Source organism: Medicago sativa, chromosome 3 (assembly GCF_051527215.1).
Source record: "Medicago sativa cultivar Bolivia chromosome 3, Bolivia_mono, whole genome shotgun sequence".
NCBI lineage: Eukaryota > Viridiplantae > Streptophyta > Magnoliopsida > Fabales > Fabaceae > Medicago > Medicago sativa.
In genome coordinates this window covers 7,324,050-7,396,138 of record NC_140751.1, presented here as the reverse complement: position 1 = coordinate 7,396,138, position 72,089 = coordinate 7,324,050, and the positions used below count along the sequence as shown (strand labels likewise).

The window sequence follows — 72,089 nt, the reverse complement described above, 5'->3', positions numbered from 1 at the left end:
TGGCTATGATCAAAATGCCTTGAAAATGTTATAAAATTTTTTACACATGTTCTTTGGTAATTTTGTGTTGTTTTCGTGGTATCTTTTTACTGAAAAGCTTGATAAAAATATTGTAACATTTTTCTTGCATTGTTTCTTGATCTTTATGAGGAAAACTTGTGAATTTTTGCTTGATTTTAATTCCCATTCTTGAAAAATGATTAGGATACATGTTATATGATTTTGAGAAGTTTGTTGCTACTGTTTTGAATATGTCTTGCTGCATGTGTGTAAATAATGTTTAATAGCTTGCTTTGCAAGTTTCATTTGCGAATAAATAGTGAAAATATGCCTAAATTCACTCTCAAAAATATCAAGTTCATCATGAGGCCTTGATTCTCATTCCAAAACCTGAGTTTATGCCTTTGAAAGATGTGTTGGACTATGAGATTTTTTTTAGCCATATGATTCTTGCATTGTTGTGTTTGGATTTTAGCCATGTTTGCATTATTTTGGTTGTGTTTTTGTGATTAATTTCTATGCCTTTGTTATAATGTTTTACTTGCTTTAATTTTCTTGATATTATCATATGCCACTAACCATTTCACTTCATGTTTCGTCATTTCATAAGCATCTCCATCTCATCCCATATTCATTTCTATCCCTTTCTTGCAATTTAATTTGTACCAAAATTAGAATGTAAAGGTTTAGGAATTCTTGTAATATTTTACTTTTATGCCACTTTTAATTTCTTGGCAAAGAGGCCATAGAATGTATCTAGGGTGTGATGTAAAGGACAATGGACTCTAATGATGTACACCGACACAAGCACCGACACATGCACACACATCACTATATAGCTAGAATATGTATGTTTAGATGTATGTTTAGGATTGTATGTTTAGATGAATGCCTAGGACTTATACTTAGAAAAAAAACCAATTTTCCAAACAAATGTGAACAACTTCACTCAAAGCTTTTCCAAATAAACCTTGGGATCCAACATCCCATTGCATTTTCTTTTCCATTTCCTTAATCAAATTTCAATGAAAATAATCAAACTTTGACTCCTTTTGCAAATCACTAATCAAACCACACAATTTCCTAATCTCATGCCCTTGAGGCCTCTTTCTATTCTTCAAAATCCATTTTCAAACTTAAAATCAACCAACAAAAACAAAAACATTTTTTGAGAGAGAACTACGGTGGATTTGATCCCTTAATCGGGTACGTAGGCAAGGAACAAAATTCCTTCAATTCAAATAAAACAAAAATCCAAAAATATTCTTCTCCCTCCAATTCTTCATTTAGCCAACTTTAGGTGTAAATAAATACTTTCAAATAGCATTTAAAAATAAAGCGCGCGCGTAGAAATTAAAGACGGTTCCTATAGGATACTATAGTCGTTATGGGTGCCTAACACCTTCCCGTAGCGAAAACAACTCCCGGACCTCGATTCTCAAGGGTTTTGCTTACTTTTTCCCTTCCCAAGAAAAAATAAGATATCACCGGTTTAAAAGGTTCAAACGTAATCAATGTTTGACACCCGAAAACCAAGATAAAACAGCTGGCGACTTCACTGGGGAGATTCGAGAGTTACGCCTAGTCTTTATTTCCACGCTTGCGCTTCGTTTTTACTTGCTTCTCTTACTTGCTTTCCTATGTGAATAAATGTTTAAATTCTTGCAAACGTGTGGGGTGAGAATATCAAAAGTCCTGCACCCGGGCTGAGTGAACTTAGGATTTAGGAGGGATATAATCGACAATTCATTCCGGGGGTTGCCTCGTGTTTTGGATTATGCGACCAATCCCACATAGCTGAGGCATTTTGGGGGTGATGTTGTCGGCGCGTGTTGTCGCGTTTAGGCACTTTACTTCTAATTGTTCTATGACTCTATGAACCGTAGATAACCAAACCCATCCATGGCCATTTTCTAGGATGTAGTGCGGAGGCTAAACCGAGTGTTGTCTCGAGTTTTAGTCGTCACGCGATACTACACTCAAGTTAGACCTTCCACGTATAATCATGGAGCGAGTGTTGTCTCGTGACACCATGAGATACGTCGGAGAGGTTGCAACTTGGGAACCTTTTTAGAACCCGGTTACTATTATCCTAAAGCCCTAGTTTCACCGGACGCCGTGTCCACCCATGACCCCTCGACTTTGAAACTTCAACCCACCATGTTTTCTCCGAACTTGAACATAATCATGCATTCATGCATACATGCATACATGCATAAACTTTTTCCACGCATTGTTATCGAAGGGCTTAGACAAGTTGAATTTGTAAACATTGTAGGTATGAAGAGGACTAATTCCTACAAGTTCAAGGAAGTGGATTTGGCTAGTTTGAGAGATTTGGCACTCAAGATTGAGGATCCGACTGGTTTCCGACGTCGTTACGGGGCTTTGCTTTCTATTCTCCAGACTAATGTGGATGAGAAGCTGGTGCACACTCTGGTGCAATTCTATGATCCGGGGTATCGGTGCTTCACTTTCCCAGACTTTCAGTTGGTGCCTACTCTAGAGGCTTATTCTTCCTTGATGGGTTTACCTATTGCTAAGGGGACACCTTTCTCAGGACCTGAAAATCCTCCTCCTCCATTGGTTATTGCTAAAGATCTCTATCTCAAGACCACCGATGTCTCCAAGAATCTTATCACTAAGGCACGCATCCGAGGGTTCACTTCAGAGTATCTTCTTGGGAAAGCCAACCTCAATACCACTTGTCAGGACACTCTCGAGGCTATTCTTGCACTTCTCATCTATGGGCTTATTCTCTTTCCGAATCTTGATGGCTTCGTGGACATGAATGCTATTATGATCTTCCACTCCAAGAACCCGGTTCCTACTTTGCTAGCTGACACATACCATGCTATTCATGATCGTTCCGGCAAGGGTCGTGGTTACATTCTTTGTTGTGTGCCTCTCCTCTATAGGTGGTTTATTTCGCACCTTCCGGAGTCTTTCCATGACAATCCGGAGAATTGGTCTATTTCACAGAGGATTATGGCTCTCACTCCTAATGAAGTGGTTTGGCTTACTCCCGCTTCCAAGGTTAAGGAAATTATCTTTGGTGGTGGAAAGTTTCTTAATGTACCTCTTCTTGGTACCCGAGGTGGAATCAACTATAACCCGGAGCTTGCTTTGCGACAATTTGGTTTCCCGATGAAAGATAAACCCATCAATCTTGCTACGGCTCCTTACTTCTTCCACTACTCCAATGCTCCCACGGGAATTAGAGAGGATTTCATGGAAGCTTGGACTAAGCTTCGGAGGAAAGAGGTGAAGCATATGGGTGTAAGGTCCGGTATTGCTCATGAGGCCTATACACAGTGGGTGATAAACCAAGCTGAGGAGATTGGTATGCCTTACCCCTCTATGAGATATGTGTCTGCATCTGTTCCTACCATGCCTTTGCCTCTACTCCCACCTACCCAGGAGATGTATCAGGAGCATCTAGCTAGGGAGAGTCGGGAGAAGCATCAGTGGAGGGCTAGATACTATGAGGCTGAGAACTTGATCATGACTTTGGATGGAAAGGATGAGCAGAAGACTCATGAAGTCTTGACACTGAAGAAAGAGTTAGCTAAGGCTAGGAGAGAGATTGAGGATAAAGATAGGTTGCTTATGAGGGACTCCAAGAGGGCTAGGAGTGCCCGTGACTTCTATGCACGATACTGCGACTATGAGTCTGAGTCTGAGGACGACGCTTCCACTTCCTATGCTTGAGGATTTCCATTTCCCGTTGTTATTTCCATTTGTTTATGTTGAAATTGCCTTGTAAAACCATATGTTGTTTGTTTGTTTCCCGTTTACGTTAATTGTTGTTTAGTAATGTTTACAAGTTCACAATTTGTCTAAAACCCTTCGGTAACATAAAAAGAATCTTTTTGCATATGCATTTACCCATTTCATGCATCATATGCATTCATTGACCACAAAAAACTTCTCTCGTGCTCATTGCCTCCTGGTTTTGTCCGCCGCAGTCTGAAAAGTGGCTCGTGTTCGCAAAGTCTACCAACCAGATAGAATTCATCAAACGAGATTTCACAAGAGAAGGATGATGGCTAACTTTGAAGAAGAGAATGCTCAGCTCCGTGCCGAATTGGCCGCTATGAAAGAAGACTTGGCCAAGGCTCATGACGCTATGTCCGCTATGATGGCTTCACAAGAGCAGCCAGCCACTTCTATTCCAGTTACTGCTGAGGTGATTCCCTCTATCCCACTGTCTACTGTGACTACTGATGCTCGGTTTGTTATGCCCAATGGCCGTCCTTATGGACTCCCACCTTTCTATTCTCCTAATACTGCTGCTGGTATCTCTGGTTTTGCTGGTCAAGGACAGATTCCTGTGTCTACTGCTATGCCTCAAGTAACCACTGTTGTTACCGACCCTATTGTACACACTGGGCAACAGGTAATTGATGTTGATACTCCGCGTGGACAAGATCCCGCAATGGAAGCTATGAAGAGACAGTTAAGGGAGTTGGCTGGAGAACTCCGTGAGGTCAAGGCTAGCCGAGGAAACAATGGTGCTCCTGCTAAAGCTCGTGATCTATGCTTGGTCTCCCGATTTGAGGTTCCTAAGAAATTCAAAGAGCCAGAATTCGACAAGTACAATGGGACTTCTTGCCCACACAACCATGTCATCCGGTATGTCCGAAAGATGGCTAACTATGCCGACAATGATGCACTGATGATCCACTGCTTTCAGAGTAGCTTGACAGATGATGTAGCAGATTGGTACACTAGTCTGAGCAAAGATAACATCCATACTTTTGAAGAACTCGCTGCTGCTTTTGAAGGTCAATATGAATTCAATACCCGTCTGAGGCCAAACAGGGACTCTCTTAAGGCTTTGTCTCAGAAATCAGATGAAACATTCCGTGAATATGCTCAAAGGTGGAGAGGGGCAGCTGCCCGTGTTTCTCCTCGACTTGATGAGGAAGAGTTAACACAGACATTCCTGAAGACTCTGAAGAAGGAATATAAGGAGAGAATGATAGTCCCTGCTCCTAACAACTTCTCTGATATGGTTACAATGGGAACCCGTCTAGAAGAGGCTGTCCGAGATGGTATTATTGTCCTCGAGAAAGGTGAATCATCAACCAGTGCACCAAAGAAGTACGGTAATGGTCATCACAAGAGAAAAGAATCTGATGTAGGGATGGTGTCTGGTAACCCGTCTGCAGCAGCCATGCAACTACCTTTGCCCTATCAATACATGCAATACTCTCAACATCCTTTCTTCCCACCATTCTACCAACAATATCCTCTGCCACCGGGTCAACCACCAATGCCCGTCAATGCTATCCCTCAGCAAACACAACAACAGCCTCCTGCTCAACAGCAACGGCAGCAACAACAGGGTCCCCGACCCAAACCTTCTTTTCCAACAATACCAATGTGGTATGGTGAGCTGCTCCCAACTCTATTGGCTAAGGGACACTGCGTCACCAGACCAGGCAAGCCTCCGCCTAATCCATTGCCTCCCAGGTTCCGTCAGGACCTAACATGTGAATTCCATCAGGGTGCTCAAGGCCATGATGTTGAAGGTTGTTTTGCTCTGAAGTATATTGTGAAAGATCTGATAGAAAAGGGACGGTTGACTTTTGAGAATAGCGTTCCTCATGTCCTTGACAACCCGCTTCCAAACCATGCTGCTGTCAATATGATTGAGGCCTTTGAAAGGGTTCCCGTTCCTCAAGAGGATCCCATGTTGGATGTCCGCAATGTCGTTACTCCCTTGGTGCCATTACATGTCAAGCTTTGTCAGGCTTCTCTGTTCAAACATGATCATGATTCTTGTTCAGAATGTCTGCAGAATCCTATGGGCTGTTGTGTTGTGAAAAATGATATCCAGAGCCTGATGGATGACAAGTACTTGATTGCCAGTGATGTATGTGTGATTGTGCCAGTGTTCCATGACTCTCCTGTTGAAAGTGTATCTCAGGTAAAGAATGTTGAGCCTTTGGTGATCAGGCTACCTGGTCCGGTATCTTATACCTCTACCAAAGCAATTCCCTACAAATACAATGCAACCATGATTGAGAACGGAGTGGAGGTGCCTCTCGTATCCCCAGCTACAGTTGATAATGTTGCTAGTGAAGTTACAACTCTGAGAAGTGGAAAAGTCCGTCCACCCTTGTTTCAAAAGAAGGTGGTGACACCTATTGCCACGGTAACTCCACCAGTTGCTCCTCCTGTTGACAAGAACACCGGCCCAGCAGGCCAATCTATTGAAGAGTCCAATCTGGACGAAATCCTGAGACTTATCAAGAAAAGTGACTATAAGATTGTTGAATAGCTGCTACAGACTCCTTCAAAGATATCCATCCTGTCCCTGCTCATGAGCTCTGAGGCTCATAGGAAAGTGTTAATGAAGATACTCGAGCAAGCTTATGTTGACCACGAGGTCTCTGTGGATCAGTTTGATGGGATAGTGAGTAATATTACTGCCTGCAACAACTTGGGGTTCGGTGACGATGAGCTCCCCGAAGCAGGGAAACGCCACAACTTGGCTCTACATATCTCAGTACATTGTGGATCTGACCTGATATCCAACGTATTGGTGGACACTGGATCATCTCTGAATGTAATGCCCGAATCCACGCTAAGGCAATTGAGCCATCATGGAATTTCCCTGAGGGGTAGCAGCTATCTGGTTAAAGCTTTTGATGGATCCCGCAAGGATGTTCTCGGGGAAGTGGACCTGCCAATCACCGTTGGTCCCGAAACATTTCAAATAACTTTCCAAGTCATGGATATCAATGCCTCTTACAACTGTCTCCTCGGAAGACCGTGGATCCACGACGCTGGAGCGGTAACTTCCACTTTGCATCAGAAGCTCAAGTTCATGAGGAATGGTAAGATTGTCACTGTGCATGGTGAGGAAGCGTATCTAGTTAGCCAGGTATCATCGTTCTCTTGTGTTGAAGCAGGGTCCGCTGAAGGGACGTCGTTTCAAGGATTGACTGTTGAGGGTGCAGAGCCCCGGAGGGCTGGTGCTAGCATGGCTTCACTAAAGGACACCCAGAAGGCTGTTCAAGCAGGGCAAGCTGCTGGCTGGGGCAAAGTGATTCAGATTCTGGAAAACAAGCGTAAAGAGGGCCTTGGATTCTCCCCGACATCTGCTGTTTCAAAGGGAACCTTCTACAGTGCTGGGTTCATCAATGCTATTGCTGAAGATGCTGCTGAAAGAAGTCATGTGCCTACATTTGTTATACCAGGAGGCACCGAGAGAAATTGGGAAGCCATTGATGTTCCCTTAGTCATGCATGCTTCCATGTAATGTGCTTTGTTGCTCATGTTTCCTTTGTTTTCAAAATAACAATCCTTTCGCTCTGCCCAAGGCGAAAGTGATATCATTGTAAGGGCGTGTTTGTTTCGGCATTGCCGTTATCAATAAAAGTTGTCGTTTTTCTCACGACTCTTTGTTTTTTTTTACTTTTTAGTGCCTTTTTCTTGGAAATAATGGTAATGCCAGAAAAAACCAAAACATCTGTATTTTTCTTATTAATTTCAAAAATCTGCATGAAAAACTTTTTCTAAAATCATCCCAATCATATTATGCAGATTGAACCATAATAAACCCGTTGAACACAGTGACCCTATGGTCCCTCCAAATTTTGAATTCCCTGTATATGAAGCTGAAGATGAGGATGATGATGAAGAGATACCATATGAGATCACTCGATTGCTTGAGCGAGAAAGAAGAGCCATTCAGCCTCACCAGGAAGAGATTGAGCTTATCAACCTGGGTACCGAAGAAAATAAGCGAGAGATTAAGATCGGTGCTGCACTTGAGCCAGAAGTGAAAAAGAAGATCACTCAGCTTCTCCATGATTATCCAGATGTCTTTGCATGGTCTGATGAAGATATGCCGGGTCTAGATCCCAAGATTGTGGAACATCGGATACCGACAAGACCTGAGTGTCTTCCTGTCAAACAGAAATTGAGAAGGTCTCATCCAGACATGGCTCTTAAGATCAAGGCTGAAGTACAAAAGCAGATTGATGCGGGTTTCCTCATGACAGCTGAATACCCTGAGTGGATTGCCAACATTGTACCAGTACCAAAGAAAGATGGGAAAGTTCGAATGTGTGTTGATTACAGAGATCTGAATAAAGCCAGCCCAAAGGATAACTTCCCATTGCCTCATATTGATGTGCTTGTTGACGGTACTGCTCAGTCTAAAGTATTCTCCTTCATGGATGGTTTCTCTGGTTATAATCAGATACGAATGTCTCCTGAAGATAGAGAAAAGACGTCCTTCATCACTCCGTGGGGAACGTTCTGTTATAAAGTGATGCCGTTTGGCTTGGTAAATGCTGGTGCTACCTATCAAAGGGGTATGACCACTCTGTTTCATGATATGATTCACAAAGAGATTGAGGTATATGTCGATGATATGATTGTGAAGTCAAGTGATGAAGAGCAGCATGTGGTGTATTTGAAAAAGATGTTTGAAAGATTGAGAAAGTACAAGCTGCGGCTGAATCCTAACAAGTGCACATTTGGTGTAAGATCCGGAAAGTTGCTAGGCTTCATTGTCAGTCAAAGAGGCATTGAAGTTGATCCTGACAAAGTCCGAGCCATCAGAGAGATGCCGGCCCCTCAAACTGAAAAGCAAGTCAGAGGTTTCCTCGGACGTCTGAATTACATTTCAAGATTCATATCTCACATGACTACTACTTGCGGTCCAATTTTCAAATTGCTCAGAAAGAATCAGCCTGTTGTATGGAATGATGAATGTCAGGAAGCTTTTGATAGCATTAAAGAATACCTGTTGGAACCACCTATCCTTGTCCCGCCAGTGGAAGGGATGCCTTTGATTATGTATCTGTCAGTGTTAGACGATTCAGTGGGCTGTGTTCTCGGTCAACAAGATGAGACTGGTAAGAAAGAGCATGCTATCTACTATCTAAGCAAGAAGTTCACCGACTGCGAGACTCGGTATACGATGCTTGAAAAGACTTGTTGTGCTTTAGCCTGGGCTGCCAAACGCCTGCGTCATTATATGGTGAATCATACAACTTGGTTGATATCCCGAATGGATCCAATCAAGTACATCTTTGAAAAGCCTGCTGTTACTGGAAAGATCGCACGTTGGCAGATGTTGTTGTCTGAATATGACATTGTATACAAAGCTCAGAAAGCAATCAAAGGAAGTGTCCTTGCTGAGCATCTTGCTTGCCAACCTCTTGATGATTACCAGCCAATTAAGTTTGATTTCCCTGATGAAGAGATTATGTATCTGAAAGCAAAAGACTGTGAAGAGCCACTGATCAATGAAGGGCCAGATCCCAATAGCAAGTGGGGATTGGTGTTTGATGGTGCTGTTAATGCTTACGGTAAAGGAATTGGAGCCATCATTGTGTCTCCGCAGGGGCACCACATTCCTTTCACTGCTCGAATAACTTTTGAATGCACGAACAACATAGCTGAATATGAAGCATGCATCTTGGGCATTGAAGAAGCCCTTGATCTGAGAATTAAGCACCTTGACATCTATGGAGATTCTGCACTTGTTATTAATCAGATAAAGGGTGAATGGGAGACTCATCATGAGAAGCTGATCCCATACCGTGACTATGCGAGACGGCTGTTGACGTATTTTACCAAGGTTGAGCTACACCACATCCCTCGGGATGAAAATCAGATGGCTGACGCTCTTGCTACTCTGTCTTCCATGTTTCGGGTGAACCATTGGAATGATGTGCCTGTAATCAAAGTGCAGCGTCTTGATAGACCCGCTCATGTGTTTACTATTGAAAATATGCCAGATCAAGCTAATGAAGATGTGAATGACAAAAAGCCTTGGTACTACAACATCAAACAATTCCTGCAAAATCGTGAATATCCACCTGGTGCTTCCAACAGGGATAAAAAGACTTTGAGACGATGGGCTAGCAGATTCCTTCTGGACGGAGAAGTCCTATACAAGAGGAACTATGACATGGTTTTGTTAAGATGTGTTGATAAGCAAGAAGCCGAGAAATTGATGCATGATGTACATGATGGTACTTTTGGGACCCATGCTTCGGGTCACACTATGTCAAGAAAATTGTTGAGAGCCGGCTATTACTGGATAACTATGGAGCGTGATTGTCACAAACATGCTAAAAGATGCCACAAGTGTCAAATTTATGCTGACAAGATTCATGTGCCTTGATGACATCCTGTCATTACGTAATATTAGGGACTTATTGTGACATTTTGATAGAGTTCTCATGCAATTTATACTGTTCTGGAGTGCAAAAAGCTTAAAATTTGAAGTCTGTTCGAAGGAAATCGCGCCACGCCAATTTCAAGCCGTGCTGCGATTTTTGAAGCAAAATTACACACTTCCTGTAAAGAGGAAATCGCGGCACGCCATTATACAAGGCGCGGCGCGATTTTGATGGGTCAGGCCCATGACTTCTATAAATACTGCACTCAATCTGAAGAACAAGGGTTACGATTTTGGAGAGCAAAGTGCGATTTTGAGACATCGGAGACGGCTAGAAGGGCGATTTCTTCAACCTTTTACCAATTCATGTATGTTTTAATTATTTCATTGATTATGCTATTTGTAAACTCGATTATGAGTAGCTAAATCTCTTAGAGATTAGATCCGAGATGAATCTTTGTAACCCTAATTGACACATGTTGCTGTGAAACTCTATTTTGTTTATGAATTCAATTCTAGTTTATTCAATTCAATTGTTCTTAATGCTTTTTATATCTTGATCACATATAACTTGATTTCGTGAGAATGAATGACCACTGACCATGGCTTTCAACTTAGACCTAATTGAATTGTTCTAATAAACAGGGTTAGTCTAGGAATAGATAATCGTTTATTAGTGATAATAGGTTAACGTTCGGTAAAACCTTCAAGAATTAATAGACCACCTAAGGAATTAGGGGCTGTAGTTTAAGAAGAGGGTCCTAACTCAAGGGATTGATTAGGGCTATTTTGTTAATCATCGTAAATTAGAAAAGGATCCATAACAAATAGGTGCAGTAGACCAATTAGGGTAACTTAGAGGATTCGACGGATTTGATCTCATCTTTCTCTCTTATTTTCTAACCAAATCTTTATTTTATGTTTATTTACTTTTTACGCAAATCAAATCTACTGCCTAGTGGCAAACAAAATAACTTTTACGCATCCTAAATATTAACCTTATTGCTGAATTGAGATTAACACAGTCCTCGTGGGATCGATATTTTTACTACTTCGATAGTATTTGGTGCACTTGCCAAACATCTATCAAGTTTTTGGCGCCGTTGCCGGGGACTGTTGAGTCATTTCAATTTGGCAATTACGTTTTTATTTAGGATTTCTGTCATTTATATTTTTGTATATATATATTAAAAAAAAAATATTATGTTCTTTGTTTTCTTCTCATTGTACTGTGCTACTGAAAAGTTTATCCAAGTTTTGCAGCTATGATAGACAGGGTACTCCTCTATGACACAGAAGAGATTGCTAAGTTGCAGTATGAAAAATATATGCTATCTTTTAAGATCAAAATTTTGGACAACAAAATCTCGAGTTGTGGTCATTATGAGGCGAATCAACCAGGTAGTGATGGTGAAGGGAAGAAAGAGGTGATCAACATCGATTACAATACTCAACTTCAGAATATTTTAGATGACTTCTTGGTGTCAAATCAAGTTTCATTTGAGAAGTTTGATGTTCAGTGTGGTGATCTTGTTGAGAAAGCACATGAGTCTCAGAGGAAGCTGGTTCAGATGAAGAGTGAGTGTCACAAGGTTGAGGTGGAAGAAAAACCCAAAGTGAGGAGTGTTGATATATTCCCAAAGTCTGAACCAACGGAGGTTGAGGAAATCACTCGTGTGCAGATGGATGCACGTCCTTCTCTACGGTGGGAGAGCTTAAACTCTAAAGGTTTAACAGTGAGAGCATGGGAGCATCTACTTCTTTGCTACAAATTCATGGAATTCCTACCAAACAAGAGGAAGAAGAAGGATGATATATTCTTTCTGACATATTTGCCACCCTAACAGTGGTTGAAGCGTCAAGCTCAATGACGTAAAAGAAAGCGCTGGGTGGGAGGCAACCCACTGTTTAATTTTCAGGTATGATTTTATTGCTTTCAAAAATAAAAACACAAAAATATTTTTCTTTTCTTTTTAATATGAGGCAGGAAAGTTTTCGAAAAATTGTTCTAGTACCTCCTATCAAGAAAATCATGCAAGGTACTGATGTCTTGCATGATTCTCTCTTCAAAAGTTTTTCAAAAATTCAATAAAACTCAGGCATTTTTCAAGAAAACAAGTTTTGGCATGAGAGAACTCCCTATTTCTACAAAATCACGCCGCGCCTGTATATGGCCGCAGCGCGATTTTTCTCCTCAGCCTATAAAAACCTCACTATTCATCATCATTTCATTCCATTTTTCCTACTTTTCTCTACCAAAAATTTCCCTAGACTTCCCATTCATGAATTTTTCCCATCTTAATCTACCTATTCATCAATCCAAACCATTATCATTCACAATCCATCACAATCCATCATAATTTTCCCAAACTTCACAAAACTTCCTTTTCACCATCTTCCTTAACCACAAATGGCCTCCAATCCACGAAACACCCGCTCAAAGAAAGTCACCAACCCCAAGCCATCCACAAGCAAAGCCAAACGCCCTCGTACCGCATCCGAACCACCCGAAAACGCCATTCATTTTATCAATGACCAAGCCCAAGAGTTCCACAAAGCCATGAAAAGTTTTGAAGTTGTGGGGAGAGGAAGTTTGAATTCACAAAGCTTGTGAATTATCCGTTCTTTGAGGCTGAGTTACGAAGGAGAGGGTAGACGAAGTTGAATGAGATGATCGATGAAGCGAACAACAAAACCGTGATCGTCGAATTCTTTGCAAATGCACGGGTTTCCGATACACCCTTTCAATCTTTTGTTTGGGGCAAGATCATTGATTTCAGCCCTGAAGCCCTTAATGCATTGCTGAATGTTCAACCGCCGGAGGAGTGTTGGGTTGAGAAACTGAGGAGGGAAATCATTGACGATTTCAATGCCACCAAGCAAGATCAAGGGGATGGCATCTTTGAAGGATTGAGGACACCGGGGGCTGGACACTCGGATGATGATGTGAACATGGGCTGATCTACTGATGGATTAGCATTTTCTGCTTTGTATTTTATTTTCAGTTATTTTTCTTTTGATGTATTGTCTTTATTTTCTTTCTATGTCGAAGTCCATTGAACTTATTTCCCTATTGTAATTGCTCCTGCACTTGTTTATTATTAATGAATTTGTTTTGTTTCATGTGACCTATTCCAGTTTAGTAACAGTTGTTTGATGAAACGGTATGCCAAAAGTTCTAAAGGAGGGGTGACTTGATTCAAAGGCGAAGTGTACGGCGTTGCTAGGTAGTCACATACTCCCAGAAATCTCAGCCATAAGGTTCATTGCCAAATTTTGTTTTTCAATTTACTTATATTTAGATTAGTTTTCCATGCAACTACATTTCTAGAACTTGCATTGTTTCTCTATTATTGATTGGTCTTTGTCAATTACACACTGAGGCAAAAGTGCTTGGTCCTGTGAGCCTTTTTGAAGCCTACCCTGTTTTAATTTGTTGAATTTATCCTTTCTTAACCAATTGTGAGCCGGTAGGATTAGAACTTTTTGTTCGGTGACAAACTACATTACAAGCCTAGAGACTTTTAGGACTTGTCCCTTAATGAATTTCTGAGTTAAGGCATTGTAGAATGTTGCTAAAGATTAAGTTTGGGGTTGCTATTGGAATTTGCAACCAACTAAGTTTGGGGTGGGGGTACTAGAGAATAAGAGAAAAAAAAAAATGAAAGAAATATGAAATTGTCATGCAATATATACACAAAAATGGTGTATCAAAAAAAAAAAAAGAAAAGAAATTGAATGATGAAAAAGGGACAAAACATCTAAAATCCGAGTAACTTCAAACTCGAGTGTCCCTAAATGTTAAAAATGTTCTCTAGTACCTTTGCATTGATTGTATTTCCACAAGGTGAATGAATGAAGGATTGAACTTTGTGCTTTAACTTCCGTAGGAATGCCTAACTCAAATTTTGTGTAGCCTACTTATCCAAATATATCCCACCTTTCACCTAAGCCCCGTTATAACCCTAAAGACCTCAAAAGTGTGTAATGATATTGACTTTGATTGATGTTTAGAAACTTTTCAAGCATATGGTAATATGTAGACCTGCATGTCGACTGGTAGAACCCTATTTCATATTGATGCGTGGAGTTGTGAATTGGTGGATGCGAACAAGTCAAACTAGCTCATCTTTAGCTAGAAGGAGAATGAACTTTTGGGTACTATCGTTTTGTCAGGTAACTGTTATTTTACTGTCGTTTGTCACTGTTGCAAGCAAATTCCTTGAGGACAAGGAATGGTTTAAGTTTGGGGTTGTGATGACATCCTGTCATTACGTAATATTAGGGACTTATTGTGACATTTTGATAGAGTTCTCATGCAATTTATACTGTTCTGGAGTGCAAAAAGCTTAAAATTTGAAGTCTGTTCGAAGGAAATCGCGCCACGCCAATTTCAAGCCGTGCTGCGATTTTTGAAGCAAAATTACACACTTCCTGTAAAGAGGAAATCGCGGCACGCCATTATACAAGGCGCGGCGCGATTTTGATGGGTCAGGCCCATGACTTCTATAAATACTGCACTCAATCTGAAGAACAAGGGTTACGATTTTGGAGAGCAAAGTGCGATTTTGAGACATCGGAGACGGCTAGAAGGGCGATTTCTTCAACCTTTTACCAATTCATGTATGTTTTAATTATTTCATTGATTATGCTATTTGTAAACTCGATTATGAGTAGCTAAATCTCTTAGAGATTAGATCCGAGATGAATCTTTGTAACCCTAATTGACACATGTTGCTGTGAAACTCTATTTTGTTTATGAATTCAATTCTAGTTTATTCAATTCAATTGTTCTTAATGCTTTTTATATCTTGATCACATATAACTTGATTTCGTGAGAATGAATGACCACTGACCATGGCTTTCAACTTAGACCTAATTGAATTGTTCTAATAAACAGGGTTAGTCTAGGAATAGATAATCGTTTATTAGTGATAATAGGTTAACGTTCGGTAAAACCTTCAAGAATTAATAGACCACCTAAGGAATTAGGGGCTGTAGTTTAAGAAGAGGGTCCTAACTCAAGGGATTGATTAGGGCTATTTTGTTAATCATCGTAAATTAGAAAAGGATCCATAACAAATAGGTGCAGTAGACCAATTAGGGTAACTTAGAGGATTCGACGGATTTGATCTCATCTTTCTCTCTTATTTTCTAACCAAATCTTTATTTTATGTTTATTTACTTTTTACGCAAATCAAATCTACTGCCTAGTGGCAAACAAAATAACTTTTACGCATCCTAAATATTAACCTTATTGCTGAATTGAGATTAACACAGTCCTCGTGGGATCGATATTTTTACTACTTCGATAGTATTTGGTGCACTTGCCAAACATCTATCAAGTTTTTGGCGCCGTTGCCGGGGACTGTTGAGTCATTTCAATTTGGCAATTACGTTTTTATTTAGGATTTCTGTCATTTATATTTTTGTATATATATATTAAAAAAAAAATATTATGTTCTTTGTTTTCTTCTCATTGTACTGTGCTACTGAAAAGTTTATCCAAGTTTTGCAGCTATGATAGACAGGGTACTCCTCTATGACACAGAAGAGATTGCTAAGTTGCAGTATGAAAAATATATGCTATCTTTTAAGATCAAAATTTTGGACAACAAAATCTCGAGTTGTGGTCATTATGAGGCGAATCAACCAGGTAGTGATGGTGAAGGGAAGAAAGAGGTGATCAACATCGATTACAATACTCAACTTCAGAATATTTTAGATGACTTCTTGGTGTCAAATCAAGTTTCATTTGAGAAGTTTGATGTTCAGTGTGGTGATCTTGTTGAGAAAGCACATGAGTCTCAGAGGAAGCTGGTTCAGATGAAGAGTGAGTGTCACAAGGTTGAGGTGGAAGAAAAACCCAAAGTGAGGAGTGTTGATATATTCCCAAAGTCTGAACCAACGGAGGTTGAGGAAATCACTCGTGTGCAGATGGATGCACGTCCTTCTCTACGGTGGGAGAGCTTAAACTCTAAAGGTTTAACAGTGAGAGCATGGGAGCATCTACTTCTTTGCTACAAATTCATGGAATTCCTACCAAACAAGAGGAAGAAGAAGGATGATATATTCTTTCTGACATATTTGCCACCCTAACAGTGGTTGAAGCGTCAAGCTCAATGACGTAAAAGAAAGCGCTGGGTGGGAGGCAACCCACTGTTTAATTTTCAGGTATGATTTTATTGCTTTCAAAAATAAAAACACAAAAATATTTTTCTTTTCTTTTTAATATGAGGCAGGAAAGTTTTCGAAAAATTGTTCTAGTACCTCCTATCAAGAAAATCATGCAAGGTACTGATGTCTTGCATGATTCTCTCTTCAAAAGTTTTTCAAAAATTCAATAAAACTCAGGCATTTTTCAAGAAAACAAGTTTTGGCATGAGAGAACTCCCTATTTCTACAAAATCACGCCGCGCCTGTATATGGCCGCAGCGCGATTTTTCTCCTCAGCCTATAAAAACCTCACTATTCATCATCATTTTCATTCCATTTTTCCTACTTTTCTCTACCAAAAATTTCCCTAGACTTCCCATTCATGAATTTTTCCCATCTTAATCTACCTATTCATCAATCCAAACCATTATCATTCACAATCCATCACAATCCATCATAATTTTCCCAAACTTCACAAAACTTCCTTTTCACCATCTTCCTTAACCACAAATGGCCTCCAATCCACGAAACACCCGCTCAAAGAAAGTCACCAACCCCAAGCCATCCACAAGCAAAGCCAAACGCCCTCGTACCGCATCCGAACCACCCGAAAACGCCATTCATTTTATCAATGACCAAGCCCAAGAGTTCCACAAAGCCATGAAAAGTTTTGAAGTTGTGGGGAGAGGAAGTTTGAATTCACAAAGCTTGTGAATTATCCGTTCTTTGAGGCTGAGTTACGAAGGAGAGGGTAGACGAAGTTGAATGAGATGATCGATGAAGCGAACAACAAAACCGTGATCGTCGAATTCTTTGCAAATGCACGGGTTTCCGATACACCCTTTCAATCTTTTGTTTGGGGCAAGATCATTGATTTCAGCCCTGAAGCCCTTAATGCATTGCTGAATGTTCAACCGCCGGAGGAGTGTTGGGTTGAGAAACTGAGGAGGGAAATCATTGACGATTTCAATGCCACCAAGCAAGATCAAGGGGATGGCATCTTTGAAGGATTGAGGACACCGGGGGCTGGACACTCGGATGATGATGTGAACATGGGCTGATCTACTGATGGATTAGCATTTTCTGCTTTGTATTTTATTTTCAGTTATTTTTCTTTTGATGTATTGTCTTTATTTTCTTTCTATGTCGAAGTCCATTGAACTTATTTCCCTATTGTAATTGCTCCTGCACTTGTTTATTATTAATGAATTTGTTTTGTTTCATGTGACCTATTCCAGTTTAGTAACAGTTGTTTGATGAAACGGTATGCCAAAAGTTCTAAAGGAGGGGTGACTTGATTCAAAGGCGAAGTGTACGGCGTTGCTAGGTAGTCACATACTCCCAGAAATCTCAGCCATAAGGTTCATTGCCAAATTTTGTTTTTCAATTTACTTATATTTAGATTAGTTTTCCATGCAACTACATTTCTAGAACTTGCATTGTTTCTCTATTATTGATTGGTCTTTGTCAATTACACACTGAGGCAAAAGTGCTTGGTCCTGTGAGCCTTTTTGAAGCCTACCCTGTTTTAATTTGTTGAATTTATCCTTTCTTAACCAATTGTGAGCCGGTAGGATTAGAACTTTTTGTTCGGTGACAAACTACATTACAAGCCTAGAGACTTTTAGGACTTGTCCCTTAATGAATTTCTGAGTTAAGGCATTGTAGAATGTTGCTAAAGATTAAGTTTGGGGTTGCTATTGGAATTTGCAACCAACTAAGTTTGGGGTGGGGGTACTAGAGAATAAGAGAAAAAAAAAAATGAAAGAAATATGAAATTGTCATGCAATATATACACAAAAATGGTGTATCAAAAAAAAAAAAAGAAAAGAAATTGAATGATGAAAAAGGGACAAAACATCTAAAATCCGAGTAACTTCAAACTCGAGTGTCCCTAAATGTTAAAAATGTTCTCTAGTACCTTTGCATTGATTGTATTTCCACAAGGTGAATGAATGAAGGATTGAACTTTGTGCTTTAACTTCCGTAGGAATGCCTAACTCAAATTTTGTGTAGCCTACTTATCCAAATATATCCCACCTTTCACCTAAGCCCCGTTATAACCCTAAAGACCTCAAAAGTGTGTAATGATATTGACTTTGATTGATGTTTAGAAACTTTTCAAGCATATGGTAATATGTAGACCTGCATGTCGACTGGTAGAACCCTATTTCATATTGATGCGTGGAGTTGTGAATTGGTGGATGCGAACAAGTCAAACTAGCTCATCTTTAGCTAGAAGGAGAATGAACTTTTGGGTACTATCGTTTTGTCAGGTAACTGTTATTTTACTGTCGTTTGTCACTGTTGCAAGCAAATTCCTTGAGGACAAGGAATGGTTTAAGTTTGGGGTTGTGATGACATCCTGTCATTACGTAATATTAGGGACTTATTGTGACATTTTGATAGAGTTCTCATGCAATTTATACTGTTCTGGAGTGCAAAAAGCTTAAAATTTGAAGTCTGTTCGAAGGAAATCGCGCCACGCCAATTTCAAGCCGTGCTGCGATTTTTGAAGCAAAATTACACACTTCCTGTAAAGAGGAAATCGCGGCACGCCATTATACAAGGCGCGGCGCGATTTTGATGGGTCAGGCCCATGACTTCTATAAATACTGCACTCAATCTGAAGAACAAGGGTTACGATTTTGGAGAGCAAAGTGCGATTTTGAGACATCGGAGACGGCTAGAAGGGCGATTTCTTCAACCTTTTACCAATTCATGTATGTTTTAATTATTTCATTGATTATGCTATTTGTAAACTCGATTATGAGTAGCTAAATCTCTTAGAGATTAGATCCGAGATGAATCTTTGTAACCCTAATTGACACATGTTGCTGTGAAACTCTATTTTGTTTATGAATTCAATTCTAGTTTATTCAATTCAATTGTTCTTAATGCTTTTTATATCTTGATCACATATAACTTGATTTCGTGAGAATGAATGACCACTGACCATGGCTTTCAACTTAGACCTAATTGAATTGTTCTAATAAACAGGGTTAGTCTAGGAATAGATAATCGTTTATTAGTGATAATAGGTTAACGTTCGGTAAAACCTTCAAGAATTAATAGACCACCTAAGGAATTAGGGGCTGTAGTTTAAGAAGAGGGTCCTAACTCAAGGGATTGATTAGGGCTATTTTGTTAATCATCGTAAATTAGAAAAGGATCCATAACAAATAGGTGCAGTAGACCAATTAGGGTAACTTAGAGGATTCGACGGATTTGATCTCATCTTTCTCTCTTATTTTCTAACCAAATCTTTATTTTATGTTTATTTACTTTTTACGCAAATCAAATCTACTGCCTAGTGGCAAACAAAATAACTTTTACGCATCCTAAATATTAACCTTATTGCTGAATTGAGATTAACACAGTCCTCGTGGGATCGATATTTTTACTACTTCGATAGTATTTGGTGCACTTGCCAAACATCTATCATGCCTCCACATGCCCTCAATGTTATATCTTCCCCATGACCTTTCTCTATGTGGGGCATTGACATGATCGGAAGAATTGAACCAAAAGCTTCCAATGGACACCGTTTCATTCTAGTGGCAATTGATTATTTCACCAAGTGGGTTGAAGCTGCTTCCTATGCAAATGTGACCAAGCAAGTGGTTGTCAAGTTTATCAAGAATAACATCATCTGTCGATATGGTGTTCCCAACAAAATTATCACTGACAATGGTTCTAATCTGAACAATAGCATGATGCAAGATTTATGTGAAGAATTCAAGATTGAACATCACAACTCTTCTCCTTACAGACCTCAGATGAATGGTGCAGTTGAGGCCGCTAACAAGAACATCAAGAAGATTGTTCAGAAGATGGTCACTACTTACAAAGACTGGCATGAAATGCTGCCATTTGCCTTGCATGGTTACCGTACTACGGTGCGCAGTTCAACCGGGGCAACTCCTTTCTCCCTTGTATATGGCATGGAAGCGGTTCTCCCTCTGGAAGTGGAGATTCCATCTCTTCGAGTGATCATGGAAGCAAAATTAACTGAGGCTGAATGGTGTCAAAGTCGGTATGATCAATTGAATCTGATTGAAGAAAAACGTATGGATGCTATGACTCATGGACAGTTGTATCAAGTGCGAATGAAGAATGCTTTTGACAAGAAAGTCCGACCTCGAGAATTCAAGGAAGGCGAACTTGTATTGAAAAGAAGGATAAGTCAGCAACCCGACCCAAGGGGCAAGTGGACACCTAACTATGAAGGTCCTTATATTGTCAAGAAGGCTTTCTCTGGTGGTGCTTTGATTCTTACACACATGGATGGTGTTGAACTCCCAAATCCTGTTAATGCCGATATAGTCAAGAAATACTTTGTCTAGAAAGAAAAGAACAGCGTGGTAGGTCGAAAACCCGAAAGGGCGGCCTAGGCAAAAATGCGCTTCCCGGTGGATCGAAAACCCGAAAGGGCGATCTAGGCAAAAGTTAGGGACAAAAAAAATGAATAATGAAAAAGCTCGCTGAAGTTGTGTGCAACTCAGGCAAGAATGAGCGTCTCGATGAGCCGAAAACCCGAAAGGGCGGTTCATGCAAAAATGAGGTTGACAATAAAGATAAGTAACTATATCTGGCAAATCACCATCACCCCTTGGGGCATCTGCAACTGTCAATGATCGTCTTCATCAGAAGCTTCTGTACTTGTGAATTCAAAATTTCTAGGAAATGTAGCGGTCATCGTGTTCAATGTATCACCAACCAATAAAATTACCATCTTCCAAGCTTTGTAAATCTGTGGAGTTATGCCTTTGGCTGACTTTCACTCTTCTACATCAATTTGAGCCTGTGCTTTTGTTTGAAACTCTACTCTCTTTCTATTTTCAATGTTATATACAAAATATTTCCTTTCTATTTGATAATGTCAATGTTTGAAACAAACATCTTTGAAAATTGAAAAATCTTTTATGTCTATTTTGAAAGCAAACCTGAGCAATAGGGTACATTTCAATGAAACATGCATGAATAAATGAATATCAATGTCTATTTCAATACATGTTACAAGCAGGTTACTCCCCAGGATGATCTGTGGTCAATGGCAAGAATGAAAAAACAGAATGGAAATGAAAAATTGAAAAAATGAAAGTGAAGAGCTCGCTAAGTTGAAAACCCGAAAGGGCGGCTTAGGCAAAAATGAGCACCCCGCTGATTGACAACCTATGAAGGCAATTCAGGCAAAAACGGGGCAAGGAAAAGAATTTATTCCCCGGTGAATCGAAAACCCGAAAGGGCGGTTCAGGCAAAAATGGGGTTTGAAAATGAAAAATGAAAGAATGAAATATTGAAAAAGCATTGACCACAGATGCGAACATCCAATGTTTACCCAGCACTGACACGCCTAGCAACGGCGACCTGTATCCAAGGACTTTCCAAGGGTCCCTCCTCTACAAGTTTTATTACCCTCAGCCATGGTTTTGATGCGTCTCCCAAACGACGGTCTCTCCAAAGAGGTTTTCCCCTGTGAATATGTTGCAGCACGAGCCACTACGTGCCCAATCTTCCAATGTCTTGTCTGTCTCTGTGAAACTTTCCCTGTCAAACTACAAACCAATCATGCATTTCAAGCATTCATACATGCATAATCATGCATTTTATGTGCTCATACATCCAATAATCTTGCTATACCATACATACATGTTGCATATCCAACTGTCAACTGTCAAATTCAATGACAATTTCAATTTCAATTCCAAATGTCAAACTCAATTCCAATTTCAATTCCAACTGTCAAATCCAATTCAATGTCAAATGTCAATGTCAAATGTCAATATCCAATGCCTATGTCAACTTCCAATGTCAATTTTCAATTCAAATCAATGTCAATGTCAATGTCAATGTCAATTTCAATTTCCAAGCCAATGTCAATGTCAATGTCAATTTTCAATTCAAACCAATGTCAATTTACTCTCAATTTACTCTTGGGCCAACAAAAATGGTCATGTCTATTTCCAAATCAAGTCAATAACAATTTACCCTCAATTGGTATCTTGTTAAGCCAGACTTTCAATTGGTATCTTGTTACTGGTCAAGTGCCAGGTTCGATCCAAAAAAGAACCACTTGTACCTGCTTATATACCTATGCTTCCGGACAAACGGCAAGTTCGATTTGAAGAACAGTTTGTATCCAGCTCATGCTCTGTTATCAGTCAGACGGCAAGTTCAATCTGAAGAACAGTTTGTACCCAGCTTATGCTTTGTTATCGGTCAAACGACGAGTTCGATCTAAGAGAACAGTCTGCACCTTCCCACATGATGTGGTGATAATCCAACAAGCAAGTTTGATCCAAAGAGACAGCTTGTATCAACCCTTTTGTCTATGTCTCCAGCCAAACAGCCAGTTCAATCCAAAAGAACAGTTTGTGTCTGTCTATCTGTTTGTATCTTCAGCCAAGTGTTAAGTTCGATCCAAAGAACAACCTGTATCTGCCTATATGTCTATATTTCCGGTCAAGTGCCAAGCTCAATCCCAAGAGCAGCTTGCACCCATCTCTTGTTTTGTATTCATTGGTCAAGTGGCTGGTTCGACCCAAAGAACAACTTGTACCCTTTTTCTACTCCCTGGCTTGTCTACCCTGTCAATGTCTATCTGAATCCCCAGTGACATGATAGGTTCCATAGACTCCAGTTGTTTGTCTTGCATTCATAATCAAAATAGTGCATGGCATTCATGTTTTTGAAAATCTGAAAGCGTATTTTTATGTCCAAAAGCAGTGCAAATGTTAATATTTAAGTATCTTCGTCCCGTCAACTCTAAGACTTCGTCTCTTGACTCTCCGGACAAAGAAACTTAAATAGGGGCAGCTGTTATACCCTAATTTTGGACCTAAAAATACCAATTAATTTTTTTCTTTCTTGCATTATAAGTCATTTGATATGTCTCTGATCAATTGCATCTCTCTCTGCATTTTATTTCAATATTGTTTGCAAAATTCACATGGAAGGGCATTTTAGTCATTTCCTGTGTCAAAATTTCACTCAGTCTTCCAAAATTTTGTTTGAGTCCTTTCAAGTAGTGTGAATAAGTCTCTGTTTCATTCTATGTCAAAATCCATGTTAAAAAATTGCATTTAAAGTCATTTTGAGTCAGTTTTGCCCCTAGGGGCATTTTAGTCATTTCAAGTGTCAAAGCTCTGTTTAAAATTCTAAAAGTGTCTCTGAGTCTTTTAATTTTGTTTGTATAGGCTCTTGCTTTATTTTCCTGTTAAAAATCCATTTTAAATTTGCATCTGAGTCATTTTCAGTCATTTTTAGCCCTAGGGGCATTTTGGTCATTTTACACGAAATTTCGGCAGAGAGGTACTTTAAAGTACCTCATTTAGGCCATTGGTTCGTTTTAGTCCGTTTTGTGTTTTTTATTCGTTTCACTTTACGTTTAGTCAAAATTACCAATTTTAGTCCAATTTTCATTTTTAGTTTTTTAAGTCCTCAAAAGTTAGTTATTTGCATTTTAGTCCAGAATTCTGTCCAAGTCATTAGTCCAGGTCCACATGTCCTTTTCTCATTTGTCCAGGTGCCACATGGCAGATCATGATTGGTCCAGCAGTTACATGGCAGCCTATAAATCCTGGTCACCAGGCCCAGTCATCATTCACTATTCATTTTTCCACTTTCCCCCATTCATCCTCTGCCACATCACCAATCCTAACCAACTATCTCTCTCTCCACCATCCTAACTCCACCGTAACAACCCAAACAACCGCCACTCCACCACCCTAACACCACCGTAACAACCCTAACTCCACCGTAACAAACCACAAAAAACACCACAAATCACTGCAATCCAGCACTGATTCATCAAAAACCTCTATCGTCAACATCAACAGATCAGGATCAATCTCTCAAACTCCAACTTCACGTTCAGAATCCAGAGAAGAATCAACAACAACACAAACTGTTCCAATCAATGCATGGCGATTCTCAGAGATTCGTCATAGAACCTTCATCATCGAATCCACCACTTCGCAATTCAAGCGCAGGTCCGCCACAAATTGTAACGAACTCGACACGATCACGAAGCTGTGACTGAGAAGAAGAAGGATCGAAGCTAAAAAGTGACGAATCCAGCAAATTCACACAGAGAAAGATACGAAAGAGAAGAAGAAGGTGAAACCGATTCATTTCGGATTCCGAATCCAAAACCGTACAAACTGCAACGTGACAACAATTACAGAAGGAGTGAAAAAGAGGATAGATCGCAGCACAAGAAGAAAACGAAGGTGAAAGCAAAGGATTCCATCAGCCTTCTTGTTCGATTTCGAAGACACGTGAAGGCCGTTCCTCTCAGTTCATCGTTTCGCTGTCCATCACCGAGGTACCTCACCTTTTTCTCCTTCTTTTTCCCCGTTTGTTTTGGTTTCGAAATCAAAGAAATGTAGATCTAGGTTGCGATGCCGTTCTTTTCACAAAACGGAGGCTGGATTCGCCTTCAGGACGATAAAAGCTTTAAAAAGATGTAAAAATCTTTAAGATCGGACGGTTGTGAAACTCGTCGGAATCCACGCTTCTCGCCGGAGAAGATGAAGATTCCGGCGAGAATTTAAACTTTCCGGCGAACAAATCCAGAAACCGGCCGTCGTTTTGTTGAAAGAAGAGAGAGCCTCTCTCTCTAACTTGCCCTAGAGAGAGAAACGAGTATGTTTTGTGATGATTCCTTCATACATTTTTCTTTTATACCTGCTCCTAATCCTATGCACGCATGCCTACGCCATTCCTGTGTTCCTGAGCGCGTCGTAGCCTTTGGATCTCGGATCTGATCCAGTTGGATCAATCTGACGATCCTAAAGGTGCTCTAGTGCTCTGGATCTAACCTGCCTTGGGCTTGGACTCTTCCTTTGCGCTTTTTGTGAATATTTTTGCTATTTTCAACACTTTTTTTGTGTTTCACACCTCTGGCTATGATCAAAATGCCTTGAAAATGTTATAAAAATTTTTACACATGTTCTTTGGTAATTTTGTGTTGTTTTCGTGGTATCTTTTTACTGAAAAGCTTGATAAAAATATTGTAACATTTTTCTTGCATTGTTTCTTGATCTTTATGAGGAAAACTTGTGAATTTTTGCTTGATTTTAATTCCCATTCTTGAAAAATGATTAGGATACATGTTATATGATTTTGAGAAGTTTGTTGCTACTGTTTTGAATATGTCTTGCTGCATGTGTGTAAATAATGTTTAATAGCTTGCTTTGCAAGTTTCATTTGCGAATAAATAGTGAAAATATGCCTAAATTCACTCTCAAAAATATCAAGTTCATCATGAGGCCTTGATTCTCATTCCAAAACCTGAGTTTATGCCTTTGAAAGATGTGTTGGACTATGAGATTTTTTTTAGCCATATGATTCTTGCATTGTTGTGTTTGGATTTTAGCCATGTTTGCATTATTTTGGTTGTGTTTTTGTGATTAATTTCTATGCCTTTGTTATAATGTTTTACTTGCTTTAATTTTCTTGATATTATCATATGCCACTAACCATTTCACTTCATGTTTCGTCATTTCATAAGCATCTCCATCTCATCCCATATTCATTTCTATCCCTTTCTTGCAATTTAATTTGTACCAAAATTAGAATGTAAAGGTTTAGGAATTCTTGTAATATTTTACTTTTATGCCACTTTTAATTTCTTGGCAAAGAGGCCATAGAATGTATCTAGGGTGTGATGTAAAGGACAATGGACTCTAATGATGTACACCAACACAAGCACCGACACATGCACACACATCACTATATAGCTAGAATATGTATGTTTAGATGTATGTTTAGGATTGTATGTTTAGATGAATGCCTAGGACTTATACTTAGAAAAAAAACCAATTTTCCAAACAAATGTGAACAACTTCACTCAAAGCTTTTCCAAATAAACCTTGGGATCCAACATCCCATTGCATTTTCTTTTCCATTTCCTTAATCAAATTTCAATGAAAATAATCAAACTTTGACTCCTTTTGCAAATCACTAATCAAACCACACAATTTCCTAATCTCATGCCCTTGAGGCCTCTTTCTATTCTTCAAAATCCATTTTCAAACTTAAAATCAACCAACAAAAACAAAAACATTTTTTGAGAGAGAACTACGGTGGATTTGATCCCTTAATCGGGTACGTAGGCAAGGAACAAAATTCCTTCAATTCAAATAAAACAAAAATCCAAAAATATTCTTCTCCCTCCAATTCTTCATTTAGCCAACTTTAGGTGTAAATAAATACTTTCAAATAGCATTTAAAAATAAAGCGCGCGCGTAGAAATTAAAGACGGTTCCTATAGGATACTATAGTCGTTATGGGTGCCTAACACCTTCCCGTAGCGAAAACAACTCCCGGACCTCGATTCTCAAGGGTTTTGCTTACTTTTTCCCTTCCCAAGAAAAAATAAGATATCACCGGTTTAAAAGGTTCAAACGTAATCAATGTTTGACACCCGAAAACCAAGATAAAACAACACAACAATATGATGACGGTGAAAAAGGTCTGATGATGAATTGTTTTCACTCGTATCAGAATATTAGGAGCAGATGTATTAAAAGATGAAACTCCAATTTCATCTACTTCACAAACCATTCAAAACCCACAACATATCAGAAGAAAAATCAATCATATATATTTATTCTTGTTTTACCGAAGAAATGAAGGGTATTAAAGAAAAATATTAGAAATAAACAGAAAACAGGGTTATACATGCAGCCAACAACCAAATGAAAGTACAACACACTCGACTCGTTCCATAATCAATGGAGAATTATGCAATTTAACTTCAATAGAAAAAATAGCACCAATCTCCTACTGTATTTGTAACCATTCAGTTTAAAAGAACACTCTAATATCCTCCTCACTCCTAAAATAAAATTCACACTCTTATGCAAACATAACTCAAACAATTTCTATCCAGAGTCTCATTAATTCAGTATTTTCTTATTTCTGAACCGATGTGGTTTAAAATTCGAGAACAAAATTGTGATTTCAAACTGAGCTGGTTGAAAACAGTTTAAAACTGGTTATGTGTAGGTTAACATAGTTGAATAAACAAATTTTCTGATTCTGAACCAGTTTTCCATAGTTCAAAAACTAGTAAACAGATTTGAGTACAAAATTAAAGAACTTATTTCCAACTGAACAGATTTCTCAAACCTTTTTAGAAAATCAAATGATAAACCATTTCATGCAATTCATGATTATTAATTATTTAAAATATAATGGAAGATGAGAGAGAATCAACGACTCAAATTTATCATACTATTGAAAATAAATGCAATGTCCAACCTCTAGATTCCATCAACTATTGATTAGCACTGATCCAACAAATTACCAAGAATCAAACCAGACAAAATAAATAACACAATAAAAATATTAACCATATATATGTTGCAGTTGAATCCTTGCTTAAGGTGATATCAAACTCTCAATGTAGACATTTGAGCCTATTTGTTCATACTTGTTTTGAAACTCAGGAATATTAAAAGTACCAGTCTTGGAATCATAAACAACCAACTTCATTTTTCCACCTCCCATCTCATGAAATTCTAACAGCACTTGGCCATCCTCATAAATATATAAAGCTTGATAGCCTTCGAGACCCTGATCTTGTATGTCAGGAACACGGTACAATTTAGTCCAAGACTCTTGATTTCCGTACTCCTTCATAATCCAAACATCTAAAAACATATCAGTAGTTGCAGAGACACACAAGCAATCCCTCACCAAACCAATGAACCACAAATCACTCTTGGAATTAGGTAGCAAAAGTTTTTGATATGACTCCTTCACTAAATCAAGAGAAAGAATGAAATGTGAATCATTGCTTGCAAACCAATTAACAGTGCCACTGACAAATGTTGCGGATTGATGGATGTGGCAATTATATGGGATGTCTGGTATTCTTATCCAATAATCAGTCCCCAAAGTATAAACACTAACTTCATTTTTGGTAGAAACAACAATGACCTTATAATTATCAATGAAATGATCATACCCAAAGCTTAATTGAAAAACATGTCCGAGTGAATTTTCCAAAGGAGGCAATAACTTAAATTTTCTAACGGAAGGGTTCCACAAAAAATAAGAATAAGAACTAAAATCGAGCTTGCCACAAAAGATGCCATCGGAAGAGCACATTACATCCACAGATTTATCTCCATAAGTAGATAAAGTTGTGATACTATTGAGAGGGTAAAGTTGTGTCTGTGTAAAAATGGTTGAAGTAGAAAAAATGGATGGGATTGGGGAATCATACAAAAGCCACTCACTTGAGATGTCATCAATACATGTTAACATGAGGTGGTGGCGCTTTGTTGACAAGTGAAGGTGCTTCTTTGCGAACTTGGGATCAGTGATTAGTAAATTCAACCACTTGCTGAGGCATCGAAGTTGAAGTAACAACTTCACAGGAAGCCTGCAAAAAATTTCAGCAATGAGATCTAAGGAAAGAGTGGGTAGTGGTGGCTCTTGAAGTGACGACAAAGTTAGGGTTCCAATGGTTGTGGTAGAAGGCAACTGATGCCTCTTAGTTGCGGTTGTTTCCTCTCTGGGTGGTTGAGAAGAAAAGATGTTGCTTTGGTCATCGACATCGGAGTATGGCGCCATTCTACCAAAGTGAAAGTATAAGGTGGCTCTCTCTCACAACTGGGCAGATTTCTGTTCTGTGTGTTATGATGTAATAATTTCACCCTAATGTTTGAACAAAATATAATAAATTTTTGGAAGATAACAACAGGAGAAATGGAGTTGAAAAGGTAGAGAGAGAAAACCTAAAATGTTTATTGATTAGAGGAGTAGGAGAGAATGGAAGGGAGGTGATAGTCTCACAATATGGATTTTTATAGATCCGAATGTTACTATGCATTGTGTGGGTCAAAAGTTTGAATTATATCTTTTTTTAATTTTTCTACTTTATTTGTAAATGGTATAGTTGACGGACTATAAAAGACAATTTGCTATTGTAGTAAAAAAAAGAAAAAGACGATTTGCTTTTTATTTCATTGTTCAAAGAGTAATTTTGGTAAAGTTATAAATACAATTAAATCAGTCATACACTTTTTTCTAATAAACATTTAGAGAATCTTTTTAGAAATGTACTTAAATAGTCTAAAACTTTTTTTGGGTAATAAAATTAAATTGCTCTTGTACCAAGAAAATCAATTTAAATCGGTCTAAGACTTTGTTGTCCAATAATTTTTATCTTTGTTTTAGAGGAATAATTTTATTTAATCTAATAAACATTTAGAGTGACGAGATATTGCCCCAAGTTTAAGGCTACGATATTCAGATTCAAATAGAATTTTCAAAATATTTACATTTAATTCAGGTCAAAAACACTAATGAGGCTCAAAACTGACATATTTGTCTAAGACACTTCTTTTTACCACAATTTTAATCACACTTTTTTGAATTTGTTAAAATTATCGATCTCGCCAAATTAATGTATGACTCACAAAAATTTGTTTGAACTCGTCGAAAAAAAATGTTTATGTATATCTAAGAGTTTGTTACTAACACTTCTCTAAATAAAAACAATATATACATTTGATTTGGTACAACTCAACCCAAACATTTCACATAAAGAATATGGGTTCTTACAAAATAAGTAATGCAAATATTTAAAAAAAAATCATATGTTTTTTTTTTGTTGACAAAAATAAAATAAAAAATCATATGTTAGTACTTTGATTTGTTTTTTCTCCTTCGTTAGTGTTTGCATCAGAATCAGGATCTCCCTTAACTCAAACCAATGGAGCTTCCCAACATCACTGCTCCCGATTGGTACTAATTTGATAAATATTATTTATGTATCTATTTGCCTTTTCGAAAAAGAAAAAATAAGTAAATTGACATGTTAATCCATCAAATTTGTCAACAAAAAAATGCTTACACATCAAGCACGGATATTTTTTATTTTTTTTAAGCAAAGGCACAAATAATTTAGTTCTTATAACATTATAGTTAAAACAATGTTTTTTTAATTAAAGAACATTAGTAAATTTAATATTTTTCCCCCAAATTGAGCATCAAAATTTTAAAAGCTTTATATTTGTCTTGTAGTATCGTAAACCCCACGATTCTTTTTCTTAGGTCGAGGTCACGACATTTACTGCAATGACCTATCATTTTGGAGGAGGGAGTTTATTGTTTGGCCATTTCCCTCACGCTCATTCCTTGTTATCTTCGGACTCGTACCTTCTCAACTTTCCCTTTAGGATCAACTATTGTATCGTGTCTTTCAGCTGGAATCACAGGTTGGTTACAATATTGGAAGCGACATTTAATTTGTTTTTGTCTCTCTCAAGTACAACAACTACCTTTGCATGGATATTAGATGCCTTCCTCTTTAAATTCAGGGTTGCTGCATTCATGTAGTATACAGTCCTGGAAGATGTTAAGATAGGTGTACTTGTAGTATAAGGAAGCATGTTCTAAGGTGTTCTTATCTCTCTCGGTCTTCGGCTCATTCTCCTTTTCTAGACCAGCATTCATGACTCTGTTGGCCTCCAACATAGCTTTGTTTTGGATATATTTCTCAACATTTCTCAAAAAGTGGGTAAAGTCTTGGGGGACTTTCAACATGATATTCTCCGCGAACTTGGTCCCTTTCTCCTTCCCTTTCCTTAGTAAATATGTTTTTATTTTGTCATCGGCCTCTTGAACCGGGATCACTTCTCTAATGAACCTCTGGATTTAATTGTGCATGGTCTCTCCCTTTCTCTAGCGGATAGCTCTATAGGCTGTCGACAATGTTGGACTGTTTATAGGAAGCAGTGAAATGGATCGTGAACCTCCTACAAAGTTCCATCATGGAATCTACCGACCTAGGCCTTACGATTTTGAACCATGTCGTGGCTAGAGTAAAATAATATAACAAGAAAGGGAGATTGAATTGTGATGTATATTCAAATTTAGCAATAAAAATTTCTCACAGAGCTACTTGGATTAGATTAGGTGGTTTGGAGATAAACACATAATAGGTTAAAAAATGTCATGTAGGTGAAATTGAAAATAAAATGAGATAGAGGAAAAAAAATCACACACAGACAGTTATCTTGGAAACTTAAAGAGGATTGCAAAATTTGAGAATTGCACACCCGAGGCACCCCCTCCAAAAGCAAACTTAAAGAGGATCTCTCAAAGTTACAGTTAAAGAGCGCTTCCAACCAATTCCAAATGGAAACGGAAAAGGGGCAATGCAGTAAGAGGTGAGAAGTAGATTCATTGGACGAACAATAAAGAACACAAATAAAGACAACACAACCCCGTGATCGAAGTTTCTCGTCTGTAGGAAACTTTTGGTGAAGAGCTCGCCAAAGAGTGAAGGAATAAGATGGAGGGATGCAATTCCTCCAAATCAATCCAGCCCAAGGAACAGCCAAAGAAGTTGGATTAAGGAAATTAAAAGTAAGCTTAGCCGATAAAATACCATCTGGAGAGTGTTTACAATATTTTACACATTTATGCACAATTTTTATTATAAAATACAAAGGCTACGCATGAGTTGACTTCAAAATATGGACCAAAAGTCGATGAAATTTTTTAGAGGCACTAAAACGAAAAATTGGTATATTGGGACCAAAAACATATGTAACCTCTTTTATATAATATAGGAGTGATGTTTTGATAAGTTGGATTTTCGGAGGCTAACCAAAATAAGACTCAAGATTTAAAGAGCGGCATACACATGTAATTATACACCATCTACCAAGCGTTCGAGAGTAAGGCACAAACCAAAAAAATGTTAGCAAAGTGTTATACACCATCTTTATAACTCGACTATGGTATACAGATAAAGCAACCTTTGACTATGACCAATACACACAAACCTGTAGTTGTGGCAAGATAAGGTCTATGTTTGCTCATTAACTCCATTAAAACTGTTTACTTATCAAAACTGAGATATGAAATTTGAAATATGATACAAAACTCAAAGATCTAAAGATGATAATATGCAGTTTAAAAAGTTAGGCTGATAGTATCTGAATAGAAACAATAATATGAAAGAAAATCTTATAAACAAGACATGTGAAATAGAGCAAACCTCACCTACATTAGTAATGGGACTGGTAAGGGTTATAATATCCGAAATCCAAACAGATCCAGATCCTCCCTCGGGCAAAACACCCATGAATCTTATTAATGGAGTCATTACCTCCATTAATTGTTCGGAACCAAGAAATTAAATTCAAAAGAATAAAAGATTAAGAAAGAATAAGAGAGAGAGACTGAATAGGAGAGATCAGTTACTAAATCTTCGAAAATAACAGCAAACATTCAAATTGTAGATTCCATTAATTAACAATGATCCAAGTAATCACCAGTAAACGGAACATGCATAAAATAAATAACCTAAACATAAATTAGGTGATATTAAACATAAATTGTAGTATAGGCTGTCATTGAATCTCATGGTCAAGTGACATAGCACGAAATCCACATCCTAGCATTTTCACCAAGGTAATATTAAACTCTCCACGCAGACTTCTGGGTTGCTTTGAAATTGAAAAGTCCTAAAAGTACCATTCTTAGGATCAATACACTTCAATTTTGAAGACCCAGTAAACTTCAGCATCACTTGATCATTTTCAAAAATATATATTGCCTCGCCAAATATATTATAATTTCTAGGATATCCCCTATAAGAAACATTGAACAATTTAGTCCATGATTCTCTATTTCCATACTCCTTCATAATCCAAACATCCTTTACAACCCAATTATCATCACGAGAAGTCAGGCATAAGCAATCCCTCAACACACTCAAGGCTAAGAAGTTACACACATCTACCCCTTCATAATTAGGAGTCAAAACCTTTTGATAAGACTCTTTCCCCAAATCAAAAGAAACAATAAAGCGTGGACCTTTTTGTTCAAGATCAATAGAGGTCAACCAATTAATCGTGCCACTCACAAATTTTCCAGGTTGTCCAATAGGGACAACACCAAAAGGAAATTCTTGAATGCTTTTCCAACAATTGGTACCCAATCAATGTATGAATCTTCACTTCAGTTTTGTAAACATAATCAAATTTATCTGTATAATAATCATAGCCGACACACATCTTGTACCTCATAACAGCAACCACCTTGTAAATATCTGTACAAGAATCATAGCCAAAGCCAAACGTCATCTTAATGTTACTCATTATTCTTGCATTTTGTGGTTTTTCAAGAAGGGGCAATTCCTTGAATTTTCTAATGAAAGGGTTCAACAATACAACTAAGCCTTTATCATGGTTGTCTGCAATACAAAGGATACCATTGCAGGAGCCAGCAAATCCATATGGAGTGATTTCATCATGATAATATCCATATGGATTGATTCGATGACGATATCCAACAATATTGTTTGAAGAATAGCTAAACCGTTCTTGTCTAGCGGTTATTTTTGTGAAAAGCAAGTTGCAAGGGTAAGATATAAAACTGTATCCGCCTGGGGATCCGCAGTAGCTTACGAAGTAAACACGACGAGCAGTTGTCTTGCGGAAGTGCTGCTTGGCGAATATGGGATCAATGATGAGAGAATTCCAGGATTTGCAGACACATCGAAACCGGAGGAGGAATTTCACTGGTAGGAAACAAAGGATTTCTGTAATAAGGTCGAATGGAAGGGTGGGCAGAGGTGGCGCGTGTAGTGAACTGCCGAAAGAGAGTGAAGGTGGCGGTGATGTTAGGTCGAATGGAAGTGTGGGCAGAGACGAAGCCATCTCTGACTGTCAGTGCAGCGCTGTAGTCTCCCTTTTTCTGGAAAATAGGGTTTTGATCGCAAAATTAATATGGCTAGAGATTTAGATTTTATATATAAAAAAAAAGTGCTGTATCGCTAAATTTAGGTTTTTTTATTTGTTTGGGATCGCTAAATTTGGAGTTATTTGATTTACAAAATCAAATAAAATGAGAAACCACAAAAATATTTATTTGTTACTGTTATTTGTTACAAAAAAAAAATAAAAATAGAAGCATGGGCATAAAATATATTTGATGGATGTTTTCAATATTACTTTACTAGTTTTAATATTTAAAATGTGCAGGAGTATCATAGCAGGTGGTTTAGATTGCAATGGGATCGTACTACTTAGAATCATATTTTTCTAGGGGTAATTTGAATCATCTTTATCTATATCTATAATACTACTATAAAGAGAGTACATTTTTTTGAACAATATTATAAAGAGAATACCTGTCTTTGAGACTAACTTTTTCAGTTTCAACTATACCCTTAAAAAAATTTCCTTATAAGAATGCTATATTGTTGATGTCATTCAAAAAAATAACATTTTATATTATATTTGATATATTGTTGGTGTCATTCATAAAGATAAGTATAGTTTGTTACAATATAAAAGTGCAAAATACCCGTACATACAATTTTAATCCAATTAAAAAAAAAATATTTTAATCAATATAAAAATTTTCATTTATGTTAAGATAAAAACAAAATCATTGTTCATAATTTATTTGTATCAGTGCAATAAAAAACCCGTCTAAACGCCAATAATCTTTATATAATATAAAAGAATACTTCTATGAGCCAAAGTACACATGGCATTACATTTTTCTTCTAGCATTTATTACTTCTCCAATACAATTCTACAATGTTTTTATACACATATTCAAATTTCAATCTCAATTCAAAATAAATGAAAATGATATACACCTTTACTTATCTTTTATGGAACTTTAATTTCATGTTGTATATATGGAACTTTTATTTTGACCAAATATATATATATATATATATATATATATATATATATATATATATATATATATATATGGAACTTTTGTTAAAAATGAAAATGGCATTTATAATCAATTATTGTTGATTTTTTTTTCCGGTATTGTTGATTAAGTAGATGGAGCAAAACATCTTCATCATTGATTATTTTCTCAACCAAAACCAAATCAAAGTTAAACAAATCATCATATGTCTTTATAGGTAGAATTGTATCGAGCCAATCAAATTAGAGTATAATGTCACTTTTTAAAAATAAATCAATTAGAGTGTAACATGTGTCACCTTATAGGTTGTAAGTCAATCAAACATTTTATCATTAACCAATTTTGCATCATATTTTTTATTTGTTCATGATTGTTCATGATGTCGTTTGCTTTTATTATCTTCCTATATATAGCATATGTTTCTTTTATCCTTTTCACTTGCAGGTTTCTTCCAAACTGTGCTGTGAAACTCCAAAAAATCGTCATGACACTAAGATCTGATAACATCTGTGAGATCAACTCAATCAAAGAATCAAAGTAAGTTGTTCGAATCATTCATGTATTGTTTGTTTATAATGTCAACGGTCACATACACCTGTTCTATCTAGATATGATTCTCATGAAGACTTTTATTTGTATATAATGAATTTATTTATTTTTTCGACATTATAAATTAATCTAATTTTTGTATTTTTATTTCTTTGTACTTTCAAGGTAATATAATTCATTCCACTATGCGAAGAAGTTGTTATACAAATTTGGGCAACACCTACAAAAGAGAAAGGTGTACTATGAGTAACTTTGGTGGCGATGTAAATCTTGGACTGTATCGAACAGAAACAAAACGAATACAAACTCAATTGTATAAGTTTCTCAAAATATTTTATATTTTCATTTCAATTTCAATCCAGATCAGTTATAATTATATTGTGATAGACAAATTGTGTATTTTGCAATCTCTTCTTTGTCGTTTGCTCATTTTAATAATTTAGTGATATGTAAAACATATGTCGAACTAATTTAAATGATAAGCATCTTATTTTAACTTATAATGTAATTTATAATCTATTAATATGAATTTAAACATATTTAGCATATTTTATTCAAGAGAATTATACGGTTCAATGTTTGGCCGATAATTCATCCCTCCCTAACTAATTATAAGCCCTATTTGAATAATTTTCGTGTCCTTAAATATAAGCTCATTTGCAATTTACTAGGTGCATTATATTTTTTTCTACTATCAAATATACTCCTTATTAATGTTATTTTTTGTAGAGAATACTATTTGAATAACTTTAAATCCGTCATTGATCACAATTAATTTATATTGATTTTTAATATCACTATTACACATATATACAATGGTTTCTAAACGCTCTTCTACCATTGTACTCTTTGTGATGTACTTTTCAAGACCATCCTATATGATTGGTGCAAAAAAAAAATGGTGAATTTATGAATGGGGCAAATTGGTTCTACTCTATACGGTTCAATGTAATAGATTTATGAGTTTCCATATTCTAATCATTCCCAAATAATATAATTACTTCATGTGTGGAGTAGAATTTCTCTTTAATTTTTGTTATGGTTAGTGAGTAAATTTTTTACTTTCCACAAATTGAATTATTTAGATTGCATAAGATATTAATCGATACACATATGCATTACATAATATTTGTATTTGATTGCGTACATTTTCTTAATAATATTTTATTTACAAAAATTATTACCTTATTTACTACCAAATTTTTGAAATAATCTGCACACAATATATTTTTTCCCTTACATACATACATCATAAAAATAAAAAAAATCATAAGAGAGGTTTTTTTTTTAAAAAAAAGGTTAAAAAATATGCTATTTTTTTCGTACAAAACAATGCTAATTTCTTCGGTTTAAAATTAAAATAAACCAAAAATACGAAGTGCAAATTAATTGAAATAATTCAAAGAGAAAGTGCAAGTTAATAGTATTTATGTATCATAAAACCATTTCATTTTTTTTTTTTAGTCAACTATTACGTTTTAAATTAAGTTGTTTGTTGTGCAAATGAGAAGAATATGTTTGATGAAAAACAATATGCCTAGAAGATGATTTACTTCATAAGGATGCATTCATAAATTAAAATACTTTGTAAAAAGTAATATTTTAATATAAAAACATTAATTGATTTTGTAAAAAAAAATATTAATTGACTAATTGCAAATTTTTAAGTGTCCATATGTACTATTTCATGTTTACTTCAAACCAAATCCAAAATACAACCATGTTATATAATTTATAAACATCATTATTGCAATTAATTTTAATCAAGAGCAATGCGAAACAACATTTTTTTTTTTTAAACCAAAAGGAGGTGTAGCAAAGTGCCACTACCTCAAAATATTATATAGATAGAGAAGGAAAGACAAAAAATAGGAGGGGGACAAGAACCAAAACCTCCTAAACATTAGAAACCCTAAAATTAGGCATACCTTGCCTGTCATGTACAACGAGAAGCCTAAGAAATTCAGGCAAGTCTAGCCAAATTTTTACATTTTGTATCTCTAAACCCTTGGAAGCTAGCAAGTCTGCACATCTATTACCTTCCCTGTAGATATGAGTAACAACAAAATTCAACTGATAAAGCAATTGGATACAATTTTTCCACCTATTTCTAATATTGCAAGGAATCATGGAGTCATTTTTGAAAGCCATAACCACCAAGGAGGAGTCTGATTCGATCCAGAGGTTTGACCATCTTCTTTGATGAGCAATCTCGGTTGCCCTCATTATGGCTGAAAGCTCAGCCTGATAGGCACTGCACTCACCAAGATTTTCTGCGAAACAAGTGAGGAAGTTTGCGCTGCTGTCTCTAAAAATTCCCCCACAAGAGGATGTGATTGATGTAGCTGCTCCGTCTGTATTGCATTTAATCCATCCCATATATGGTGGAGACCAGATAATCTCTTTGATGTTCATAGGTTTGGGAGGACGGATTGCAACATCAAATTTCTTCAATGTGATTAGATCTTTGACTGATGAATTGGACCTTTTAGATGTGTTGCTCCCTGAAAGATTGACTGCAGATATAATGGAGTTGATGGCCAACCTCCAGTTCGGCTTCATGTCTTGAAATCTGCATTGGTTTCTAGAGTGCCATATTGTGCTGAAAATATTAACAATAGCGGCTTGAATTGCTATTTTGCACTGTGATGACCAACCTCTATCGCAAATGGTCCATATATCCTCAATAGATTGAAAGTGAAGAGATGAATCAAGGATTGAAGCAAACCAGCACCAAATCATGAAAGAAAACCTGCATTTAAAAAATAAGTGGAAAGATGACTCTGCATAAGAGGAGCAGAGCGAGCACATAGATGGTATGCTACAGCCTCTTTGTTGAAGCTTTTCATCGGTAGGTACCTTGTCATGAATAACTCTCCAAGTCAACAGGGACTTAGAAGGAGGGATGTCTATGCTCCAAATATTCTTGGCCCAATGATAAGTAGCCGAAGGTTGGTTAAGGAAGGAATATGCGTCACACAGTCTGAGAACCCCATTTGGGATATGCTTCCAAACTAGTCTATCTTCTGACTCTTCAATAGGGATGGTAACATTCAAAATCATCAACCTAATTGCAGGGTATTGGGAAATAAGGTCTTGAGGGATACTCCACTGAAAGTTGTTAATATATTCATTAACAAACCTGGGGAATTGCTGGATTTCAGTGTCGGTAAGTTGCAGAGTCTCTTGAATGGGGTTGCCACACCAAGCATCCTTCCAAAAATCTATGTCCTTTCCATTACCAAGTAACCAGTAAGAATTCTCAATCACCTTTGGGAAGTCAGCTTTGATACTTGACCAAATAGAGGAAAAAATATGATGGGTAATTGTCCTGTTTCCTCTAACAGCTCTGCGCTTCAAAACCTTTGCCCAGTCATCATTTGATTGCATCATGTCCCAACAAAGTTTCAAGTTGAAGGCTTCATTTAAAGATATGATAGATCTCAAGCCTAATCCGCCCTCTAAGTAAGGTTTGCACATTTTTTTCCAAGCTACTGTCACTAACTTTCTCTGTGTTGCATCACCACTCCAGATGAAGTTTCTAATCCACTTCTCAATGTCCTTCAAGATTGAGACCGGCCAGGAATATATTGACATTGAGTGATTCAGCATGCTAAAAATAACCGATTTGACCAGCTGAACTCTACCAGCTATGGATAATAGTGATGCCTTCCAAGCTGAGAGTTTAGACTTGATCTTATCAGCTATTGGTTGAAGGTAAATGGATTTGGGTCTCCCTTTAAAGATTGGAACTCCCAGGTAGTTGAATGGTAATGAACCAATATCAAAACCTAAGAGATTCACAATAATGTGCAATCTAGCCTGTGAGATTCCCCCATCATAAATAGTTGATTTCCTGGCACTGATTATCTGACCTGCACTGTTTGCATATCTAGTGAAAAGATGTTGTAAAGATGTTAGGCTATCAAGGTTACCTCTACAATAGATCATGATGTCATCTGCATAGAAACAATGTGATGGTATTTGAATATTTCTGGCCCCGGTATCAGCTTGACTTTGCCCTCATTAACAAGTTTGGATATCCCTCTGCTCAGCACTTCTTCAGCTAAACAAAAAAGAAGGGGAGATAAAGGGTCACCTTGTCTCACCCCTCTGGTGCATTTGAAGTAACCCTGCTGACTGCCGTTGACAGATATAGATAGAGTAGCTGAAGAAAGAATTGAAGAAATCCAGCTACAGAAAGTATCGTTGAAACCAAAACACCTGAGAACCTTCAATAGAAATCTCCAATCCAAAGTGTCAAATGCTTTTGTGATGTCAATTTTGAGAGCTAAATTACCACCAAAAGCTTTTTTATCCAGAATGTTGATTGCTTCTGAGGCAAGACAAAGACAATCTTTGATATTTCTACCCTTGATGAATCCCTTTTGATTTGAAGAAACGATAGTTGGAAGGATGCAAGCAAGCCTGTCAGCAATAATTTTTGAGATCACTTTGAATTTGAAGTTGGCCATTGCAATTGGTCTATATTGATCAACACTGTCTGCATTTGCATGTTTAGGGATGAGAATTAAAGTGTTGGCATTGTAATTGGGAAGAATCCATCCCGAAACAAAGAACTGGATGACTGCATCTATGAGCTCTTTATGAATGATTTCCCAGTAAGTTTGAAAAAAGAAAGCCCCAAAGCCATCAGGTCCAGGTGCACCATCTTTGTTGAGATTGAAAACTGCTGCCTTGATTTCTTCATGAGTAGGAAGAGCAGTGAGCATTTGATTAGTGTTGTTTCCCACCAAATTAGGAATAACTTCTTCTGCAAGCAACTCATCCTGCAAAAAAGGGTTAGTACAAAAAAGATTTTTATAATAATTCACAATATGATTTGAAATATCTTGAGGTTCAGTGATAATATTCTCTCCATCTCTCAAACTAGAAATAAGCTTTGTCTTGTTCTTTATTTTCGAGAGTCTGTGAAAATAAGCAGTGTTTCTATCACCATTCATATGCCAGTTTGTTCTTGCTTTCTCTTGCCAGAAGCTTTCTTGTCTTTGAAGGGCATTGTTTAGGTCACATTGAGCATTTTTTTCAAGGTTCAAAAGGTTGTCAGATGGGCCATCTGAATGAATTTGGTCTTGGATGAGGGAGAGTTTTGTTTCAGCTTGCTTGACATAATCATGAACGTTTCCAAACACTTCTTTGTTCCATGTTTTGATCTTGTCTTTAAGGGTCTTCAACTTCTTTGTGAGGATGAACATAGGACAACCAATGACTGGTGTCTGCCAACAAGATGCTATGAAGTCTTTACAGTCATTGTGGAGGGCCCACATCTTTAAAAACTTGAAATTTGAAGCAAATTTAACCTCATTTGTATCAAACATCAGGAGCAAGGGGTAATGGTCCGATGTGGTTTTGAGTAAAGAAGAACAAGAAGTGGAATGACATATATCTAGCCATGCTTGGTTACAAACAGATCTGTCCAATCTTCTTTGAGTGTGAGCCCTACCCATTCTGCCATTATTCCATGTGTAGTGTGCGCCTCTAGTTGGAAGGTGAAACAGGTCCAGGTTGTCAGTCCAGTCTATAAAATCTTGTATTGGAGGCCGAGCAGGTGAGAAGTTTCCCAAGTGTTCATGAGCTCCCAATATTGTATTAAAATCACCAATATAATTCCAGGGGAGGTTGTGTTGTGTTTGGAGGTTATTGAGGTTTTCCCAAAGGTGTTTTCTTCTAATATATGATGTAGATGCATAGATTGCAGAGATTGCAAGTTTCTTGCCATTGTCAGATATGGAAAAAGAAACACTTTGATCATCAATGGATAGGATGTCAGGGTTAAGGTTGGTACTGCAAAAGCACCATAAATTCGGGAGATGGTTGGTTCTAGAGTTGAAAGCAAAAGGTTTAAGGTCCTGTCTTTGAAACCAATTTCTAGGGACATCATCAAAGTTCATCATTGGTTCAGATATAATAACAATGTTAGGTTTATTATTGGTAATAAGGTTCTGAAGGGCCAATCTTGAAGGGGCATTGGCAAATCCCCTTATGTTCCAATAAATGAGCTTCATTTAAATGGTTTGGGGTTTGGAACCCTTGACCTTGTTTGGTAAGTGGTTTTAGAAGTGGTTGCAATGCGAAACAACATGACATTGATTATCCTCTAAAAAAAATGACACTGATTAATCACAAAATTCGACGACGGTGTAACAACACTTTCCATACATGGGTAACGTGGTAAAAAAGAAACGTTTTAAGGGTAAAAGGTTAATAACAAATCAATAATAAGTTCATTCGTTGGTTTTTGTGAGTAGTAATAGTTTCTAATTAACCGTAGATAAAACATCAATAACAAATCAACTTGGCTTGATTTGTTTTAAATAAAAAAAAATTATGTTCTAAACACATAGACAAAAAATCGATAAAAATTAAAAGTTTAAGAATAGTTAAAAATAACGGTTTTAGCACAAAATAACTTTTTTTATTTGGACAAAAAAGGAAAGTTGTTAATTTTATAGGGATGAAAAACATATTCAACTCTACTTTTAAATCCAATGTTTACAGTATAATATAGATTCATCAACAAAAAAAAAATAGATTAATTGAAAAATAAACATTCATAAGTGCACTATAAAAAACATAAACACAATATAACCAACAAATAGTTAATAATCGGCTTAATTGCATGTTTGATCCCTTATGTTTATTTTAGTTTTTAGGTTGGTCTCTTATATTTTAAAAGTTTCAATTTGGTCCCTTACATTTTAAAAGTTTCAAGTTGGTCCAAAACGTTACTCACGTTGAGATAAGTTAGTCCCTTCCGCGACATGATATTGAGTTTAAAAAAACAAAAAATATTAAAAAAATGTTTTAAAATTGATTTTCTATATAAGTTAAGTTCCATCACCGCTATTGTCAACCTGAATCTTTAAATGTTAAGTGATGGAAGGGACTAACTTACTCCAAAGTGAGACCAACCTGAAACTTTTAAAACGTAAGAGACCAAATAGAAACTTTTAAAACATAAGAGACCAACATGAAAACTAAGATAAACATAAGGGATCAAACATGAAATTAAGCCTTAATAATTAATGTATAACTAAGTAGAAAAATAAATTAATAGTAGAAGCTTGCGCAACTATTATTTAGTTAAAGGGAAATGCTAACCAATGCCCCCGGGGCACTGGTTAAGAATATGAAAAAGGAAATTATATAGCAGTTAATGCATTGAAATTGTGTAATTAATTGATAATAATGTCAAAAGCAGCATCCTTTTGTGGTAATAATTCCCTTTTATGATAAGCTTAACCGCTGCACCCAGGGCAGTGGTTATCAGGACCCTTAGTTAAATTATATGGTGGTCATCCAAATAGTTGACACTACCAGGATAATATTAAATTTTACAGTAATATGTTTTCGTTCACCTTGATAGAGTGGTGGATCGTTTTCTTCAAAAAAACAAAGAAAAAAAAGATAGAGGTTGACCGTCACCACTCATTCTTATTGGTGAAAACTATAATTGTAATGGTAGTCTGATCTTAGGTTCTGATTATGCACCAACAATTGATTTTAAGAGTCAAATGAACATTTTAAATACAATATTTCTTTATACAGTGCGAATGTTGACGGTCAAGATCTTAATGTGTCTTTGGTTGAGAGCTTAAAAAATACATTGATGAGCATAATGTACTCGCAAAAATGATTTTCTATGTTATAGATCACGTCGAACAAGAAGACCCGACCAATTTGTATTTTAGATTATTATCAATCTTTCAAAGGGTGCTAGAATGCATAATTTACTTATGTTATGTGTGATGATGTTGCAAAACTAATAATCAACGATGGTAATGCAGTTGAAAAAGGTCGAGACATTAATATTGAAAGTGTGTGAGTAGAGTTCAAACAAATATATGAGACATATATTTTATTTGTGCCACTTCAATATCCATTGTTGTTTCCTTTATGGTTAAGAGGAATATTATGTAGATATATAAATTAGATTGGAGGACCACAAGAATGTTGAACATAAAGGAAAAGGGTTTCAATGAGGGGGTTTATTTCGTATTGGATTGAAGAGAGACATGTTGAGTATGGTAACATCACATTCAACCAAGAGAAATCACATAAATGAGGATAACACCAGACATGACAACAAAACTCATACTCGCGGTTACCCGTCCAAATCAACCCCGATTTGACGAGTTTTCCCCTTTTTGACTGGGTTTGGCTATGAGTTTGTGTTTTCCTCGACTTCAAAACATGGGTATAACATAGATATAGGTACTCACCCCGAACCATACCCATCCCATTGTAGAAAATTACTTTATCATCCATTGATATTTGACATTTTATAAAATTTGCGATTATTTAAAGAAGCAACCAACTAATTCACTCAATGAAATGTTAAAATAAGCATATTATTGGATAATGCATTACAACATTTTCCTCGAGGTTAAAAAAACTTATTTTTTATTGAAAAATAATAATTCATTATGGGGAAAGAGATGAGGTGGGGATACCAAACCCGTTGGGGACGGGGATGTGATTCAATTCCTCATCCCTGTTGGGTATGTGTAAGGTAATGAGTAAGTATATGAGAGCCAGGGATAGGGATGAGGAAGGTAAAACCTGTCCCCACCCCGCCCCAATGTCATGCCTAGATAACTCTATATCTTCACCCAAAGGCTTAAGACATTAAGTATATGAGCCACCTCACTTATATGTTTCTCAACATTTACTCTTGCATTTAATGTCGAATTTTAACTCACACTGGACACATTAACATATATACATTAAGTATGAGACTCTTTGCGTCAATGGTCCACCGCCAAGAACCACTACAGCTCCCCTCCAATGTTGAACCGAGATATGATACCACTTTAAGTCCTTCTTAGGTAGTCAACATTAATGTGAATCGATACATTGCAAAAAGAGCAACCACATGTGAGAATGATACCGCGTCTTCTTTCAAAATATTTAGGCTTAATTATATGCGTTCATTTACTTATTTGTTGTACAACCTCTGCTCATTTATCCAATGTTGAACTTTAACTAACAATTGATACATCACAATATTCTCTTCCCCAAGTATATGAAATTTAAGCCCGTGCTTGGCACGGGTGTCCATACTAGTATATATTAAAAATGTTATTAATATTCAGCCTCGTGAGAGCACGAGACTAGCATTAGTTGGTCAATAAAGAACAAGAATATATCCTCGTGAGCTTAACTCAGTCGGTAGGGAAATTGCATATCATATTATATGTAGGGGCCGGGATTCGAACCCCAGACACCCCACTTCTCCACAATTAAATTGTGAGCTTTACCCAATAGGCTACTTGACCAAAAAAAAAAATAGAGAACAAGAATATACTCTTAGTTCCAGGGGGCTAGGTTTGTGAGAAATTAATTAATTACAACTTGAATATTATCTGATTACCAAATATAATTAGAAAAATTTGCATGGAGGCAATAGGATGACTAAAGCACAAAAATATGGTGAAATTAGTTACTTGGATATGGTACTATTACCTAGGTGAGTTTTAAGGTGAATAACCTTGATAAGTGGTCCATGGTAAACCAACACATAAAAATCATCCAAGATGTCGGCGATATTCTTCAAAAGATAAAAATTACTCATGATCATGCTCGCCTTTATGGCTAAGACAGTTACATGATTAATGTCGGCTCAATGCAAGTTACATATTTTTTTTTAACCAAATTAATTACGTATTTATTTAGAAGGTGTTGCTTATAGATGATCGGTTGAATAACTTGGAGAAGCGGGTGTTTGAGTCAGTTTTGAGGAGTCCTGCTCGGTAAAAAGTTGTGGCTTTCTCTTGGACTCTTCTTCTAGATTGTATTCCAACGCGGTTAAATATTGCATTTGGAAACGTTTTGGATCACAAAGCATCCATAAATTGTCTGTTGTATGGCAATAAGGTGGATATGGTGTGGCAAAAAGTTTTGAGATGGATGGATTTTAATTTTGTTACTCCCCCAAAAAAAATTATGCACTTTGCTTGATGGTTTGTGGTTGATTTAGCATGTCGCGGTTTTGGTGATTTGGTGGGTGAGGAACGAAAGGATTTACCGCAACCAGGCGAGAGAGATTTATGAAGTAGTTGTTGAGATAACAGTGTTATCATGGCATTAGAGTTTGAGTAGATTGAAAATACCTAAACGTCAACTTCTCTTTAACGTTGGTTGTTGGCTTCACTGTTACCCAAAACCTTAAGGCAATGGGTTCCCATGGCATTAGAGTTTGAGTAGATTGAAAATACCTAAACGTCAACTTCTCTTTAACGTTGGTTGTTGGCTTGTCTTCGGCGTTCAGCTGTGAGCTGTCCTGGGGGTGTAAACTTGTTTTCTCTCGTTTTTTACACACTTCGGCGTTCAGCTGTGAGCTGTCCTGGGGGTGTAAACTTGTTTTCTCTCGTTTTTTGTGTTGGGGAGGTCCGGGGAGCCCCGGGAGGGGCTGTCATGGGGGTGTAAACTTGTTTTCTCTCGTTTTTTACACACTTCGGCGTTCAGCTGTGAGCTATCCTGGGGGTGTAAACTTGTTTTCTCTCGTTTTTTGTGCTGGGGAGGTCCGGGGAGCCCCGGGCCAAACGTCCAGGACCGTAAGAGACTTAAATACCACACTGTTACTCAAAACCTTAAGGCAATGGGTTTATGGGTTCCCTCTCTTATATATCATTTGTTTCCTCCATTCCTAGTCGATGTGGTACATAATCAATCACAATCAATCACACTTGATTACCCAACAATCTCCCCCTCAAGTGTGAATCACGCACATCACTACGCTCCCCACGGATTACCCAACAATCTCCCCCTCAATTGTGAATCACGCACATCACTACGCTCCCCAACATAATCAATTACCCAACAATCTCCCCCTCAATTGTGAATCACGCACATCACTACGCTCCCCAACACAATCAATCACACTTGATTACCCAACAATCTCCCCCTCAAGTGTGAATCACGCACATCACTACGCTCCCCACGGATTACCCAACAATCTCCCCCTCAATTGTGAATCACGCACATCACTACGCTCCCCACGAGTTTGATACCACTGTTGGGGAGGTCTAGGGAGCCCTAGGAGCGGCAATGGGTCAAACGTCCAGGTCCATAAGACACTTAAACACCACACACTTACCCAACACCTTAAGGCAATGGGTTTATGGGTTCCTTCTCTTATATATCATTTGTTTCCTCCATTCTTAGTCGATGTGGGACATAATCACTCACAATTGATTACCCAACAATCTTCCCCTCAAGTGTGAATCACCCACATCACTAGCCTGATCCACACCAGGATCCCGCTCCTGCTCCCTACCAATCCTAACCACGGCTTTGATACCACTGTTGGGGAGGTCCGGGGAGCCCCGGGAGCGGCAATGGCCAAACGTCCAGGACCATAAGAGACTTAAACACCACAATCTTACCCAGAACCTTAACGCAATGGTTTATGGGTTCCCTCTCTTATATATCATTTTTTTTCCTCCATTGCTAGTCGAACCCATAAACCTCAATGCAACCATCATGAGTGAGTAGTATTTAGGACAATCATTAATGCTGCTTGTCAAATGATGTTGAGCAGAGTGTTCCCAATCCAAATAGACTTTTGTGTTAATGAAATAATCTATCTGTCAGTAAAAATTGATTTTAATTTTGAGACACGCATCATGAGTCTTACAAAAAACTCAAATCATTAACCCTTGGGTTTACAAGTAACTAACTAAAATTAGAATATATAGAATTTTACATTAATTCCCAAAATACTACTAACTTCACAAGGAAGTTCTAATATATTTTCAGAAGGTGACACAATTACCTAGTCCTATTGAGTGAATAGAGTACTGAGAGCTTCTGCTTGTTGATGGCAGTTAATTCATCTATCGTTGAAGAATAAACAGAGTTGTTTTGATCATACTGGTCCTATTGGAGTGAATAGAGTACGGGTCCAATCATGAATTAAACGATGCCATAGTGTTCTATAAAAACCATATGTTTTGCCAACCCATTTATCTCTTAAGATTCAGGAATCTGAAAATATGATGAACAGAGGAATACGTAGAGTCAATGACTTTCTCTAATTTATCAAGACTTAGATTCTGAAATCTGAAAATTTTGGGAAATGGATATAAAATTACTGGCATATTGCAGAATATGAGCATGTGAAAATTCTTCACTTGTATCTTTGCAATAGTTTTGGAATCAACAAACTTTTGTGCCGCAAGCCTAACGTCTGCAAATACACTTAGAAAAGTTTTACAAAGAAAGGTAAGGGGTGAAAAACATGTTACTTTGATAAGAGACCAGATAAAGTCTCTATCCCATGGTACTGATTTGAAAAATTAATAATGTAATCCATCTGATACGTCTATTTATCGTCAAACTTGTGAACATATATAGTAGAAAATCTCTAAATGGTCTTCGTATTCCATCAAAAATCTTTACAAGACATTAGTGTATCCTAACCGTCACAAAGAACCACATGTTTGATAAAATTTGATCTGTTCAATACATTTATAAAGTACACAATTTTACGCAAACATTATTAAATACGTGCATATCCTTGCGCAGATATTTCAAAAAGTAATAGTGCCTTCGCAGTACATTCAATCCAAGTCCTTATTAGGATCATACAAAATCAAATGTAAAACTGTAAAACTCAATGCATGGTTGTGAACTATAACAATGTAATGCACGACAAGAGAACTAACAAACAAATAATATAGATGAAAATAACAACAATGTCTCAAGATGCAAGGTCAACAACCAACCATTAGCTAACAAAAATCCAAGAAGTCTGTAATCAAAACCAGTACAAAGTAAATAACATAAATATGAACTAACATATATGTTGCAGTTGAATCTCATGCTCGAATGGCATATCGCTACATCTACATCTAGCATTAAGAACAAGGTGATATTAAACTCTCAACAGAGACTCCTAAGATGTTTTGAAAATCACTAGACTCGAAAGTACCACTCCTGGAATCGTAAACAAACGAATTAACAGCCCCTGTCAACTTCAACAACACTTGATCATCCTCAAATAAATATACCGGCTTGGCAGAAATATGAGATACACATCGATCTACCCTGGAAGAAAGAGTGAACAATTTAGTCCACGAATGTTTATTTCCATACTCCTTCATAATCCAAACATCCTTCAGAACCCAATCAAAATCACTATCACCATAAGTCACGCACAAACAATCCCTCAACACAAACAAGTCCAAGAAGTTACACACATTTACCCCTCCAGAATCAGGAAGCAATACCTTTTGATAAGACTCTTTCTCCAAATCAAAAGAAACAATAAAGCGTGGACTTCTCCGATCAAAATCAATAACGGCCAACCAATTAATCGTGTCACTCACAAATTTACCTGATTGCTCAGGAAGGATACTACCAAAAGCAAACTCCTGAATGTTTTTCCAACAATTGGTAATAGATGTATGAACCTTCACTTCTGTCTTGCATGCAAAATTACCACTACTATCTTGTATAAGACCTTGCAAAACACCAACCACTTTGTAATTATCATTAAAACAATCATAGCCAAAGCCAAACGCCATGTTAGTGAAATTCCAATTTGGCTTTTGAAATAGGGGAAACTCCTTGATTTTTCTAATGGAAGGGTTCCATAATATGAGTGTTGTAGACCAAGATTTTCGGGTGTCAAGCCATTGATTGGACTTGAACCTTCAATCTACCGGACTTGCTCGATTTTATTCTTAGGAAGGGAAAAAGAGATTGAAAAACCCTTTTTGGATCCGGGGGTTGGTTACGATTCGGGAAGGTGTTAGGCACCCGCGTCGTTCACGGTACTCCGTGAGAACCTCTTTCTAACTTTATTTTATTTGAAAAATTATTGATTAAAGTATGAGTGAAAGAATGGAGGGAGAAGAAGTAGGAGTTTTGGTTATTTTTATTTGATTGATTTGAAAGGAATAAAGCCTCTGCCTACGTACCCTTAAAAGGGATCAAAACCACCGTAGTTCACTCTCAAAAATGTTTTTGTGGGTTAGGTTGATTTTAATTTGATTTTGAAAATGATTTTGAGAAGGATTGCGAGACCTCAAGGTATAGAAGAATAAAATTGGAGTGAGGTTGTTTCCTTTTATTTGAGAAATTTAGTCTAAATTTAATTAAAGTTCATTTAGGAATTTGATTAAGAAAATAAAAAGGAAAAAACAACTTGGACTTGGGTCCAAGGTTTATTAGGAAAACTAATTTGACTTTTGCTTATTTGATTTTTGAGATAAAAGATTTTTCTAACTAACGGAAAGCTAACGTAGTAACGGAAAAATAAAGCGAGATAAAGCGGTAAATAAAGTGTCGGTGCAAGTGTCGGTGCTTGTGTTACCTACATTATTACAAAAAATTCCTAGATACATTCTATGGCCTCTTTGCCAAGCTACAAACCAATGGTAAGAATATACATCCATTTCCTAGTTATACACACTAATCATCATGGAATTTAAATAAATTGCAATAATAAAAATGCATGAGATGATACTAGAATTAAAGCAAACAAGATAATAAAAAAAAGCAAATTAAAGCAATCAAGATGATAAGAAACGAATTAAAGCAAACGAGATAATAAAAAAGCTTAAAATCGAAATAGAGCACAAAGTGGAAATTGAAACACTAAAGCAAAATTTACAAAAGACATTATAGAGTAAAAAAAATGCATGAGATAGAGTTTTAAAGTACTAAAACACAAAATTAGAAAAAATGTAGGTCAGGTAGATTAAAACACTTAAGATGCATGAAATAATTATTTGAAAGAGGGTTAGAAAGAAATGCATGAGATTAGGTATAAAAATAATGCATGAAATGCGAATTTTGAGAACAAACATTAAAGCAAAATTAACTACAAGATGCATGTTATGAGGATTAAAGTATAAAAAAAATGCATGACACATAGTGGAAAAACAATTTATGAGTTTAAAAGAAATAGGTTTAAATTTTAAAAGAAGGACTGGAACGCAAATAAGGCATAAAGAAAGGATTAAAATGCAAACAAAGCAAATTGGCTCAGCCTGGATTAATTTGGACCGTCTGATGGATCAGAGGGTTCAAAATTAAACAACAGAAAATCCATCATAGCCACACAAACAAAGATCAAAGGATCACAAAAACAGACACACAGTAGTGAAAAGGGAAAGTAGTGCGCATGATTTAAAGTGAGCACAACAGCAGCCGTCGGATTTAAAATCTAATGGTTAAAAAAATGAGGGAGCACGAGATAGTGGTGGATGCACGCGCGTGGGATCAAGAGTGAGTATAAAAGGAATATTCTGGTTTAAGCTTTCATTTCTTCCCTTTTATCCTCTCTCTAAACCGATCTCTCTCACCTCTCTCTACAATTTCAAAAAAAAAAGGATGAAGAACAATCTTCATCTTCTCCGGCCAACTCATCATCGCCGGCGCGGTGGTGCTCAGCCCAAACGGGCGGCGCCACCGCGTCGGAATTATTTTTTTCAATTTTTTTTTTTAAAAAAAACCGGATCTAGGTACCTTTTCTTCTACTAAACTCGAATCTAAACCTAGATTCAAAAGATGATGAGTGGATTGGAGTAGATCTAGGTTTTTGTTTCGAAAATCCTTTTTACCCAAATGAACAAAACAACAAGATAATCATAGTATTATGAGAGGGAGAAATCGATATACCTTAAAAGAGTCGGAGAATATCACTTAAGAAGGGAAAACTTCAAGATCCAAGCTCCCTTTCCACTCCGATCTACTTGATTCCGTTGTTTGTAAATAGAAACCGAGTTTGATGCTGCTGATAATTCGTCCTTGTTGATTGAAAAAGAAACGGCGCTGTTGTGATGCTTGCAACCGACGTAGAAAAATGGTAGTCTTTAAGAAACTGCTGGAACGCTCTAGAGATGAACATTCACGGTTGTATTCATGATGTTCATGATTTTTGGTTTATCTTTTGCGTTTGATTCGAAGAGAAGAGAAATAGAAAAGGAACAATGTTTCTGTGAGTTGAATCCGTGAATGGATTTGAAATTTATGTTGAAATTAAGTTACTGGAAAATTTTCTTCATGTTCAAAGTGTTCTTCAAGTTCTTAGAAATTTCTGAAAATACATGGTGTTTGATTCAGAAAGATAAGAGAGAGAAAGGTTTTTAGGGTTTGTGTAATGAAAGCTGCGGCTGCCAATCATTGGGTCTACAGTGTTGAGCAATTAATGCTCTATTTATACTGGTGGAAAATAGGGTTTGCAGATGAATTCAGATGATGTGTCCCTCTGCAACTGTACCATTATACCCCTGCTGCTTGGATCATACTTGGACAAACATTGGATCAATAAGACTACGCCACCTGGACTAGGACTAAACTTGGACATTTTCAAAAGGACTAAAAACAAAGGACTTAATAAAACAAAAAGGGATAATATCTTAAAGAAAATTAAAAACGTGACTTGAAAAAAAAAAGATGATAATAAAAATGGAAACAAAACGTAAAGTAAAAAGAAAGTAAATAAAGAGAATTAAATAATATTAAAGATGGAATAAATGAATTAATAAAAAAGCAAACTTGTCTCTTTCGGAAATTCGTTTGAGACAACGAAACTACTCGACGTTTTAAAATACGAATAAAACTTAAAAACATAGAAAAGTGGTCAAAATTTGGGGTATGACAGATGCCCCTATTTAAGTTTCTTCGTCACGAAGATTTGAAAGAAAACTTTTAAATCGATGGGTCGAAGAGACTTAAATACTAAGTGCACCGAATTTTGACCAGTTGAAAAGTTGAGAATGCGATGAATACAATGATATGAATGCATGTGATGCGAGTATGAATGCAAAGACGACGGAAATAAACTGCCTGGGGAACAAACTGATAGGTATCACTGGGGAGATAAAGCTTGTCTATTACCGACTACCGTGGTAAAGACGAACATACCGAAGATAAAGCTTGAACGGAACATAAAGCTCAGACGGAAGATAAAGCTTGGACTGAAGATAAAGCTCAGACGGAAGATAAAGCTTGAGACGGAAAATAAAGCTCGAGACGGCAAATAACGCTTGAGACGGAAAATAAAGCTTAAGACGGAAAGTAAAGCTTGTCCATTACCGACAGCTTGTGGTAAGGACGAAAGTACAGAAGATAAAGCTTGTCTACATTGATTAGTATTGATAAAGTGATTATTGGATGGGATCTACCACCTGAACACAAATTGATTGGTGACATTTATGAATTAAACACCTTGAGGATGACCTTTTTATGTATTGGATTAGTGACGCCTCTTGAACATAAGCTGGGGACGACATATTAAGGGAATGACAGGTAAACACAAGCTGTCCGTGGTTTGGGACTGACCATTTGAAGCAAGATAAAAGTTTGCGAGAATCCACTCGACTTTTGATGAAATGTTTGAGAGAAATCCACTCGGCTTTTGATGAAAGGTTTGCGAGCATACACTCGGCTTTTGATGAAAGGTTTGCGAGAATACACTCGGCTTTTGATGAAAGGTTTGCGAGCATACACTCGGCTTTTGATGAAAGGTTTGCGAGCATACACTCGGCTTTTGATGAAAGGTTTGCGAGAATACACTCGGCTTCATAAGAGTTTTGCGAGAATCCACTCGGCTTTTGATAAGAGGTTGCGAGAATCCACTCGGCTTCATAAGAGGTTGCGAGAATCCACTCGGCTTTTGATAAGAGGTTGCGAGAATCCACTCGGCTTCATAAGAGTTTTGCGAGAATCCACTCGGCTTTTGATAAGAGGTTGCGAGAATCCACTCGGCTTTTGATAAGTTTGCTGGAATCCATGGGCTTGGTAAGAGTTCGCCGGAATCCACCGGGCTTACAGTGAATGACTTCTCTGGACCAGACACACTGGGGTAGACGCTTTTATGAGATACAGTTGAAATAAGACACGAGGTGGTAAATGCAATGATATTTTGTATGCATGCAATATGTGCATGAATGTTTATATGCATGAATATATGTATGAATGAATGTATGAATGTATGACTGTATTTGACAGGTGAACTTGATGAAACAAAAGAGGATAGGTAAGATGAGAGATGGACCGACACCGCAGTACAACCACTCGACAATCTTCATTGGGGATAACATTACTGGAGATGAGTTAAACACTGTCAGGGTAAAGCTCATACTCAGACCACTGGTGGGGGAACAACCCATAACCACACCACTGAAGGGAGAATGCCCCATAATCAAACCGCTTGGAGATAGAATGCCCCATAATCAAACCACTTGAGGGGAGAAAGCCCAATAATCAATCCTCTTGGGGAAACAGCTCATCAATCAACAATTTGGCAGAAGTCGCCATCTCTAAGGGATAAAATACATCAATCAAGCCACAGATGGGAGACACCGTCAATTAAACCATAGGCAGGAGTCGCCATTCATCAAATCACCGGCAAAAGTCGCCATCAATACAACCATTGGCAGAAGTCGCCATTTGTAAGCCAGCACAAAGTGCATTCTTTCCATTTGGCCCACTTGAACTGTGAAACCTCTGTCTTTGTGTTTTTTTTTTTTTTTTGTTCATTTTTTGTATTGTTTTTTTTGAATCCCTAATTTTTGCCTGGACCGCCCTTTCGGGTTTTCAATCCACCGGGAATATACTTCTTTTTTTGTTTGCCCCTAATTTTTGCCTGGACTGCCCTTTCGGGTTTTCAATCCACCGGGACGCTCATTTTTGGCTTAAGCCGCCCTTTCGGGTTTTCGACTTAGCGAGCTCTTCTTTTTTTTTTTGTATTCTTTTTTTCTCTCTTTTTTTTTTTTTACAGAGGTCATCGCACAGCACTTGTTCATAACTATCTTGCAGAGTTTAACTGTCCTTGGGATGAATGTTGATGTATGCTTCTCTTACTCATAAGTTCAAAGAAGATGTACCTGTTGTTTATGCTTTTGAAAGGACATTAAAAAAAGATTTTTTTATTTTTTGCTTTAAGTATTCACATCAAAAATAGAAGAAAATTATGCAAACAGAATAAATGAGAATTTCAAATAAATGGGCACAGGTTCAAATTAGATGTAAAGGAGTGGTGACCTGCCAAAGGCGTGGTTCCATAGATTTTAAAAAGTTTGGAAAATGGTAATTATATTGGAAATGGTACATTGCACACAATAACCGCTATGCTCTCTAACAACTTTGAATTCCACTGTTCCGAGTCTTTGATTTTGCAGATGCTTTATATCGGGAGTCCTTTGACAGTTAAGATGCCCCAGATGAATCATACTTGATTTGATGAAGATGCCTTGCCATAAGTCAGAAGTCTTTTGACGACTGGAATGCCCCAAGTGAGTCATGTCCGACCAGATGCAGTTACTTTGTCATGATCCTTAACTTTTGCATAGATCGCCCTTGCGGGTTTCAATCTATCAGGATAAACATTCTTCTTTTCTTTTTTTTTTGTATGTCTCTAACTTTTGCATGGACCGCCCTTTCGGGTTTTCAGTCTATCGAGACGCTCTTTTTTTTGCCTAAGCCGCTTTTTCAAGTTTGCGACTTATCGAGCTTTTTCATTTTTTCATCATTTTTTTTTTACATGTCTCTAACTTTTGCATGGACCACCCTTTCGGGTTTTCAGTCCATCGAGACGCTCTTTTTTGCCTAAGCCGCCTTTTAAGGTGTGCGACTTATCGAGCTTTTACTTTTTTTTTTTTTGTTTTTACAAAGTATTTCTTGACTGCGTCGGTATTCACAGGACATACAAGTTCATCACTATCCTTTGTAATTAGGCATACATTGCCCCTAGAATCAGGTAACACATTTTTTAGCACAAAGCCACTTTCTTGACTTTCACGGGGACGAGCCTTCTTTGTCAAATACTTGCTTTATCCTTTTGACAGAAACTTTGACCTCCATGTGGGGCACTGCTTTTATATTGTATATTGAGGGATGGTGGGGGGGTTGCCCCTGTTAAAGTGTGCACTTGAAGTACAATATCCCTGCAGGCAGATGGAAGCATCTCGTGCAAGTCTTTGTACATGAAAGTCCTCTTCTGGACAATCTTTCTTGATATTTGCAGCTTCGATGGACAAGATGCCCCAGTAGGCGAGAAATCACATTGGAAACTTCTTCATCATCCTTCTCTTCAGTCTCAGATACAAGGAACTCAAAGTCGAGAGAGAGCACATGGTTCAAGTGTTCAACGGGTTTATTAATGCATGATTTGATTATTGATATAAACATTTTGATTATGCATACATGTGGAAATGATTTAAAGAAAAAAGATTTTTTTTTGGTTTTTTTGTATTACCATTTTTCCAGAAAAAGCACAAAATAAAAACAAAGTCGGGATCAAAACGACCTTTTAATTAATGATGACAATACATAAAGCAAAAAGCCCTAAACAAGTTCACTTCCGTCTCGGGTGGGACGAAAGGATTTTTTTTTTTGAAAAACATAAAGCAACAAACAAACATATTAATTAAACAGATGAGTAGTAGAAATAAACATCAGCAAAGACCCAATTCCAGCTAAACATTCCATGTACCAACATCAGGTTCCACGATAACAGATTAACTTGCACCTTCAAATTCAAAACTCTTCAAAAGGTATGAGATTTTTCTGGATCAACTTCTGAACTATCTTCTGCAATGCACAACAGTGCTCAATATCATGACCTGGTGCCCCTTGATGGAAAGCACAAAAGAGGTCGGGCCTGTGACGGGCTGACAATTTTGCTGGCATTGGCAGAGGTGCCTTGGTATATACCAAATTCCTTTCAAGCAACTTTGGAAACAACTCTGCATACGTCATGGGAATAGGATCAATCTGTTTCTTTGAAATCCGTTGTCGAGGCTGTTGTTGATATTGCTGAAATTGGGGTTGATAACCCGAACTTTGAACAACATTTGTGACAGGCATAACAGCGGCAACAGGGTAATAAGCCGGATACAGTTGTTGAGGCTGACTCTCCTCCACACTCATTTCCTGGTCTTCCTCTTCTGAACCATTAGTGGGAACAACTTCTTTGATCAAATGTCCTTTTCGAACCCAATCTTCAATACGCATGCCCGCGGTCATCATATCTGCGAAATTGCCAGATGCACTTGCAAGCATATGTTCAAAATAGAACGGATCCAGAGTTTCCAGGAAGATCTCGGTCAAATCTTTCTCTTCCAGAGGTGGACGGACTTGATCGGCGACATCTCTCCAACGTTGGGCATAAGCTTTGAAGGATTCATTAACATTCTGAGTCATGGCCTGCAATTCCTTTCTGTTTGGGGCCAAATGCAAGTTGTAGTTATATCGCTGGATGAAAGCCTCACACAAATCACTGAAAGTTTTGATATCATTCTTGCTCAAACCCATGTACCATATCAGCGCGGCACCAGTCAAACTATCTTGGAAACAGTGGATAAGGAGCTCATCATTACCTACTTGGGCAGACATCTTTCTCACGTACATCACCAAATGAAGCTCGGGGCAGGTGTTCCCTTTATACTTTTCAAAATCAGGGACCTTGAATTTGGGTGGTATAACGACATTAGGAACCAAGCAAAGGTCATAAGCATTTTTCCCAAACAGTTCTTTCCCACGAAGAGATTTCAATTCCAACTGTATTCTGTCAAACTTTTCTTCCAGTTCAGCTATCCGGTCGTATGCAACCACATTTTCTGAGCGATGGATTGGCCCAGGGCCTTGCCGAGTAGTATGAATAAAAGGAGCTGAGTAGGTCATAGCAGCTTGAGGGATCAAAGGGCCTGATTGTTGCACAAAAGGAGCCTGAACCTTAGAGACATCAGGACGGAACACTTCACCAGAACTTAAAGGTGTACTCCAGAGATAACCTTCCAGCATAGCATGTTGAGGAGTACTAGCAAACACTGTTGAAATCGGGGTAGTGGAAGCAACCGTCTGAGCTTGAGTGCTGCCAACTGGAAGAGATAATGGCTGACTCTGTGCAACTGTCATCAGAGATACTAAGTTCCTCAAAATCTCATTTTCGGCCCGGAGGGTTGTTGCCTCTTCACGAAGCTTGTGGTTTTCTTGTTCAAGATGATCCATTCTGATTCGCTCGAGTGTTGTAGATGCGAGTTGACTGATGGATTGACCTTTTGTAGACAGAAATTGAGTATGAGACACGGACTAGAAACTATGAATGCAAGATGATGCATGATATGTTTATGCAAAAAATGTGAATTTTTTTTTGAAGGACTTATTGAAGCTAATTTGTAAACATCGTAGAGGAACATGGTTTCATTTGAAAATTGTAAAGATATTGCAAGCGGTTTTCTTTTCAAAAGGTAAGAACGAAACCAAGGACAAAGTTCTTTAACAAAAACAAAAGCTTAGTTAAGATTTTTTTGAAATTGTATTGCTTGGTGTTCATTCTTACAAGGTCCCTACCTTTGACGTTTACAAAAAAACTTGGCTAAATCCTTCAACACATTTTTTTTAATGGATGACAAAAGGTTTATGGATGAATGCATGCAATGCATGGTTATGCTAGAATACATAGAATACATGATGAGGTTTAAGGTATACAATGTTGGAGCTTAAGGACAACAACGCCATTTGGTAAGGACTATGGTTTCAACTGCAAATGTAACAAGGGTTCTACCAAGTTCCCAAATTACAACTACCCTTATGAATTTATCGGTGCGTAGGAATGCTCCTAGTCCAATATCATCCACAAGGAAGTCTAGTTTGAGTGTAGTATCGCGTGACAACTAAAGTCAAGAATGCTCTTGGTTCAGTCTCCGCACTACGTCCTAAAAAGGCCAAGTGGGGTCAAGTGTTACTAAGGTCCACGGCTTCACCGGACACTCACATTGAAAGTAATAACGCCAACACGAATGCTCATGTTAACAAGACTACTACCTTCCGTGAGGCCTCCGCCGAGTAGGGTCATCACTTGTAAACATGGTCCAAGAATGCTCTTGGTATGTCACTATGATTTTACCCCGTCCTATATCCTATGTTTCACTCAAGTCCGGGTATAGGACTTTGTCTCACCACTCACGTAAAAATATTCTACAAAGTATATACAAATGATAAAGCACAAAAATAAAGAAAGAAAGGTGGGCTTAACCCGCGTAGGATCCCCAGTGAAGTCGCCATTTTTGTAGACCAAGATTTTCGGGTGTCAAGCCATTGATTGGACTTGAACCTTCAATCTACCGGACTTGCTCGATTTTATTCTTAGGAAGGGAAAAAGAGATTGAAAAACCCTTTTTGGATCCGGGGGTTGGTTACGATTCGGGAAGGTGTTAGGCACCCGCGTCGTTCACGGTACTCCGTGAGAACCTCTTTCTAACTTTATTTTATTTGAAAAATTATTGATTAAAGTATGAGTGAAAGAATGGAGGGAGAAGAAGTAGGAGTTTTGGTTATTTTTATTTGATTGATTTGAAAGGAATAAAGCCTCTGCCTACGTACCCTTAAAAGGGATCAAAACCACCGTAGTTCACTCTCAAAAATGTTTTTGTGGGTTAGGTTGATTTTAATTTGATTTTGAAAATGATTTTGAGAAGGATTGCGAGACCTCAAGGTATAGAAGAATAAAATTGGAGTGAGGTTGTTTCCTTTTATTTGAGAAATTTAGTCTAAATTTAATTAAAGTTCATTTAGGAATTTGATTAAGAAAATAAAAAGGAAAAAACAACTTGGACTTGGGTCCAAGGTTTATTAGGAAAACTAATTTGACTTTTGCTTATTTGATTTTTGAGATAAAAGATTTTTCTAACTAACGGAAAGCTAACGTAGTAACGGAAAAATAAAGCGAGATAAAGCGGTAAATAAAGTGTCGGTGCAAGTGTCGGTGCTTGTGTTACCTACATTATTACAAAAAATTCCTAGATACATTCTATGGCCTCTTTGCCAAGCTACAAACCAATGGTAAGAATATACATCCATTTCCTAGTTATACACACTAATCATCATGGAATTTAAATAAATTGCAATAATAAAAATGCATGAGATGATACTAGAATTAAAGCAAACAAGATAATAAAAAAAAGCAAATTAAAGCAATCAAGATGATAAGAAACGAATTAAAGCAAACGAGATAATAAAAAAGCTTAAAATCGAAATAGAGCACAAAGTGGAAATTGAAACACTAAAGCAAAATTTACAAAAGACATTATAGAGTAAAAAAAATGCATGAGATAGAGTTTTAAAGTACTAAAACACAAAATTAGAAAAAATGTAGGTCAGGTAGATTAAAACACTTAAGATGCATGAAATAATTATTTGAAAGAGGGTTAGAAAGAAATGCATGAGATTAGGTATAAAAATAATGCATGAAATGCGAATTTTGAGAACAAACATTAAAGCAAAATTAACTACAAGATGCATGTTATGAGGATTAAAGTATAAAAAAAATGCATGACACATAGTGGAAAAACAATTTATGAGTTTAAAAGAAATAGGTTTAAATTTTAAAAGAAGGACTGGAACGCAAATAAGGCATAAAGAAAGGATTAAAATGCAAACAAAGCAAATTGGCTCAGCCTGGATTAATTTGGACCGTCTGATGGATCAGAGGGTTCAAAATTAAACAACAGAAAATCCATCATAGCCACACAAACAAAGATCAAAGGATCACAAAAACAGACACACAGTAGTGAAAAGGGAAAGTAGTGCGCATGATTTAAAGTGAGCACAACAGCAGCCGTCGGATTTAAAATCTAATGGTTAAAAAAATGAGGGAGCACGAGATAGTGGTGGATGCACGCGCGTGGGATCAAGAGTGAGTATAAAAGGAATATTCTGGTTTAAGCTTTCATTTCTTCCCTTTTATCCTCTCTCTAAACCGATCTCTCTCACCTCTCTCTACAATTTCAAAAAAAAAAGGATGAAGAACAATCTTCATCTTCTCCGGCCAACTCATCATCGCCGGCGCGGTGGTGCTCAGCCCAAACGGGCGGCGCCACCGCGTCGGAATTATTTTTTTCAATTTTTTTTTTTTAAAAAAACCGGATCTAGGTACCTTTTCTTCTACTAAACTCGAATCTAAACCTAGATTCAAAAGATGATGAGTGGATTGGAGTAGATCTAGGTTTTTGTTTCGAAAATCCTTTTTACCCAAATGAACAAAACAACAAGATAATCATAGTATTATGAGAGGGAGAAATCGATATACCTTAAAAGAGTCGGAGAATATCACTTAAGAAGGGAAAACTTCAAGATCCAAGCTCCCTTTCCACTCCGATCTACTTGATTCCGTTGTTTGTAAATAGAAACCGAGTTTGATGCTGCTGATAATTCGTCCTTGTTGATTGAAAAAGAAACGGCGCTGTTGTGATGCTTGCAACCGACGTAGAAAAATGGTAGTCTTTAAGAAACTGCTGGAACGCTCTAGAGATGAACATTCACGGTTGTATTCATGATGTTCATGATTTTTGGTTTATCTTTTGCGTTTGATTCGAAGAGAAGAGAAATAGAAAAGGAACAATGTTTCTGTGAGTTGAATCCGTGAATGGATTTGAAATTTATGTTGAAATTAAGTTACTGGAAAATTTTCTTCATGTTCAAAGTGTTCTTCAAGTTCTTAGAAATTTCTGAAAATACATGGTGTTTGATTCAGAAAGATAAGAGAGAGAAAGGTTTTTAGGGTTTGTGTAATGAAAGCTGCGGCTGCCAATCATTGGGTCTACAGTGTTGAGCAATTAATGCTCTATTTATACTGGTGGAAAATAGGGTTTGCAGATGAATTCAGATGATGTGTCCCTCTGCAACTGTACCATTATACCCCTGCTGCTTGGATCATACTTGGACAAACATTGGATCAATAAGACTACGCCACCTGGACTAGGACTAAACTTGGACATTTTCAAAAGGACTAAAAACAAAGGACTTAATAAAACAAAAAGGGATAATATCTTAAAGAAAATTAAAAACGTGACTTGAAAAAAAAAAAGATGATAATAAAAATGGAAACAAAACGTAAAGTAAAAAGAAAGTAAATAAAGAGAATTAAATAATATTAAAGATGGAATAAATGAATTAATAAAAAAGCAAACTTGTCTCTTTCGGAAATTCGTTTGAGACAACGAAACTACTCGACGTTTTAAAATACGAATAAAACTTAAAAACATAGAAAAGTGGTCAAAATTTGGGGTATGACAAGTGTGTTTTTATAAATATCAGTAAAACAAAGTATGCCATTGCAGGAGCCAACGAAGCATTCTACACGTAACCTAGGATGATCTCCATGAATATTATATGGAGAATACTCATACTCTGTGATGTTGGTGGTTAAGTTGTTGAGAACGGGCCCGAGTGGGTAAGACTTGAGAACGTACAGGTAGGGGAACCCAGTGTTGCTTACACAGTGAAGGCAGCGTGTGGTTGACAAGCTGAGGTGCTTCTTGGCGAATTTGTGATCGGTGATTAAAGAATTCCATGACTTGCATAAGCATCGGAGTTGAAGGAGGAGCTTCACGGGTAGCCTAGACAGGATCTCTGCCACCAGATCAAACGGAAGAGTGGGAAGTGGCGGAGCATAAAGTGAATGACCAGAAGAGTGTAAGGTAGGGAGGACACACAAGAGCTGCTTGTTAATGGAAGTCAATTCCTCCATCATAATGATAGTACGTCGCAAGGGTAATGAAAGAATATATATTGGAGACGCTAGGTTTCGTGAGAAACACGATTACCATAACAATAGGGCTAATTTGTTTGTTTTTTGTTTCTTCAAAGATGGGCTAATTTTATTTGTTTGTTTTTTGTTTCTTCAAAGATGGGCCAATTCCTGCGTATGTGATTATTATTAAATATTAAAAGGTTTACTCTTCTTGTATTATTATTATTTTTTTTTTTGCCAAAAAGCATGTGATTATTAATTATTCTTTTTATTATTACTATTTTGATAAAATGTGATTATTGATTAATATAAATATAAAAATCTTACTAAATTTAGAGATGTATTCGATCTAAAAAAAATAGAGGTTAATTATTGTATATAGAGTCTATTTATTTAAATTGTACCTAACTATTTTGTGTTAACCCTTTTGTTAGGGCTATGCTAATTCGATGTTTGGTCGAAAAGTAAGTTAAGTCAGATAAATATTTATTTCGTCATAAATTTGAACATAGGTTGTTCTGAAGAATTCGTTAGAGCTCTTTATCCGCTTGAATCCAATCGATTGGTTATATTTCCACCTTTTATTTTTGAAAGAATTTCCAATAAGGCAATGCAATACAATAAACTGGATAGACATACAATACCACAATCAAATGATTAAAGTAGAGATGAGTAACAAAAGAGGGAAATACATCAGTATTTCAAGCCTAAAACAAAATTCATCATAATCCTACAACAAAATTCCACAAAATTTCAAAGCTTCACTAATAATGGAAAGAAAAATGAAAAGGAAATTAAAAAACACCAACATCAGATTTTGTGCTACTTAAAGGACAAGAAATGACAAAGGGTGAATAAGTTGATCATAAAATACATCAGTATATAAATAACTGATATTTTCTTTGAGAATTAATTGGAAAATAAAGAATGTAATCTATAGGGAAGCAAAGAATGATTAAAACCGGAAGGTAAAGAATATATTGAGTCGCAGGTGGTGAGGGCAGTATTTTGTTTGTTGTTGGTGGTGGTGAACTTTGAGAGCTCTGATGCAAAGAAAGAACTGAGCAAATACTGGAATGCTTCATTGATTTTCACTGGAATCCCTGAAATTAACTTACTGAGGAAATGATTACAATTGTTTATTTAACAGTGTATTAGTATGTTTGAAATATAATTTTTTAATTGAAATATTTCTTGTATTTTTGTGTGAAATATAATTTTCATTGGCCAATAATTTTTTAATTGAAATATTTCTTGCATTTTTGTCTGAGACTTCCTCTTATTACAAATTGGTTAATGAAGTTAAACTGCATATGTTAAGGAAAACTTATAATATACAACACGGTGGCCGATAAGGAAAGGACTTTCAACATATAGCATTATATTTTGTTAATATGAAAGAAAAAACTGACAAACACTCTCTTCAACTTAACGGACGCATAATAGTTTAATCGTTTGAAGTATAGTCTACTTCAAACAAATTTAGTCTGTGTTATGATCCGATATATTGAAGCAAGTAAAACCATGAGTCATTTGGAGGAAAGACTTTTAGACGAAATAATAGAATCTTCATTATGTTATACCTCACCAGTTGAGAGGTGCAATACTGCTAATAGTAATACATTATAACCGTACACTTGACATAAGATCGAAAATGATATGAACCTATTCACTACTATATATTGTAACTTTGTAGGGGATGTGAATAATTGAAAGCAAGAAATATCAATTTAGTCTATATTCCTCTTTTATTCTTGGAGAGTTTTCCCTTCTGTTCCTATTCGAGCACCTAGCACTCTTCTTATTCTCAGTCATCATAAAGGGATTCGATCAACTCAAATGGAACTTGTATATGTAATCAATTTAATATTAGTATTGCTATCAAACAAACTAGCGTCTGGTTTTTAACGGTGTAATGTAAGTTGTAAAGAATACTACATGTGGCCTTCAAAATATTGTCATCATGTGAGTTAATTCGTAACAGGTACAGGCGTACAACGATAGAAAGGGGTTAATAGATAGTGATGGGCAAATGGCAAATTGGGAGGAAATACGTATTCTGGTTCTTTTGCTGTAAACTGGTGCAGATTTAGTTCTGTCAAACATGCTGCTGACCTTTCTGCATACTATTAGGAGATTTTGATGAATAAAATTGGCAGGGTCTTTCATCCTCAGATTATTCATTTCAATCTCGCCTACTTTAATTCCCCACACTAAATCAAATGAATTACACGAGCCTCACATTTGAGTGAAAAACTGTCTAATACAATGTATGACTGTAAACTACTTAAAATGAAATGTACGCTGAGAAAACCAACAACTCTAACTAACATAAAATTGAAATTAACAGAAACTTTTCAACCTTCAATCAGCCTTTTAATTAACAATGATCCGACAAGTCACTAGTAATCAAACAGGCCATAAAATAAATAACATAAAGACAAATTAACTATATATATGTTGTAGTTGAATCTTAAGTGACATAACACAACATCTACATTATTATAACATAAACAAGGTGATATTAGACTCTCAATGTAGACTTCTGGCTCCATCACATATCGCATACTTTGAATCTCATGAGTTTTCAAGGTACCGCTTTTGAAATCGTAAACAACCAACTTCAATTTGTAATATCCCAACTCATTAAAGTCCATAAGCAGTTGGTCATTCTCATTCTCATAAATGTAGGCAGACAAACCTTGAACTTCCTTGTGAGGAATATGATACGATTTAGTCCAAGACTCTACATTTCCGTATTCCTTCATAGCCCAAACATTCAAAAACACATCATTACTTGCAAAGATGCACAAGCAATCCTTTAAAACCCCCAAAGTCGTCCAATGATCCTTCTCCACATTAGGCGGCAAAAGCATTTGATATGACTCTTTCTTCAAATCAAGAGAAACAATGACACACGAAGAAGTCACACCATCTAATGCCAACCAATTAACATTGCCACTCACAAATATTCCTGATCCACATAACGGACTAGAATATGGGAAGTCATGTATCTTTCTCCAAGAATCCGTACCCAGAGTATGAACACTAACTTCAGTTTTCTCCTCACAAAGAGAAAGAGCAACAATCTTATAATTATTATTGAAATGATCATACCCGAAACTATAAGCGGATAAAGGTTTATCATCCAAAGGAGGCAATATCTTGAATGTTCTAATGGAAGGGTTCCACAAAACAACAGGACCATTATACATGGTGAAACAAAGGATGCCGTCACAAGAGCGAGAGCACCCGTGCAAAGGAGGAGTGTATCCAATTTTCAGACAATTAGGGTAATTGAGTTTTGTGTGGGTGATAGTAGAGACTGAAAAATCAGAGGGTATTTGTGAATCAAAGAGAAGTAACTCACCTAAGTCGTTGGTAGTGCTTACCATGAGGTGGTGGCGCTTTGTTGACAACTGAAGGTGCTTCTTAGCAAAATTATGATCAGAAATTAAGGATTTGAAAGACTTGCAGACGCAGCGAAATTGAAGGAGTAATTTCACGGTAAGCCTACACAGGATTTCGGCAACAAGATCTAACGGAAGACTGGGTAGTGGCGGTGGTGATGTTAGGGTTCCGATAGTGTTTGCTGGCTTCTGCCTCTTGGTGGTGGTTGTTTCCTCCATAAGTGAGTGAGAACAAACTACGTTGTTTACATCATTGTCGTGGTCGCCTGGTAACAATGAAACTCCCTGAACGAAGCTATTAGGGGTACGAGATTGTGCCGGATTGTTTTTATTGCAGTAGTACTCTTCCACGTTTTTTATTTTTGAAGGACGGTACTCTTCCACTTAAAACCTATTTCCATTAAATTTTAAAATAAAGTAAAAACTACAACCGTATTTTTTTTAGTGGTACTAATAACACTATTTGATAGTTTTTTTTTTTGTCAAAAAAAAAAAGAAAGTTTTTTTTTTTTAGGGAAACACTATATGATAGTTGAATACTTCTTCAACTTTTTTTTTAACAAGCAAAAATGGAATTATATTAACACTGCAATAGTAATCTCCCCAGCACAAGATGTGCCAAAAAGACTACTAGAAAAGAAGCAGTTCACAAAACATACAAAGAGAATCTATCCAATGCTTAAACATGACAAAGGACTAGACCACCACATGTGTTCACCATAAACAAAAATAGCATTTTTGGCTTTCAGCCACCACAAAGAATGGTATTTTACTTTGTCTAATAGCTGAACTAGAGAGCATTCTTTCTGTTTAAATAATCTAGCATTTCTTTCATTCCATAACACCCAGACTGTGAGAAGCCAAATAAGCCGCATAAAGGATCTCCGGGATTTCAAACCACTTGTATAATTAGTAAACTAAATAAAGTGGTCAGCAATATCATCATGGTCAACACCATCAAAACCAATCCAGGACCGCACTAAAGGCCACAACGACCCAAAGCACGGACACAACAAGAACAAGTGACGAGCATCCTCCACCTGGTCGCACCCTGAAACACACTGACACGCCTCGGTATCAATAACACCACGCAACGCCAGGTTTGTTTTGCTAGGCAAGCGATGACGGATCAGCCTCCAAGCAAAAATTGACACCTTTAGGTGAACCTGTTTATGCCAAATTAAATCGTTGTTCTGCAAAACCTGAGGATTCTCCTGAGTTGTGAGCATATCATACACCACACGAACAGAATAGCCTCCGGAAGGGTCCATCAACCGCTGCCAAACATAATAAGAAAAAGGCTTCTTCAACTTTATTTAATCATCATTCCGTTACTGCACTCACGTGCCCGTCATTCCGCTTTTTTTATTACGCTAACGTTTGAAAATTATGAACTGTGTTTTTTTATGAAATTTTGATTTTGATTAAAACTTAAAAAAAATACAAATGTTTGTTGCTTTCAAGTTATAAAAATTCAAACTAACCATGATTATCTATTTCGACGACACCGACAATAATACAATATAACAAAAAAAATATAATCTAAATTCTTTTTTTAATGACACCAACAACAATTTTATTATAGAAAAAGTTGTTTAAGGGTATAATTGGAATGATGAAAAATTAAGTATAAATATACTCATCTAATTTGTTACACTTTTTAAATGATAAAGGAAAAAAAACAAAAAAATATATATTGATATCTTGTTTGTTACATGTGTTATTAGTATTGAAAATTGAGGGTATTTTTGGTAAGAAAAATCCAACTAAAAAATGCTGAAAGGGGTAGTTTTCTTTTTATATAGTATAGATGAATAGTTAAAATTAATGTTTGGAGGTCCCTGAACTATTTAGGAATTTTTAGATTGGTCCCTATTCAGGAATTTTACAAGCGTGCATTAATAGGACTCATTTTCTTTTTTACACCGGGGTTTCTGTTTAGGGATTTATTTTAGAAAATAATAAACAAAAAATTATGATGTGGAAATTTAATTCATAAGTGTAAATTTTTTTTTTATAACCATAAGTGTAAAATTTAGTTACCATGTCATATTTTTAGTCAACGTTGACTAACATGTTTTTAACGGAAGGACCTAATTAAAAATTATGTATCAGTTGAAGGACTTGATTACAAACTTTTTTAGACCGAAAAGTAATATATAATTATGTAAATTTAAACGGGTTATTTAACGAAGAGATCAAAAATTCACCACCAAAAAGTAGAAATCAAAAATCAAATATACATTACTTACGCATTGTTTTTTCTTTAGAAAAAATGACATACACATTGTTTTTAATATCATGAATTTGAAAATGAAGTTTTTTCTTTTTAATTTTATTTTCTTATAAAGATCACTTTTTTCTTGAACAATAAATGAAAAAGCAATTAAATATATTATCATAACTAATTATATTTATGTTTTTTATATTATGTTTTTATTTGAATTGGTTTTTGTTTGGTCAAGTTGAACAATTTATTGTCCTCGTGAGTTTAGCTCAGTTAATAAGGACAATGCATAATATATGCAAGGTCCAGGGTTCGAACCCCAGACACCACCAAAAAAAGTTGAACTGTTTATTTTTATATTTCAATGAAAGGTTCCATGTGCTATTAAAGGGAAGATTACTGTCCTCGTGAGCTTAGCTCAGTTGGTTTGGACAATGCATAAAATATGCAAGGTCCGAGGTTCAAACCCCGGCCACCACAAAAAAAAAAGCGGAAGATTAATCAAAAAGCGAAAGAATGGAGCATTGATGATGGGAGCAGCAAGGTGTATGAACTTAGAAGAAATTGCTACTCAAGGGAACAACAAGATGGTAAACTTAAGAAGAAAAAAGGGAAGGCGCCCAAGGTGATTCAAGTGGTACCTGCGGTGGTGAAATCTCAATCTATGGTGTCTGGTGTTCAAGTAATTTTTGATGATGAAGGTTCGGTGGTTCTGGTGACTCCGATCGTTTTGATGGGATATTTTCCAAGGAAGAAAGCGGATGTGGAGCATTTATTAAGGGTTGATAAAGAAGCCGGAATTACTTTCACTTTGGCGGATGGTAGGGTGGTGGATAGAATGGTTGTTTTAGAAGAGGTAGATGTGGCAAAGAGAGTTATCAGGGGGAGGAATTAAGTGAATTTATGTTAGTATTGTCTTTCAACACTAGAGCTTTGGGTGGATTGTTGAAGCGCAAGAAGAGTAAGGAGTTGGTCAAAAGCCAAAGAGTTAGTTTTTTGACTATTCAAGAAACTACAATGGAGGAGATCTCGGATTCGGTCTGTCGGTATTTATGAGGGGATGAAGATTGTCAATGGGCTTTTCTTCCTTTGGCGGGAAATAGTGGAGGTATTTTATCTATTTGGCGCAAATCCAACCCTAAGTTTATTTTTTCTTTTGTGGATGAAGGTCATGTGGGTGTTTGTTTGGAGTGGGGCCCTTTGAGGAGAAGATGCTTGGTGGTTAATGTTTACTCCAGATGTGATTTGGTGGGTAAACAAAGATTGTGGGAGAAGCTTGTGTTGATTAGGAATTCGTTGGGTGTTGGAGCTTGGTGTTTCATATTGGTGACTTTAACTTGGTTCTTCACCTGGAAGAAAGAAGGGGGGGTTAGTGGTGGTCCTAGTGTGGACTATAGAAGAGAAATTGAATTGTTTAATGAGGTGGTGAATAATTTGGAGGTGGAGGATGTGAATCTAGTGGGGAGAAATGTTACTTGGTATAGATCCAATGGTCAAGCTATGAGTAGAATTGATAGAGAGTTGATTTTTGAGGAATGGGTAGAGTATTGGGGGAATGTTTCTTTGTAGGCTCTTCCTAGAGACGTATCTGATCATTGTCCGTTGGTGCTAAAGGGAGATTCTACCGATTGGGGACCGAAACATTTCCGGTTTAATAACCATTGCCTAGAAAATCGTAAAAGTTTAAGGGGATGGTAGAAGAGGCGTGGAGGAGGAACGGGGGAAGTGGGTGGATGGGTTTTGTGCTAAAATCGAAATTGAAGGGGTTCAAGGGTGATATTAGAGAATGGTTATAGGGTGGAGTATGGTAATGTTGAGATGAGGTTAACTTTGTTGAGGGAGGAGATAGAGAAGCTTGATGAGAAAAGCAAGAGTGGTGCTTTGTCAAATGAAGAAGTTGATGTTAGAAAGCTTAAGTTTAAGGAACTTTGGAGGTTATGGAAAAGCAAAGAGACTTTACTTTTTCAAAGATCAAGATCCAAATGGCTTAAAGAGGGGGATGCAAACTCAAAGTTTTTCCATTGTAGTGTTAGGAGTAGAGCCCATCGGAATGAGATTAAAGCTCTTAAGGTGGATATTGAATGGGTGTTTGAAGTGGATGAGATTAGAAGGGAGGTGGTAGTTTATTTTAAGGGCAAGTGGCGAGTCCTGAGTGGGAGCGACCGAGATTGGATGGAGTGAATTTCACATCTATTTCCAACGCCGATAATGATTCTGTAGTCGCTCCGTTTTCCACGGAAGAAATTGAGATGGGAATAAGAGCTCGGCCCCGGACGATTTCAATTTTGCTTTCTTTAAGCATTTTCGGTATCTTATTAAAAATGAGGTAAGGATCTTTTTTGATCAATTTCATGGTAATGAGGTTTTTTCGAGGTGCCTTCTCTCTTATTTTGTAACTCTTATCCATAAAGTGAAAAGCCCTTTATCCCTCAAAGAGTATAGACCTATCTCTTTGTTAGGGAGTTTGTACAAGATTCTTACAAAGGTTTTGGCCGAAAGGCTTTCTAAGGTGATGAACTCGGTTATTTCCTAATCACAATCGGCGTTTGTGAAAGGTAGGCACTTGGTGGATGGGGTGTTGATTGTTAATCAGGTGGTGGAGGTGGCTAGATTACGGAACCAGGAGTATTTAACCCTAAAGGTGGATTTTGGGAAAGCCTATGATTCAGTGTATTGGAGCTTCTTAGAGTATATGCTTTGGAGGGTTGGGTTTGCTTTGAAGTGGATTGCTTGGATGAAGGCATGTGTGTTCGGGGGTAGAATGTCAATTCTTGTTAATGGAAGTCCTACCGAAGAAATTGACCTTAAAAGGGGTTAAAAGCAAGGAGACCCGTTGTCCCCCTTCCTTTTTCTTTTGGTGGCGGAGGGTTTTAGTGGTCTTATAGAGAATACGGTAAATCGGAACCTTTTTAAGGGTTTCGAAGTTGGGGGGGTGGGGGGTGGGACGGTGATTTCCTAATATGCGGATCATACTTTGTGCATAGGTGAAGCTTCAATTGATATAACTTATGGACACTTAAGGCATTGTTAAGGGGCTTTAAGTTGGTGTTTGGTTTGAAGGTGAATGTTTCGTTCGAGTTCTTGGAGATGGCTTCAACTTTTGTCAATTATAGTGTGGGGTCGCTTCCTTTTATGTCTTTGGGCATACCGGTTGGTGCGAATGCAAGAAAGTTGTCTACTTGGGAGCCGGTATTGGATCGGATTAGTGCTAAACTTAGCTCGTGGGGTAATATATTAGTTTAGGAGGACGAATTGTTATCTTAATTTCGGTACCTAACTCAATACTTATTTTCTATCTCTCGTTTTTTAAGATGCCGACAAAGGTTATCAAAAGGTGGAGGCAATTCAAAGAAGGTACCTTTTGGGAGGGGTAGGGGGGAGAAAGAAGATTTGTTGGGTTAAGTGGAGGAAGGTTTGCAAACCTAGATGTAAAGGGGGGTCTTGGGGTGAAAAATTTCAAGTTGGTAAAAGTTAGTCTCTTAGCTAAGTGGAAATGGCGTCTTCTAGATGAGGAGCCGACTTTGTGGAAGGAGGTTCTAGAAGACAAATATGGGCCTATGGTGAGTTTTTGAAGTAGGATGCTCGGGGAGGTGTGGCCTTCCTATTCTTCGCATTGGTGGAAAGATATAATGGGGTTGGAGGAGGTGGGAGGGGTTCAATGGTTTAGTAGAGAGTTGGAGAGGAAGGTTCAGAATGGAATGAATACGTTCTTTTGGAAGGATGCGTGGGTGTCTAATGTGCCTTTGATGGAGTCATTTCTGCGTCTTTTTTCCTTAGCTTGTTCTCAAGAAGGAAAGGTGGGGGAGTTGTGTCGAAGAAGCTCGGAGGGGTTAGATGGAGGCTTAGTTGGAGAAGAGAGTTGTTTGAGTGGGAAAAGGAGTTGGTAACTTCTCTTTTGGCTCGGTTGGAGGGTGTGGTGATGGGGGGAAGGTATGGATGCTTGGGTGTGGCGTGCGGATAAGGAAGGTGTGTTTTCCGTTAAGCATTGTTATTTATTACTTCAAATTTTAAGTCCTATTGAAGGAGTCTTGAATTTGGAAGAGGGGGTGATTTTCCGGGAACTTTGGAGAAGCAAAGCGCCGGCAAAGGTATTGACTTTCTCGTGGACTTTGTTACTTGATAGGATTCCGACTAAGGATAACCTTGCAAAGAGAAGGCTTTTGGGGATGGAGGATTTTAAATGGTGTGTCCTTTGTGATCTTGAAGACGAAACGACGATTCACCTTTTCCTACATTGTGACTTTATTTCTAAAGTGTGGAGGGAAGTGATGAGGTGGTTGAACTTTAACTTAATCACTCCCCCTAATCTTCTCATTCACGTTTGGTCTAGAGAGGTGAGGTCAAAGAAGCTTAGAAGAGGTGCTTGGTTGATTT

General features: G+C 37.1%; 4 protein-coding genes and 1 pseudogene across 4 annotated transcripts; all 5 read right to left on the bottom strand.

Moving 5' to 3' along the window:
• Positions 1-27,533: 27,533 nt before the first annotated feature.
• Positions 27,534-29,068, bottom strand: LOC146935335 (F-box/kelch-repeat protein At3g23880-like). Its single transcript, XM_085750517.1, has one exon. It carries the CDS (start codon positions 28,898-28,900, stop codon positions 27,701-27,703), a length of 1,200 nt encoding a protein of 399 aa, XP_085606643.1. The 5' UTR covers positions 28,901-29,068; the 3' UTR covers positions 27,534-27,700.
• Positions 29,069-32,559: 3,491 nt separating this feature from the next.
• LOC146935334 (F-box/kelch-repeat protein At3g23880-like) lies at positions 32,560-34,038 on the bottom strand (annotated as a pseudogene).
• Positions 34,039-48,350: 14,312 nt separating this feature from the next.
• On the bottom strand, positions 48,351-62,395 carry LOC146935333 (F-box/kelch-repeat protein At3g23880-like). Its single transcript, XM_085750516.1, has 2 exons — positions 61,629-62,395; positions 48,351-49,203 (listed from the first exon to the last, which is right to left on the bottom strand). The coding sequence occupies exons 1-2, from the start codon at positions 62,076-62,078 to the stop codon at positions 48,451-48,453; spliced, it is 1,203 nt and encodes a 400-aa protein (XP_085606642.1). The 5' UTR covers positions 62,079-62,395; the 3' UTR covers positions 48,351-48,450.
• A 2,006-nt stretch (positions 62,396-64,401) lies between these two features.
• Positions 64,402-65,759, bottom strand: LOC146935332 (F-box/kelch-repeat protein At3g23880-like). The gene has a single exon (XM_085750515.1). It carries the CDS (start codon positions 65,705-65,707, stop codon positions 64,481-64,483), a length of 1,227 nt encoding a protein of 408 aa, XP_085606641.1. The 5' UTR covers positions 65,708-65,759; the 3' UTR covers positions 64,402-64,480.
• Positions 65,760-66,405: 646 nt separating this feature from the next.
• Positions 66,406-66,759, bottom strand: LOC146935331 (uncharacterized). Its single transcript, XM_085749032.1, has one exon. The coding sequence runs from the start codon at positions 66,757-66,759 to the stop codon at positions 66,406-66,408; it is 354 nt and encodes a 117-aa protein (XP_085605158.1).
• Positions 66,760-72,089: the final 5,330 nt, after the last annotated feature.

Coding starts and splice junctions, on each gene's coding strand:
- LOC146935335 (XM_085750517.1), bottom strand. CDS start 28,900: ATGGCGCCATACTCCGATGTCGATGACCAAAGCAACATCTTTTCTTCT.
- LOC146935333 (XM_085750516.1), bottom strand. CDS start 62,078: ATGATGGAGGAATTGACTTCCATTAACAAGCAGCTCTTGTGTGTCCTC. Junction 49,204..61,628: donor GTTTTACTGATATTTATAAA/AACACACTTGTC, acceptor AAATCTTGGTCT/ACAACACTCATATTATGGAA.
- LOC146935332 (XM_085750515.1), bottom strand. CDS start 65,707: ATGGAGGAAACAACCACCACCAAGAGGCAGAAGCCAGCAAACACTATC.
- LOC146935331 (XM_085749032.1), bottom strand. CDS start 66,759: ATGGACCCTTCCGGAGGCTATTCTGTTCGTGTGGTGTATGATATGCTC.